Source organism: Trichoplusia ni, chromosome 2, assembly GCF_003590095.1.
Source record: "Trichoplusia ni isolate ovarian cell line Hi5 chromosome 2, tn1, whole genome shotgun sequence".
NCBI lineage: Eukaryota > Metazoa > Arthropoda > Insecta > Lepidoptera > Noctuidae > Trichoplusia > Trichoplusia ni.
Window position 1 is genome coordinate 9,656,720 of NC_039479.1, and position 72,089 is coordinate 9,728,808.

The 72,089-nt window shown below is 34.6% G+C and overlaps 2 protein-coding genes and 1 long non-coding RNA gene across 4 annotated transcripts; 1 reads left to right on the forward strand and 2 right to left on the reverse strand.

The window, feature by feature from the left end:
- Nucleotides 1-15,070: 15,070 nt before the first annotated feature.
- Nucleotides 15,071-20,278, reverse strand: LOC113506745. Of its 2 annotated transcripts, XR_003401752.1 has the most exons (4): nucleotides 19,641-20,278; nucleotides 17,801-18,009; nucleotides 16,904-17,041; nucleotides 15,071-16,263 (listed from the first exon to the last, which is right to left on the reverse strand). It is a non-coding gene; the product is annotated as an uncharacterized LOC113506745 (long non-coding RNA). The 2 variants fall into 2 exon arrangements; XR_003401751.1 differs by having other exon boundaries at nucleotides 17,801-20,278.
- A 5,062-nt stretch (nucleotides 20,279-25,340) lies between these two features.
- Nucleotides 25,341-27,354, forward strand: LOC113506755 (organic cation transporter protein-like). Its single transcript, XM_026889589.1, has 3 exons — nucleotides 25,341-25,929; nucleotides 26,082-26,489; nucleotides 26,582-27,354. Exons 1-3 carry the CDS (start codon nucleotides 25,595-25,597, stop codon nucleotides 27,258-27,260), a joined length of 1,422 nt encoding a protein of 473 aa, XP_026745390.1. The 5' UTR covers nucleotides 25,341-25,594; the 3' UTR covers nucleotides 27,261-27,354.
- Nucleotides 27,355-31,477: 4,123 nt separating this feature from the next.
- Nucleotides 31,478-38,030, reverse strand: LOC113506765 (fork head domain transcription factor slp1-like). Its single transcript, XM_026889598.1, has 4 exons — nucleotides 37,700-38,030; nucleotides 34,299-34,530; nucleotides 33,148-33,223; nucleotides 31,478-32,731 (listed from the first exon to the last, which is right to left on the reverse strand). Exons 1-4 carry the CDS (start codon nucleotides 37,990-37,992, stop codon nucleotides 32,667-32,669), a joined length of 666 nt encoding a protein of 221 aa, XP_026745399.1. The 5' UTR covers nucleotides 37,993-38,030; the 3' UTR covers nucleotides 31,478-32,666.
- Between the last annotated feature and the right edge of the window lie 34,059 nt (nucleotides 38,031-72,089).

Genomic DNA, 72,089 nt, shown 5'->3' on the forward strand with positions numbered 1-72,089 from the left:
TTCAAAAATACTCATGTAAACTAACTTAATAGGACCTACTTTGTAGACCAGTTTAATTTAATCCTCACTTGACATATACCCCACTACAGATACATTGAAAAAAAAAACATAATTGAAGATACAGGCCGCCTACGTCATCACGTGCGTAGGTCGGATTGACTGCCAAGCATGTATCATATGCCACCGCATCTGCCACTCAAGCTCCTATTGTATTTTTTTGTATTGCCTACGTCACATGACCCCGCACGATGAATAAAACATTTCTGACCCCAATATCTTCGAGAATATTGAATGTACGTAATGCAGATCGAAGAACGAATGATTCGATATTTTTCTTGTCATATGAAGATACTGGTTAGTAACGATCTTTTTGCTTTTGTTAGGCTTATTGAGGTTTTACATATCTAGTGTGATGAAGACATGTTGATTTATTGCTGTCTGTTTCAAATCAACGTAGGTCAATGAACATTCACGTGTAGGAAACAAGTGGGAATCATATTGTGGCTGCTGTACTTGTGGCAACGTCTACAACGTCGTTCGCATGGCTTTTTATTATGCTAGTAACTTTAAAATCGGATTAATAGTTTTAGTTTTTTCACATCGTATCTCCATTCTTGCCACCCATTTCATTATTGCTCTGCTTATTTTCATTATAGCGTGTTGGTCTTATTATCACCTATATACACTTAACTCAATTAGGCTATCTAACACTGAATTAATACTTTAAATCGTTCCTGATTTTAGCAGCTCTTCAGCAAAGGTACTTTAGGTAAGGTATTTTAGGAAAAGCTTTCAGAAAATATTTTTATTTTGATTATTTACCACAAGTATCCCGAGCCTTCCATACCTTCGCTATCCCTAAACAGTATAAAAAGTGACGACGTCACAACGCCGGCTCATAAAAAACCGAACTCGACGCTCGCAATATTATGTAAAGTCCCAATATTATAGAGTTCTAAACCCACCGATGTAAGATACAGCACGTACAACCCAATAAAGTTTTATTATAACAAGTCTGCGAACGTAAAACTAAACTCTGCAGTTCTAAATGCGAAATTGTTGAGTCTCCGGTGAGCGTAAAGGCGGCAAAGCAGAGGAAATAGTATGTAAACGCAGTGCTCGCATTTCGTGCTGCGTTTTAATGGGCAAGTGCGCTCGCTCGAGTAAAAATACTACAACTAAACAGCAATGCTCTATTCGGAGACTGTGTAATATTCTTGTATATCATACCTATTTACGTAACTCACAACCAGTCAGCATTTTATAGTACCAATTTAAAACAGATTGTAAATTATAGTTAATTAAATTAAGCTTCATATGTTCTTCAAAATGCTATTATCTCGGTCTTTCTCCGACATGATTATAAACGACTGAAAATTATTTTCCTTTACCGAGCTCGAGACTTTTAACAAATGATATATCGTAAAACATATTGAAAAGATAACTCTGTAACTCTCAGATTGATGTTTAAACTAATATGAAAGATTGAATCTAAAATTTATTTGGGCTACATGTAAACTTTAAGGCGATAAATTGGATCATAATTATATTATGCTCAGAAACCTTGACGTGTGTCAGACAAGCATAAAATGAATTACCTTACCTCTTAAACATATTACAGTCTGACACTTTTATCTACACGTGGGATTACGTTTTTTACTTTGAACTGACGAATGAAGCTTCAAATAAAACATGTGTTAGTTTTTTATTTGACACATAATCAAAACAATTTATTTTCTAAATACTTCAATTATCATTTATGTTGAATGTATTGCGTCTGTAGTCCAGATTAGTAAGTTAATCTTTAATAAATTATTGTAATAAATACCACATCATAACTTCATCAAAATAAAAAACAAATGACAACTAAAATAAGCAACTGACTATATTGAGCACAACATTATTGAGAAAATGAACAAAAAAAAATGTATCGATGCAAACAAGGCACGGGGTTTCAAAAGTAGGGGAACTTATAACACTGACTCGCCCCACTTTATTCCTTTTGGTATTACGAGTTCGTGCCAAATGAGTATTGTAGCCCAAAGTCTTGTATTTCGTGCTTGACAGATAATCTGCGTCTGTTTTGTGTACGGGTTGTAATCGCAACAATAAACAATTGAGATTTATCGTAAAGAATTGTAAAGAGAATATAAATGGAGCGAGCCTTAATGAAGCTACGCTCATTGTTTGTATGTTGATAAATAGAATAATCAATACGTTCTCCTAGTTTTAATGTGTTTTTTAATGAACAGATGAGTAATGTTTATACTGGCCAATAGCTATCATTATTTTATGTTATAAAATTGCGAGTCAATATTTTACGGTACTTTACGCTTAGCAAGACAAACAATTTCATACCTGAATTATATTTCGACAAAAGTCAGATTTTTTAACTTACGTGGTACTTCAAAAACAGGCTATATTAAGCTTTTAAACGATTCCTGCAATAAAATATTTAATATTTATAATAGTTTCACTAACATTCAAGTCAAATGCACAAAGAGACCCAGACTCAAAAAAAGAATTCATGGATCATACAAACCTTTGTTGTACGCGGGGATCGAACTGACAACAACTCGCGTACAGTGGGTTTGGTTTACTGAACTCAACCACTAGTCTATCCGTTTAGTCAATTTGGCCGCAGTGAAAAATCATTTTACTTCTTCATCCATTTTATGAGATGTCTATAATCCGAGCATCAGACATGATACTGAAACTTTCAAACTAAAACTGTACGAGATATTTTACTTGAGATTTTTGGTTTCGAATTTGGAATTTACTGATTAGCCTTTTTTAATATTTAGATCGATGATATCAGAATTCTTTTTAACTTTTTTTAAGTGTAAATTGATTGCATTTTCCAAAGGGAGACGTCGCTCTATAGCATAAGGGTTTAGGTTATCAAAGAATTTTCATAGAATTCCTTTAATTATAATATTAGTAGTACCTCTTTTCATTCAAGGGCTAATTTGCTGGTGTGGCTGGCTGTGGTGATGCAAACAAATTGGCAGGCGGTGATTAGCGGCTCAATAGATGGGCCCCCTATGATACCGTGACGATTGACAGCAGGTAGGCAACACCAGCGGCTAGGGGTGTTGAGAGGTGCGACACCGATTTCACCATCGCGAGTCACAGGCCCGGAGCGGGTTTCCTTGTTATTACGCCATTAGACACTTCCATCCGAGCATATAGCTCTAGCGACCCCTCTCTAGCCAGCCAGTTAAGGCAAAAAAAAGCTGGGAGTCCCCGTAAAGAGTGACCCCCTGGAACATTCAGGTTCCGCTGTATCGCTACTCACAAACAGCTCACCACAAGCCCTGCCCCGAGGGTTACTACTAGTACTACTACTAGGTAGTAGTACTATTATTTTTAGTAATATATGAAAATATACGATTGATTATTAAATGATGTAACGGTTTACTCACGCGTATTTATCGGGGTAGCCCGACTAGTTTCGGACCCAACCGGAGTACTTAATCATGAGCCGACGCGGCGGGATCGCGAGTCGACTCGCGATCTAGTCGGGTACGCTTAACAAGTGCAATAAGAAAATGCTGTTTCCGAATTCGTTAAACTTTTGAAATGACAAAAAACCAACAGCATTCCTTGCGACCAATTTACATATTTCGAGAACATTCGACGGTGATTTATCAGCGCTCTCGTCCACGTACGAAGCAAGCGGAATATACAACGATCATTATAATCTGTTAGAGTGCTGTTTCTTTGTGACCATGGTTCACTAGTTCCTTATATTCCTCTTCGATAAATTTATACTGAGATTTAATCATTTGAAATTGCAATAGAGAGATCGACTTTAAGCTCTCCATTTCGGGTTGAATATATTCATACCAGCTACTGCGGTCGGCTTCGTCTACAAGTATTGTGATTATAGCTATTATCCTCTTTTAACGAAGTCGGATAATTTGGCTATGCAGTAATGCAAAGATTCAGCTACCGCCATACTAAATATGATCGAAATCGGTCCAGCCATTTGGGCTGAAAAGGTAAAAATAATTCACATACAAACACACTTACACATTATGACAGCAGCTCGATTAAATGATTTTTTTGTACTTTTTACAAGAATCTTATAATTTAATGCAGAGTCCACAAAAATGTACAGGCTGTCTGGTACAGCGGTACTGTATAGGTAGTATCACATTATATTGGACCAACATGTAGTTACTTAGAACATTATACATTTAACTTATACCAACTGCAAATCTATAATTATTAGCTGAAAGAACACTTTTGCTCAAAATTGCCCCTCGACATAGAACAACAAGCAGTGTTATTTTGTGACGTTTAATGGTTATATAAAACAATCTAAAAGGGTTGAAAGACTTAAGGATCAAGCAATCTTTAGATTCATATTTATCTTTTCTAAGAAAAATCTAACACGAATCTGAAAGTGTATTACACAAAGGACGCACTCAAAACAAAAACGTATAAAACAAATTTACATACAAACATACCTGAATCAAAGGCATACCTTCGGCATAGCCATAGAAAATTAGAGGGAAGTGCTCCACACTGCCGTTTAGTACCGGTGTAGTCACTTTTTCGCTGTTTGATTTTCGTCGCGAATCGCTATTTCGTGATCTGCCAAACATATCATATATGATGCTACACTTGATGCACTCGATGATAGTAGGGTTTTGCTACCCTTGTTGCTGACCATAACTCGGTTTAGGAGTTCAGCTGTTCTAGTAAAACTTTGGTACTTCCCTGGTTAGACTAGAAGCCAGCCCCTAACATAGTTTGAAAAGGCTAAGTTGATGAGGCAAAAGTACAAAATGTATCTTCAATTCCTTCAAAAATGTTACTTGTGTTGAATAGCATAACAAATTGCCATCTTATAATTGTACCTCACACATAGCCTGAGTGTCCCTTCCTCTCACCTCTCTGTTCCAAGTCCACAACCATTCTAAAGCCTTAGTGACTGTCAACAACCGACAGAGTAACAGCGTAGGTCGAAGATAAGTTCGTAGTTCACTTGCCTATTTGCTGTTCAAACACAGCTATCAATACAGAGGTTAATTTTACACAAATATTTGCTGAACACACGTGAATGTACGACAATGTAACAGAGCAAACCAAACGTGCAGCTTCTCATATTGAAAACAAACGGTGTTGAGTGTGGTGGAAAAAATATTCGAACGATTTCAAGGATTCCCGTGTTGACAAGTGACTCTTTTTTGTTGGTTTGGGAGAATGAAGGGGTTTGGAGCGACGACTGTATTTTGTTTTCTTTTCTTTTTACATGGTTTTAATAGTTAGAAGGCACTCAATACTTTATTTTCTAAACAAGAATGATACGCTTTATTTCAGACAAAAAATTACATAGAGTGTCAGTACAATCAACTTTCGCATAAACTGCTGAACAATCGGAGAGCGGTAACTCTCAGCCACCGTTCGATGTATGAAGGTTTTATGATTATTTGGGTGATAATTGTGGAACCTATCGGGCACGGCATGTAGCAGATGCTTTATTTTATACGTAGTGACATTATTATATTTAAGTACTGTGTTTTTTAAGACGTCACCAGCCTAGCCTTTTCCCAAGTATCTATCATAGGCTCGGCCTCCAGTCTAACCGGATGCAGAAATATTCCAGTTTTTTACAAAGAGCGACTGCCAATCTGACTTCCTGAACTCAGTTATTAGGGCAGAATGATAATAATACAACTAGTGTCAATTACATCTAAAAAGGTGATAAATAACTTTTGTTATAAATAGTCCATCAGTATGTTTCATCTAGTAAGGGGTTCTATTTAATTATTTCCCGTCAAGTTATTTCTAGGAAGGTCGCATTACGAAAATGAAAGAGAACGTGAGAAAATAAATAAGTTCTATACAATAGAGGTCGCGGCCTGTGGGTGGCTAATTATTTATATCAAAACCTTTTTTTGTTGCTGGCAAATTTTATTTTTATATAATCACCTCGGGTGTTAAGGTTTCTGCGAGACTAAAAATAAGGGATATCCCAATAGTAGATCTGTAAAATTATCATTGTGTTTAGAGTTCCTTAAAAAGGATCACTCAACCGATTTGTATTTTTTTTAGCGTACGTGTACGGAACCCGAGATCGACAGGTACAACTTGAAGTATAAATATTCGATTAAAAAACTTCGTCGCAAATGTACTCACGACATCTCACACAATAGTTATTTGCAAGTAATAAGGTCATTGACTACTCGTTACTTAAGAGACTTGCTGTCGTTAGTCTATGAAATTATACACATCTCTCTACCCATTTCCATTTAAATTGAACAGCTGCATCGATAGCCGAGTGGTCGAGTGACGATGTGTCGCAGGTTCGAAACCCGCGTAGGTCTAGCATTTTGCGTGATTCACAAACGCTTGTTCTCTGAGTCTGTGACTTGAATATTTCCGAAAGCTCCCGCTACACAAGAAACTGTCACAAATACTTGAAACTTTCGTACATATAAGTCACAGTGGCAAGACAAAGATGGCGCCACAATTGCCAGTCGGTGTGCAATAATATCCGTTACATCACATCATTCCGACTTGAGACCTAAGTGTTCCTATTACACTTTCCATCAACTTTCCACGGTATGGAGCCGACAACCGGCGCCTTATTCTGAACGATATAGTGGTTTTTAGCTTTACGCGAATGTTAGACATTGAAATGAAACTACTTTTATGGATTTTATCGCGTCTGCCCGTGACCATGATACCTGCAAGGGTTTCGAAACGTCGGGAACTAAAATCTAAAATTAAACCGCGATAAAATCCGTAAAAGTAGTTTCATTTCGATGTCAATTTATTGTATTTTTTTTATTTACTATTGATCCGCCTGTAAGATGTGTCACAAAGCATTAAAAAATTCTATAATATTGGTTAAAAATTCTATATATCAGTGACCATATCGCAGGTTCTAGTACTAAGTTTAAATGAATAAAAATAAATAAAATCATTTTATTTATTTTTGGCTTGGCAGCGCTTTCTGCATATTAAATAATAAAACTATTAGTTGTTACTAGTTGAAGTTCTAATTAAGAACTATTAATACCTACGTGCCTAATTGAATGGAAATTTTATCATTTGATTAGTCCATAATCATTGTTTCATGAATATAATTGAGAAGTAAATACAATCAATAATTAATAATGTAATGATCAGAATAGATATCTGTATGCATATATATTTGAATTAGATCGACTGTTAATATAGGTCATGTAATATTATATGAACATCCTACTCGTGATAACCATTGCATTTGATTTTCATTTTATTTTGTGAATATCATAAATGCTCGTTCTTTGAGCATGGGTTTTGAAAGCTAGTACAAAAATATAATGAAAAATGGAAAATATGAATAGCCATTATCATCAGGGCCCCGATTCTGCTATTTTACAATAGCCGATGAATTAATGGCAATTGGATTAAATTGGAAAAAAATTACCTATTTTATCTATGCCAATACAATAATTTGAAGTTAATTGTTTTGGCCTTGAATGTATAGTGTACCGTTTGTACTGAATTTACAATTATTGCGTACAAAAATAATTAGGGGAATATGAAAATTGACATTTTAAGCCAAATTTAATTCATTGATCAGCCGTTGTAAACAGCAGAATTGGGGCCCAAGTCTCATCTATTGACGTAAATATAAAAGTGAGAAGCAACAATGATTAATTTGTAAAAAGTATTTTTATTACGGACTTCTACGAATATTTCGTCACTAAAAGCTACCGGGAGTAAATTAATTAATACATAATTTTGCTATTGAACGTGTAATTAGCGCTTTGTATTTTCATTTCTTGGAAATTATTATGTGCTAAAAATATAATTTAAACCTGTTGCCCGTCTTTGTTTTAAAAGTATGAAAAGCGACTAAATTGCCTCTTTTTTATTTTCAATATATTATCGTAATTTACGAAGAAATCTCCTACAACCAACTACAAAGCAAGTATAAAAATAAAAATCAATAGAAATTGTATATTAATAATAATTTCACATACGATTTCCTGCGTTTTCCAATTTTAAGACACATTTTTTTTAATCTACTTAAAAACATAAAAAGCCTTTCTGAGACCCCGTAGCTGGGCAATAGTCATAAAAAACTTACTTACTTTTAAAATTATTTAATATGCTATAATAAATGTAACTTAAAAATAGGTTAAGGCCTATTTCACCACTGCCACATAAGATCCCGTTAAATTACTTCACAATTTTTTTTATATAAAGAATGACAAATTTTATACTTATCTGCCAGACAGTATAATCAGTGATTGTGAAGCAGGTGCTTAGCAGTATATTTCTGCATTTATTCTATGAGCGTAGCATAATATAAAGTAAACAATAACCCTCCTGGCAGTCGGGTAAAAATATATTTTTAAATGATGTAACGGTAAACCGTACCGTTTAACCGGAGTGGATTCGCGACCCTGCCGCGTCATCTCATAAGGACTCTGGTTGGATCCGAAACTAGTCGAGCTACCCCGATAAATACGCGTGAGTAAACCGTTACATCATTTAATAATGACTCATTCTCACGACAATTACAATCAAAACAAAAATATAATTTCTCCAGAATAGGTACTCGGAGGAAACATCGCTAAAGTGCATTCTCATCGTTCCCATCTTTTGTGTTAAGCGGGACTAGACTAACAACTGTTGGTCCGCGCATGCGTACACCGCACGTGACACCTTTACCGTGAGAAATTTTCCACCAAACATATTCGTTAACAAAGTCTGAAGAAACTGTGATACGATACTCGTAAGGGTTTTGTTGCTAAGCACACTATTTTTATTTGAAGTCACACTTTATACAATTTGATATACATTTCCTCTTGTGTATATAGAAGGGCACAGTTATTATGATAAATAATTATGAGGTATAAGAAGGTGCCTATATTATGGAGTAGTTGGCGTTTGGGAGCAAAGTTTTGCAGCCCAATTGATTACTAACAAGCTCATAGCTATAAGTATAACTGTGTAATTTTGATGCAATGTATACTATACATGTACAAACATGGACGTACGGTTAGCAGTATAAATCAGTAATAACAATGAGCTGCTCATATACAATTAGTTAACAAAATAGTCTTAACACCATTCCCTACCACTCGCTGCAGAATACTGGCACTTCGAAAGTCTGATTAAGGTAACCAATTTCAGTTTTCGACTCTACTTTTACCTTTAGTCTTTTGTATTAACTTTTACCGAGTAAAAACAACACCATACCATCCACTACTACAAAACTTCGCTTCTCAATAATTTCACTCAATTCTTCAGTGCAACACTACCTCAAAAAAATAACGTCAAACACTTTGACGGCTCGATGGACAGTTTCAATGTAACGTAAAAATTTCTGTACCTACACCAGTCTGTACGCGTCTACTGTGGACGTTGAACATTGATACACATTCGATTTCGCTGAACCAACATTTCATAGGAATTTCTTCTGTCAGACCAATCACTGAAGGCTTTATTTGTTTTCATGTTTCTGAGAACTGAAACTAGGATTAAAACTGTTTTAGGTCTTGATGCACTATGTTTTAGTTGGTTCCAGTTATGTTAAACATGAAGGAAAACATATACCTAGTATAATTATAGTTTATTTTCTGACTATTTAGTATTTTTTTGTACTCTTTTACTTAATTCACAAATAAAAACATTAATTAATTATTGACTTCATTTACCGACCATTCAAAAGCGAGCGATTTAAAAGTACGACGACTAGTTAATCAATACTGTATTCATAATGTAAATGCTCAATACCAGCTGAATAAAACAAAAATATTTAGTTATAACAAATTCATTCCCAAATCTAAACTCCGTACTATTGATGCGGACATGTAAACATGGAATACACAAATACGTCTAACGAACCCGATACAATCGCGTATTTTGTCGCCATTTTTATTTTGGCTTTAATAAAAATGTTTTATGTAAAAACTGTACTCCCCAAACGGCTAAACAAAGAATCGGGGAAACCATATTGTCTAAACGTTAGGTTTATTGTATAGAGGTCTTAATTATATTGATATCCTTTTCATAAATCAAGATGTTTTTTTTTTTCATCTAATATCTTTCGTTCACGAATTCCCGATCCAAAAAATGACTGCTGTCCTTTCTTGGAGTTCCAACTCCCTGTCCCTGATCGTAACACTAAATGACATCAAAATGTTTTGATAGATTTTGTCATATGGACGAAACAAACAAACGAATTAGGTACAATAAACCTCCTTTAAGTCCATAGTCATATCCAATATTCTAAAACCAAACTAATTAAACGTATAATTATTAGCTGTCCCAAATCAGGCTCATAAACAATACTTATTGCGTCTGATAGTAATTACTACCCAATAAAACCTCAAAATAATTTGCGCATAATATAATATATTGTGAAACCGCAGTATTGAATGCATTTGTGGTTTACTAAATAGTAATGAGTGTCTAAATTATCCTCTATTCGAACGATGAGAAATGATTGATGGATTTCACAATAATTTGTAATACGTTAGTTATGTGATATTTTGAGGTTTACCCTCATTTAAATGATACGACAGCTTACTTACGCGTGATTATAGTGATCGCACCACTAGTTTCGTATCTAATCGGAGTCAAAGCTGAGATTCTGTCAGTCTGTCGCCAGTCAGGATTAAGGACTCCAATTTTGATCATCACGAAATACTTCAATGGCCACCATTATTTAAATGCGTTATAGTATTTCAATCTCAACGAAAAATCATAATCTTATTAAACTTTTACCAAGTAAACATCTTTGTAATCGGACCGATTTTATGTGAAGCATTTGCCTATCCCAGCCCTTGTAACAACATGGAAGATAACATCAATATCAATGATCAAATAAACATCAAAACCACAGCATGATATAAAGATATAGTACTTATATGAAAAGGAAACTTTAATCTTGCTAAAGATATCAAATCAAGGGCCGAATGTACCGCGGTACACAAAGGGCAAAAGAAGATGGGTTTAGTAAGTAGAAGTCTGACACACTGAAACGCAAATTGGGAACGGTAAAAAAGTATCACAAGCTACATGTCCAAGAAGTATTCAATAAGGATCAACATTATTCTAACATACCAACGTGCTATAAATGTAATGTATCACTTGCAATAAACGAGAAAGCTGTTAGTGTCCAAATAACGAAATAAAATATTCAATGGTCTGGAAACGAGCACACATTATTTGTGCCTAACGTTCCTTGTGAGTTAAACTCCGAAAAAATATATGCGTTGGACGGTATTACGGGTAGGAAACTTATGAGTTTTAATGTCATTCTTTAAGTGTTTTAACTATTGAAATAGGATGTGATTCCTGTTAAGGTGTGTCCAAACATTGAGTGGTATTCTCGCAAAGTCTATCTCACTGTATTTGGAAATGTTTCCAGATAGCTTACTGCCATTTTCATAATTATATTATTACAATTGGTGAAGCGTGACTACCTGCTGTGGAGTGGCATCTCTCTTCCATAACTGCAGTAACGATTCAATATTCAGAAGCCTTCTGCAAACGATGCGGCAATAAACTTGATCGGTAGACAATTTTATTTTTCTTTCATTTTTATTTCTACGGATTCCTCAGAGTCATGAGATCAACTCGCACCGGCTTTTAAAATAATATTACATGTCTTTTTATGTATGTACTTAAATATTTCTTGTCTCCAAGCAGCGAATAAGAAACGAGCACTATTCCCGCGCGTGCCTTAACAGACAACCTAGGGATTATGTTGAGAACTTTCAAATTGGTACAAAACTTAATGGTTTCTTCGGCGAAATGTTTTCGGGTTATTAGGTTTCGTAATATAGGCAACGTTTGCTCAATTATCGAGATGAAAGAAGCTTTAATTTATTATAAACAACTCACTTAATTCTTACAAATGAAATTAACTAAAATTTATGTTATCGTGCCGTACAAGTCAAGAACAATAAGTCGAATGAAGTATCTCTTCTATAACTTTTTCTATAGAAAATAAATGACACACTAATATTGTAAATGCGAAAGTATGTTAGTGTACTCCCATACTTTCGCATTGTTACTGTCGCCGCTTCACTCCTAAACGGCTCGATCAATGCCGATAAAATTTGGAAGAGAGGTAGCTGACACTATAATATTTTATTTTGAAAACAGGAACTTAGGAGTTTCTTGCCGGTTCTTCTCCATAAGAATGAAACTTTGGAACCGTGCAACTAGAGTCAGTAATGTAACGTTTTAAAAGTGCCTGAGAAACGGCCTACTTGAAATAAAAACTTTTTGATTGTGATTTTCACACGTTAGATTATTCAATATTTAAGTAAGATAAATCATGCAAAAGTTACTATAAAAAGAAATGCTAAACCAATAACTCCCTAAAATTCTTTCCCTGAACTTGTCTGAAAGCTCAGCCTGCCTCTAAGCTTTTGTATTTCGTTTCAGTTGTTGTAACTCGGCGGTATGTAGCACCCATAAGCTAGGAGCGTGAAATAACAACGGAATGGTCGTTAGCCGCGCCCGCGGCCCGAAACGATACTACTTTTTTCATTACCTACGCAACCTTTGGGTGGCCACGAAAGACGCAGTTTAAAACTAGATAGAAAAAAAAATAAGAAACTAAATGGATAATAGGAAGAAGTTTTGCTATAGGTATTTTGGTATGTCAATTTTCTGAAAAAATAATCTGTGGATGAAGGTAACTTTTTATTCAATTATTCGATCCACTTTCAAACTTTTACGAATTTAATTAATGGTTACTGATGAAATGTTTGTTAAACAAATATGACATAAAAGCGAATAATAAATTGGAACAAAAAGAAATCTAGTTCTGAACGATCACGTTGATATCTATTTGATAAGAGACCTAATGTTTTACTTCCTTAAGTTATATCATCTAACTAAGAATAAACACTACAAACACACATAGTATCTATAAAACTTTGCCATGAAAAATATTTTTCAAGCATTCCAATTACCATTTGCAATACCAAATTCTTCCCACGTTCTGCAAATACATTAGGTGAGGTAATACGCTGCTGGTTTTATGGCCCCACGCTAAGTGCTAAACTGTCGCAGCTATTTTATTGTCGCGCCACACAACGGCAACTTAACACTCTTGTTTGCAACTTACCGTTCAGTTTAACTTTTTTTTGTTGCCACTTACGATTTGTTGCTTCCCCCAGTAATTCGTAATGCCGATATTGGAAAAGTTTTTAAGTGCTAAAGTTGTGTGCGGACAATTATAGGTGTTTGTGTTTAATGTTCGTGGGAGTTTTTAATAGGTGTCGTGTATTTTAGGAGGATTGTTTTGTTACGATACAAAAGATATATATGAGGAGGAAGCTTTATTGAGTCCACTATGAAAAATGATAACTTCGACTACACTGCTATATGCATCAGACATAAAACCACCGAAATGTTCTACTTTAGCGAATTTGTTAAGAGTATTTTTTTTACATAGATATTTTTTAGATTAAATACATGTCGTGTGTGTGTCGTCTAAATATTCAATTTAAAAATATAGTTTTCCTTTTTAAACACCAACCAATGGAATGTATGCTCTAAAAACCGAATTTTTACACAATCGCTGTTACACTTGATCGATAGAGTTATCCAGGTACGTTAGACGATCCTTAATGAAATAAACTGTTTTCGCCACTCATGTAATGTAAAATCAAAAGCCTTCAAATGGAAACCGAAAAGCAATAAGTCTTCAATATCTAACACAATAGCAACAAAATATTCATAAGAATCTCGACACGACCGCTGAGAACATATCAATTTTCTATAAGATCTTTATATGTATTGTATAAAAGGAACTTTACGGTGCGCATCCTGCTTTGTGAACCCCGGTGCGCTCTCCCAGAAAAGGAGATGGGTTTATTTTTATTTTAAAATGGCGGATGTTTATGGCAACGTTTCGCTGCGATTTGATTGAATATCGTGTAAAGTATAAAATATGTGTGTATGGTTTTTTTTTTTTGGTGGTGTAGTAAAAAAGCTGTACAAGAATTTGGACCTGTCTTTTTAGGGTAATATGATACAATCGAAATTCTCAATTCAATTCATTGAATTTATACTTGCTCTTCTAGCAAAAGTTAAAGGTAGGTTATAGATGCAGGTGTCACCAATACAACATTTTAGCAAGGATCGAATATTCTAAAACGGCACTTAGGTATATTATAGAATATCTGATTCCGATTATGTAACAATAATACCTAATTACCGGCTGAACAATAATCTCCCCTGCGGCGATAATCATTAGCCCGTGACGTCATCGCTTAAAGGAGCGTGGAGCGTCGCGCTGTCATCGCAACACAATGTGACAGACACCGCACCAGTCCGTGAATTAATATGCTACAAATGGTTTTCACTTGACAGGAGCCGGGTTCTATCTAGTATTCGTATATTGGGATCTGGTTACGTAGATAGATCCTGAGAGCTAGCCGTCGCTCTGGAAGTGACATTATTGCAGTTGTAGGATACAGACGCTGTACTACAGTGTATTGCACCATCTTGCCTCCTTCACTTCAAGTCTTAGGCTGCTTTTCCACCAGACATTTGCAAGGATACGTGGCGAGGTGTGTTTGTAAATAACCAATAGAATCTTTTCATTTACTTCGCCTAGGTCAGCACAGCTACGCTTGAAATGGCTCTGCGGACATCTTTGCGCGACACAAATGATTCTTCCTTCACTGCAAGTCTTGGTTGAAACGGTGCTGAAAACCACTGTGATGTCTCATGATTTAAATTAACAGCTTACTTTTTGGTTACCATTCGTATTATGAAAGATGTAGATGTAAAACTAGATTTGAAAATAGCTGGCGTGCAAAAATCAAAACGGTATGTAAATTATAATTGGCATTATTCACAACATTATTATCTTACACTGGTGTTTTAAGCAACTCTACACTTAAGGAAATAAATTGAAGAGTACCTACTATCAGATTTCCAAAGTAATTCAGCCATTCAAAATAAAGCGCTATAGGGATAAAACATTTTTATACCGAAAAGCGTTTTAAAGGAAACAATCAAAAGCCTTTTATATTCGAATTGTCTAAATTTAAAGTATGCAGATATATCGTGGTGTACTCAATTAGGCCGTACCTACAATGGACGTATTCCTGACAATTTTAATCTCCACTGACTATCCAAATGTATTTTTGGGATTTGAAGTGATTTTTCTAATTTTGTCACTCACAATTAATTTTGATCGCTTTGGAGTTATTTTTATCAGCCTGTGGAGTTACTGAAATCATTGTTTTTTATTATATAAATTTTATACATACTCTATTTATATTGTGAGAGGGACAAAAACAAATATAAAAATACGTTTTGACTATGAAAAGGTGGATAATGTGGTAGATCGGTATGATAAGAAGGATACACTTAGAAAATTAAATCAAAGTGAAGAGCGGTAATTTACTTACAGCTTATCATAATAAAATAGTAGTTAAAAAAAACAGAAGGAATATTCCATCAAAATTAATTTCTTGCTAATGAATGGGCTAAAAAGCCTTTCACTACATCGACTTCAAATTTCCTCTTAATATAATACCTATCTCACTCAACTCATCGCTCTTTAAATCTGCACTCCAGCATTCCAATTCAGAGGACAGACTGCAATCTCCTTGCCACAGAGTGATCACAAAGAGTAATACTTCCATGAATAGAGCGAACTAATTCATACACATATAGCCCATGGTGGGCGTTTTATTGTAATATCAGGAAACTTAATATCCAGTGGAGATCGAGGGTCTATTGTTAGCTGTTCATCATGACGATATTGCGCCCCGTTGCCGTTCTGAAGATTAAACGCATTCAGGCTTGGTGTCGTTTCTGTTAGATGTGTGATTGTCTACGGATTAGTTATCGATGAGTTCGCGTGTGTTGGAGGCTTTTTGCGTGTGTGTGTGTGTGTGTAGAATGGTAGGTGCAGTTTGAGGTATTTTCGGCTTTCCGTGTGTACGGATGATGCCGACATCGATGCTTAGTGAAACTCAGTAGCTTGATTTAGTACTTGGATAAGTAATACGCGCTATCCTATGCATTCTTGATCTTTACGTTGAGTATGATCATTTTGTGTAAAGCTTTTATTATCAATTAATCGTAAATTAGCCGAGCAGACGTAGTCTGGTTTTGAGTCTAAGACTGACTTGAATATTGGATACAAAAATCTCTAAAGTCAATGAAAACGAACTTTAAAATTTATATATATTATACTGCACCCATTCTCTAGGAGACCACTAGCTTTTTTTAACTTTTTAGCACCTTGCCGACTTTTCACTTCACCTGAAAAATAATTAAAAATCAAAACTAATTACCAGCTTCCCAAACTCCAATTTATCAATTGACAATATTTTATCCATTTTTCGAACACATAATCCTTGAAACGCAACCAGCTGCCATAATGATGGGAGTGGGCGGCGTGACAGATATAGGCTTAGTTTACATCGGCCGGGATTATGCGCGTTCATGCGACAATTGTAATACCAACTGCTATAAGATAATCTACCTTGGACACGTGTCATTTTACTGTATTAATTTGGTATATGTTAATAGTACCTGTGCTTTATGGATGAAGGTATATAAGGTATTGATGATGATTATGGAATAATCTTAACGGATATTTAAGATTTGACACAGTTATGGGTGAATTGATTTGATGTGGTTACAATTAATTACAATCATTGAACTATTATTCAACTAAGGGCCGATTTTTCAATTGCCAGATCGCTTATCTGACGAATATGTTTGACGTTTCGACGGCTTTATTAATTCTTCAGATAGAAGTTAACTGTGATGATTGAAAAATCGGCCCTAAATGAAAATATATAACTGAAATGTTTGACTCAAAGTAACTATTTCTCAGTACCAACAAACTAGGTACTCAGAATAAAACATAAATTTATTTTTAATCGTTTTTACGCACACTTGCCGTTAAAAATTGGTAAATCCGTTTCAGTGACGTCAGCGTTCCTAGCAAACATATTTTTTGCCAATTGAAATTCAGTTTCAATTATTTTCAACCAGCCACAATGGCAAGATCCCTCCATGTATTGATGAGTTTCTGTTCAAAAAGGAAGTACATATTTTTAATTTACAAAAATAAATTTAAATTTAATACGATATCTCAATTGATGTAATGTTTTGAATCTGAAATACGATAACAGGATTTATGAAACGAAATGGTAAATAAAGAATTGTGGGAATTCGTTTGTGAAATAGTCGATGAGATTTTTGAAATTGGTTTTGTTTTAAATTATGTCATAAAAACTGTTACAACAATACTAGCTTTCAGCCGCGTCTTCGCTCTCGTAGGTATTTTTTCGCGGAAAATGAAAGCCATATCTTCCATATTTTATGTATTCAAGACAAAACGACTTTAGTCTTAATAATTTTCTACGGGTTGCTAAAAGCTGTTCGATTTTACAAGAAATAAAAAATTGTTTGTCTAATAGCTAGTTTTAAATTAATTGTTGATATTAATAACTGCTTTAATATTAATGAACCAATTAGTAATTTTAAGACTACATTAAAATAATGTTTGAATGGTGAATTAAAATGGTGTGAAATATGATATTTTAAAGCAAAATTTAAATCTTTCTTTATAAACAACACGAAAGAAAAGATTTATTCTAGTACCCTTATAAATATGAATGAAAAATCCCAAATGGAACTACATAATTTATTGCCAATATAATGATCAGAAATTAGACTTGAGATAGAGTCTAGAAGAAAAAAGAGGAGACCTTTGCTCAAAAAAAATATCGACAAGAACTACTTTAAATCGGCCTATGAGGTTTTAAAACAGATGGATGACACTTACATTTGTGAATGAGTTTAGCCAGAAAATGGCTTAAGAAGAACCTCTTCTCCGTTTGTGTGTGAGTGTTGCCTCATAGCTCTCGAACGGCTTGACCAATTTTGATACAGTTTAGTGATGGGCTTGTAATTAAACTATCATGGTACCTAGGTTTTCAGGACAGTACAGGCTCAAACATTAAAAGCGTTTAGTGCTATTTATTTTCCACGCTCCTACAAATTTACTACTACATTAAATTTTATTTGGAAAGTGAGAAAAAATACTTTAAATCGTCATTCAATTTCGTGCTATCAAAGATTCAGCCTCCTAAATATCAAACCGTTTATACCAAACAGCACTATCAGTGTTAGTCAATACACGATGCAAGAACGTGAACGCATGGAAGAGACTATTGTCCGCGGCGGTGAGCGCTTTGTGCGCTGTACTTCCGTCACCATTCAAAATACAGACCGATGGTCCAGGTGAAAGCGGCAGCGACTGCCGAAATTAACAAAAATATACCTTAAGGTTAAGGAGATTGGGTTCAAAATCGTTTTAAATTGTTCGCGGTAAAGGGGGTATTACAATTTTTAATGATGATATGGCTATTATAGATAACCTGTTTTTCATCGTTTTACAGCAGCGTTTTGCGTATGTAACAAACAATAAAGTTTTTTGTAAGTTGAAACAAAAATCGAAATTGCAATATACTGATAGTACGCAAACTTTAGGTCTACATTGAAAATTAATATCAGTTAAATCTCTGGAAAAAAGAATGTTATTTTTCTACAAATTTGTTTCTTTTTTTTAAAAAGACCAACCGACTTTATTGAACACCTCTATTAATTTTTAGATCAAAAGTGATGAAAAATATTCCATATTCATGAAACAGAAAAACAGACCTCGATTTTATCGTTATAAAAAGTTGAGTCGGTTGAAAGATCTGAATCGATATTTTGACGAAGAGTTACTTGTTTGTAAACATAACATAGAAAAATTCTTTTATTTACTATTAATCCCACGAATCCCACGAAAACATATAGAAACAAAAAACAGATCAGATATCCAATATCGGCTGGATTACGATAGACGAAAAGTAAACCAAAAACTAGAACGTCTAGTGAAGGTCTGGTATGCCCACGGTATTATTTAGCCTTTGTTGCTCAAAACTTAAAGTCAAAGAGAGAATCCGCAATAGAGTAATAAAACAAGAGAGAGAGAAAGAAAATAACTTTTGTGAGATCATCTGACACACAATTACAATGTTTTTCTTTTTTTCTTATTAGACAAAAAATATACAGCGTCAACGAATCAGTATTCCTGCACTTAAGTAGCGTTGGATTTCTCAAACAATACCGCAAAAGATACGCAAACCGCCACAAAGGCTCTGTTCCCGTCACGTGGCCGTCCGTCTGACAAGTCTAACCTCGGAAATTTTGACGTAGACATGTACAAATCGGATTGCAAACATTAAGGCCACAAACTCACAGTTTTATATGCGGCTGGAAGAGCTCAAATCACACTGAGAAGATAGCGGCCGGCAGTAACGTATCAAACAATTAAATTGTAGTATCAAATTGTTTTAAATGTCTTCCTTCCTGCTAGCGTTTTGAACAGGAAAGTTTTTATGTATGTTTGTTACTCTTTCACGACCAAAAAACTGAATGGATTGTAATGAAACTTGGTAACCAAATAGGATAGGTTTTATACCAATTTTGCTCCTTTGGTATTATTTTCGCTTTCTGGCGAACAGGTCCACGAGCAACAGCTAGTAGAGCCTAGTAGTACTATAAAACGTAGTATATCTAGACTCAGACCGAATACAGAGATCATACACCACACACAAAAATAGAAACTTACATACCTAAAACAGAATACAATTTCTCACATACGCTATAAATTGAACTGACGAATATCGCAAAGCCGGGTCCACACGGGCTTAAATTACGCCGGCGGCGGCTTGCACGTCGGCTCTTATCGAACAGCTCCCTGTTCACAGTGCATAAATCACGAGAACGCCCTGATACAGTTGGCTCGTGTGCTCCTAGCCTAACATCTTCGTCGGTGACGTTAATCTTGTGTTATCAGCCCGCTGAAGGTACGTACGAGGTAATTAGATTAAGTTTGGTTGAAGTATCGCTAGTATGGCGTTAATGTGTGCTTTAGTATTTATTATTCGGCTGCTAGTTTATTTAAATCTTTGTGAATAATAAGAATTGAAACAAAATTTGATCTTAATTACGACATACGAAGGAACTTTGGTAAACCATGCACCGTACAACACTTTATCACCAAACGTTAGGTACATTATCAGATTATAGTACTTCTATGTTTATTCGATACAATGTTATCCTTCAGTGTTCACTTCATGCTTTTTACTTTATTCGAAATATTTGATTAAAAACATGGGATTGGCATTTTAGTCGAGTACAAAAGTCAAATTTTACGCCCAAATTGAATCTTCATCAGACAGACGTATGCACAATTTACTAATACGCAGAACTGACTGCCTTTGTTTGCTTTACCAACTGGTTATATTTCAAAAATTTATGAAAGTCCAACTAAATTAGAAAATCAAAATTTGAAAAACTGAATTCTAAAATGTTGTTTTAAAGTTCAATTGCCATGATTAAGACTTGCCACGCTTTGTGTTTTACAAGTCAAGTTTTACAAGAGCACTAAGTACATATTATTAAAAGACTTTCTTGGTTATAATGAATTTGATTATTCTGAAATGATATCGCAATCACGAATGCTGTAATCTGAGCTAACTGAGAGAGCACAATTTAAATGTACTCTGCTCTTTTTTATCTGTTATTTGTATTCTTTATTAGAGATCCAATAATAAATAACTGAATAAATGCTGAAAATGCATATAATTCTATTAATAATTGATTTTAAAATAATGACATTAAAATGTTAATATTTTTATCTTTTAAAATTGGGAACACCAGATTAATAAACGGTGCATCCCGAAACTATCAAGCGCCATCTATATTAAGACGCTTGTACTTTGATCAAATATTAAGACGCTGACAGAATGGACACAGTTGGGAATGGGTGCACTCAAAGCGAATTTTATATGTCCCGGGACGAATGTTAAACAGTCTCCCGGAGGACGGCACTGAGACGGCATCTCATATTTAAATTATTTGAAAGCGTCTTTTTATTTTTTGATCTCTTTACGTCAGTTCCACTTTACTGGAATTTTAGTGTACGTTTTATGTATGGTTTTAATTGTTTTTTTTTTTTATTATTATATTTAATTCGAAATCTAGTAGTAACTCCTTGTCAAAATTGACGTGTTTTATTTTATATTATTAACTAGCTGTTGCCCGCGACTTCGTCTGCGTGATTTTCAAGATGTGAAAAACTATGAAGTTTAATACTAACGATCATCGCAAAAATGTAATGCAATATTGAAAATGAAACACTTTTTTTTACATTTTAAGCTTGCTTTTTTTTCTAAATTATAATGAATCTTGAGCGGCCCAAAGACTATCAAATGTTTGAATCAAACACATTTCATCGTTTACGATACTATCCTGGTGTCAAATATTTCACAGCTGTTTTAATGACTTTTTCTTATTTAATCCCAAAAAGAGGGGCTTATAACTTTGACATATCTGCCTGCCTGCCCGTCTGTCTGTGACATCATAGCTTCCGAACGAATTGTACAATTTTAATTTAAACGTGAATTATGCGTGTTCGTTAAGACATGTTTGACAAATTGAGCCGTTTAAAAATGGGGGGGGGGTGCAAGTATGGTAAGGTATAACTCAGTCTTAGCACTTCTGCTAAAAATGTTTTACTTTCGAGGGTTTCCATTTTCTAGTTGGGTGGGTTATGATTTTCGAGCACGTCTGTTCTTTGGCCGGCCTACACCTGAAATTGTTAGACGGATTATGAGGTATCATAAAATTATTATTGTACTGTAACCAAAGAGGTAAACCAGAACCATATTACTGAGGCCCCGGTGTCCGTTCGTCTGTCTGTCACCTGGCTGTTTCTCAGGAACAGTGATAGCCAGACAGTTGTTATTTTCACACACGATGTTTTCTGACGATATAAATAAGATGTCAAATTATTTTTGTGTACGGAGCTGGTGAAGTGAGAGTCGGGCTCGGTAACTGTGGATGTTACATAGTGTCATAAGATATAAGATTTTGCAAAATTGCGCCCAGATAAACGGTTTCCTGAAACACGTTCATGTTTGATTGTCCTCTTAATATTAAAACTGATCTTCCTCACAAACATTTGGAATATTTCCAAAATAAAAAAGTTGTTAAACGTGTTATCTTGGCCCCCTGGTGTTTTGATCATGATTTGCCTTTAAATTGCTGATAAATAAATAGCGTGAAAAAAATATATCAGACACCCCTTTTTTTTAAATTGACAATGACAAAAATCTAAAGTATAGGATATGTCTAATTTGTGATGTTACGACAAAGCAAAATATGAACATAAAAGTGACTTCATGCGCATGAGTTCTATTTACTGTACCAATTTACAAAGAAAAAATACGTATTTTATTCGTTAACCTACCTGACGATCATTGAAGTAAAATACCGTCATCCCTACTGCATAAATGGAACTTAAATAAAGACTACATGAGGTTGGTTATGAGGTTACGCTGTCGATACTGCCAAAATGAATCTTCCAGACATTGTATAACGGATGTAAGTGCTGATAGCTACACGCTATTATCAGCCTTATTGGAGAAATTTCCAAAAATATGTTTCTAATCCTCGTCGGCTTAGCTTTGGGATCTCAAAAACTCATTCAGTCTCGTTCCTTCCCCTGTGTTTACCAGGCTACGATAGAAGAAAATTTTAAATAAGTAGAGATTACAATAAATTGTTAAAGGAATCTTTGGAAAGGCCACGTGTGCGTTCTCTGTAATGGCCGATGTAGACCAATCAAATCGTTAAAATATTGAAAAATCCCAGGTATCAGTAGACATTGTTTTATCAATAGATACGTAATGTCAAAAACCTTCTAGCGTACGCTCTTATTCACTGATAGCTTTGGTCTTATAGATCTTTCACATTGCATACCTATTATGAAGTTTTTATGCAAGTTTTCTGGGCTTTTCTATCCGAAATACTTTTGGCTTATGTAATGTTTCAAATTTAAGAAAACTTTATTTCATTGTTTGAAAGGCTTTTTTTTGTTTGAAAGTTTATATTTTTGTTGCTAGTTGTTACAGATGAACCAAGGTAATAATTAACTGTGTCGTTCAGTAATTTATTGTTATGCATAATTATAGATGAGATCAATGTGAACTACAATGCAACTTTGGGTTGAGTGTCACTACGAATTATTTTATCTTGAAGTAGCATCGCCAACATTACCGAGCTAAAGACATAGGTATATACACCTATCGTAAATAAACACAAAATCATATTACGGCATTCCACATTTGAACTTGAGTAATTTTAGTACACCAATAAAAATAAAAATAATTTAAGTTTCTTTCTTTCAAGAATGTACCGATTACGAACTAACATTTGCATCAAAATAATAATAATAAAAGTATTAATAGTTTATGTTTCTTTTATTTTAATTATTGTCGCGCTAGGTCTACATTAGACTTGAAAGAGAATAAAATGACTGATTTTGTGAAAATGATTTACTTTCGAAGAAATATATTATTGCTCTGCCAAAAGTCTTAAGATAAATAGAGTGATATTTTTTGAGTAAATTGATGACCGTGCTGCCTACTACTCAATGGGGTGAAAATACACTTCATAATTGTATTACACGATGTTACGGGTGAGTCTAAAAATTTAAAACTTTACTGCTCATGCCCCCTGCATAGTAGCGTTATGGTTTTTGTATATTTGTTGTATCATGTGTACGATAAGCTTCATGCAAAATTTGAACGAAACATATTCAGTAGTTTATGAGATAATTTGATATTTGTGTATAGATATAAAAGGCTCCTGCTCACCCCCTGTAACGAAAAGCGAGATAATAAGTAAAAAGTATGTTGACCGGACCTCTTGTTGATATTCTCTGAAAATATGAATCAAATCTATCCAGTACTTTCCGAGATCTTTCCGGACATACATACAGACAAACAGACAAACAGACAAACAGACAAACAGACAAAAATTCTAAAAATCATATTTTCGGCATCGGAATCGTTCGTAGACCACCCTCCAATTATTCTTTAAAAAAAATATTAAATGTACAGTTTTCACTTTTCTACAATTTTATTATATGTATAGATATAAAAAACCTTTCAAAAAAAGGTTTTAAGATGATTTCTCAGACCTACAGACCTACAGATTCTCAGACCTACCCAATATGCAAAGTAATTTTAATGAGAATCGTTCGAGTCGTTTCGGAGGAGTACACGGTCACACGATAATTTCTACAAATTAGATTAAAGCGCTCTAAAAAATCCAACTATCTGAAGAACTCTAATATTTGTAACACATTACAAATACCCAGAAAGTTCGGATAAATTAAGAGCTAACCATTCGACTTGCGTAAAAGAGCTCACTCGGCTCCTACGTCTGTTGAAACAGCTTATGAATGAATAAAAAAATGGTTCCATATACGCGGCACTTAAAATCGTATCAATCAATTCTGACTACGGCACCCGCGTCATATATTATCTAAGGCGTTACTTGGACGTCTTCCATTTGCAGATACATATCTACTAGATGTGTCATGATATGCCAGTTTAGTCCTTCGGTACTACCTATCAAAATTCTTGAAATATTTATGCTTGTGACATTATTTACCATTTAGCTTTGTTTTTTTGCTATTCCGCTTTGTTCATTCTAAAGGTTCCCAGCTAAAAATAAAACCTTGTAAACAAGACTGCGTCGGTAATAAATCTGTTTGTAACCAGGTTGTATCTCAAGAACCATGATAGCTGGGCAGCTGAAATTTTTCAGCTAGGAGTCGCTCATTACGGTCACAAATTTAAACAATGACATTATTTATATTTTAGTTCAGTCCCAGAATTATTAATACCGTACGAAACCCGCAGAATTTTAATGAGTTTTTATTTCAATAAAATAAAAAAAGAGAAAAATACTCAAACGTTATTCAGTTTCGTAGTTCACTCTCATGCTATCTCTATCAGGTAAAGAGAAAAATAGGGAGAGATAAACAATGGTGACTATTTTAAGTAGCACATCTAGAATCATCTCATCCAGAATATTCCCTATTCTCAGCTTCACAATCGAAACAGCATAATAAAGTTTGCAAACTAGTTAATGCAGTCTGGTGGTGATCAGGTGTAGTCTTTGATAACGATACTAAAATTGTTATTTTTCTTTTCACCTTAAAAGTTACCCAAAAATTATGAACCGCGTGATTGCTTGATAATTTTACCTCTTAGCTAGTGACAAAAGGATAGGCATCTTCTGGTCATACTATTTCCTCACAGCTTACTTTTTATTTCTAGCATAATTGTATTAAAGTCGGCTCAGTTACCGAAATCAACTTCGCTACTTCGCTAAACGAAGACCGTATATTTAAGCTATGGCCAAAGGTTAATTTAGACATAAATACTTTCACATATATTTATGGTATGCATGAGATGTCACAGGCCATGTCATGTGTCATTTCCTATACATATTTTTTGTACCAAACATAATTGTTTTTGTGACAACCATTTCAGAAAGCCTTTTATTTTGAACAACTTAAAATATGTGATTTACTTTGGAATATTTTCTGCACGGATAAATAATTAACAAATGGATTTCTTATCCACTTTAATGTTGATTTCATAATTTAGTAAATATTACTATTTACAGGAAACTGAACTGACACTTGCAGAAAACAACAAGACAAAAAATGACATCTCCAATAGAAAATTATTTTGCGAAAATAACGCGATACCATTATTATGCTTTTTTCTGTATGTATTGTACCAAATTACCTATATTTTGGCACGTACTAAGTTTGATATTTACGTCGCCTCCTATGGAATACACATGTAAGGGTGCTACGGAAGGGGTTAACCAGTGTCCTTGTGATGAGCCTGAGTGGAATAGAACTGTGTTCACAGAGACCCTGCAGACAAAATACAACCTCATCTGTGACAAAAAGTGGATGGTCAGCTTCACGCAGAGTATGCTTTATGTGGGCACGCTGCTCGGAGCACTTACATTCGGAATTTTGGCTGATAAGTGAGTTCAATTCACGTCTCCTCTAGGTCTCTCACTAGACAGACATTGTTTTACACATTTATGCATGTAATTTAAATGTTTTAAAAAGTTTCCCTATGATATTTCCTTAATTGATTGGTTGAAACCAAAGACGTGTTACTTTTGATCCTCAGATATGGACGCTTAACGTGCTTCTGTGCAACTTGCTTTGTGATTGCTGTGGCGGGTGTTTTGGTGGTGTTCATGCCGACACCTATTACGTACATAGCGATGCGTACCATTGAAGGCTGGGGCGTCGGAGGCTCTATCGTGACGTGTTATGTCTTACTCGTTGAGTACTGCGGGCCAAGTTACAGGGAAATGGTAACAGCCCTCTTCCACATCCCAATCAATATTAGCCATTTATCCTTGGCTGGAGTATCGTACGTCCTGAGGGACTGCGACGTCTTCCAGATGGCAATATCAATCCCAGTTATTTTTTGCTGCACATTATTTTGGCTTGTTCTAGAATCCCCAAAATGGTTGGTTGATAGTGAACAATATGATGAAAGTTTCCTTGTGATGCAAAAGGTTGCTAAATTGTAAGTATTGCAATCAACATGCTTACTTCGCCTTTTTAATGAAATTAAAAAAAACATACATGTAGAATTATACAAAATTGTATTCATTGCAGCAATAAAGAGGACCCAGCAGTTATTAAAGCTCAAATGGAGTCGTATTATTCAGCACATCACAGGTCAAATGTCATAAGAATAAGTTTTTGGCAAATTTTTAAATACAAAAGACTTACTATAAACTTTGCTTGTATGGCCTACGTATACTTTACATGTGGCATGGGCTATTATGGGGTGTCTCAGTACATTGGTAAAATGAGTGGGGACATTCACAAGAATGTGGCAATATCAGGAGCGTTGCTCATACCGGGTACACTGACCTCCGTGTACTTGCTCAAAAAACTTGGAAGGAGAACGTTTTTAATGATCACAACTTTTACGTCAGGGATCCTCATGATTGCTGTAATCCTTGTACCGAAACATCTACAGGGAGTAAGAGTTTTTATTGCTTGTATTTGCAACTGTTTTTTCTTCATGTCATTCATCATAGTATTTTTATATGGTGTGGAATTATTTCCCACGAGTATAAGGAATTCTGTATTAGGTTGTTTATCAGTTTTGTCCAGAGCAGGTCAGATCGCAGCACCACCTGTCAATGCTTTACCAGAAACGATCTCTGGTGCCATATTTGGAGCAATGGCGATATTGGGGTGTGTGCTATGTATTCCTTTACCGGAAACTAAAAATAGGCAATTGCCGGATACCTTAGAAGATACGCAGAATTTATCTAAGAAATAAATATTTTTTTCTGATCTTGTAAACTGAATGTTTTTTGTACAATGTGATGTTGAGTCATCAACAAGTAAGTATAATAAATGTAAATTAATTGTGACGTGTTTTATCATATACTAGCTATCCCAGTGAACTGCATACTGCATAACAGTCGATAAATACAATGCACACAAAGTACCAAAAATAGATACTAAATTCAATCGGCTATAAGATCCATATCATGATACCACCAATATAATATACTAATACCAACTGCTCTCCTGGTACCGTCGTATAGGTATGTACTGCTTGCGAACTTTACTCTTTACAAAGTATATTCACACAACCAACAATTCTAAATATTTCCTTCATTTTTTTCTATTTGATTACCGTTTAAATCTTCCAGAATATTTCAGGGCAAAATTTAACCAAATTGATTCAGCCGGTATCGACTTTTAGCGTGACTAACGAACAGCAATTCATTGCTACATAAGAATATTATCTTACAGATAGTTTTGTACAATAACTCGCATGCCTATCGTACTTATTTATCTTGTTATCCATAGGGTCTGAAAAAGTTCCGTCTAATCTCAAACTAAGGAAAACTTGTCAGGACTAGACACCTGATAAGCATACAATAAATTTAAACAAAATGATACACAACAAATGATCATGATCATCACACAAACATTAGTCCTGGATAGAAAAAGAAGCTACGACCTCCGCATAAGGAATCCTCCGGTATAATATTATTATACAAGAGTACTCTATTGCTATAGTAGTGCACTAACAACTTGACAAACAGGCAGGTCTTAAACTTCTCTTAGAATGAACACTTTGCAATCATGATGCACAAATAGGCGTTTCTGAAAGGATTTAGGAGCCACGTCATATTTAAAAAATCTGGTCTCACGATTGTGCAGCAATGTAGCTTATTTAGCAGCGCGGATTCTAGATTGAATAAGTTATAATTATACCTGATTCAGTATCAATAACTTTGAAATTCCACGCGACAAACATTTTACAATAAAACAAAGGCATCATACGACACTGTTATTTTCAATAAGCTCCCTATGTACAGGATAATGAAAAAAGTTTTTATAACCGACAATACGGTGGAGCTAAGCAGGATAAAGTGTGATGTTTTTAACTTGTCCAATATGTAAGAACATTGTTTTATAGGCGGGATATGTGTCTCCGTTTTTTTTGAGGTTTGGAGTCAAAACATAGAAGAAGCCTAAGAAACACCATTACAATCAGTGTATGATGAGATAATAGCAGAAAAAAAAATCTTTAAAAAGATTTAACATTTTTCATCCAAATTGAAAAATGTAGCTTCACCCTTCCATGGACCGCCCGCGTCAAGAGTAGTTCGATCAATTAGTGCAGTTATAGCTTAACCACAAGCTCCTCTAAACGTATTATGCTGTTATGGTTCAGCGAACAATTTGATTAACATTTAGAGGTTAAATCTTACAGTAAACATTCACATACAAAATCTATCATCTCTTTAAAGGTCAATAAAGGTCCGGAGCCTGTTCAATTGATCACGCCACAAACCCGAATCTAATTCCACACAGAATCAACCAATAAACATTATGACCACCAAAACTTCAATCGCTCAATACACATTATCCAAATCACTGACCTTTGATCTAAGCTTAACACTTAAGCCTACTAAATCTTAACCCGTGCTATTGTAAATCAATTTGACCCATTATAATGGTGGTGGATGAGCCATAATCCCGTATGAGAGTATTACGACTGGCCCGAGGGGTATAGGCAGTAAATTAGGCCAGTTGACCCGGAGTGGTAATGTACGACTGCCAGCCCCGCCTTCGGGAACATTAACTGCAGTGAATTCGCGAATTTCGTGATAGTTCCAATGTGTTTCGGTTTTGTTTAACAGTAAACTGTCTTGCTGAAATTATGTTCTCAAAACTGGGCAAAGTGAATTTGGAATATCTTAATGAAAAGTACTTTACCCATTCAACAACTCCAATGCTGGGCTCACTGATATGCATAATATGCAATTTAAGTTTAGCAAAATCTTAATTTAAAAAGAGAAAGATTTTCAATAAAAATAAGAAAATAAAATAGATTTTTTTTTAATAAAATAAATAGCAAACAAATTAAGAAAATGTTGAAAGATGCAGACCTAATACATTAGTATTCATTGTAAAACAAATATATTTAAACATGAAAATAAAAATTAGGGACTTCTTTAAGTTCGGTCACGTATTGTTTTAGAAATTTATTTATTTTTAAGGGAAGCTTTAGGTATAATTACAAGGTCGTTAGAAGATTCCGAAGCGAGACCAGAATTTTAAATGACAGAAGAAAATACTTTGGTTAGAGTTAGTTTGTTTTGTACCAAAGAAATAACGTGTGATTTAAAGGCTTTACAGGTTGTCTAATCCTGTGGCAATCTGTGCAAAAGTAGGTAATATGATTCTAAATGACTACATTCTACAGGTACACTATGATCCTCCTCACCATCCTCTTGTCAAAGGTAACTGAAGCAGAGAATAACAGTATTTTATTATCTTTTTTTACGCCTTGAACGAGCTGTTTTCAGAAAGAACTTGACCAGATTGAGCGCGGCTTCATTAACGTGATATAGGTGTATCTATCTTCTGCTGCTCGCAGCTCCTGCCAGCCGTCTTGCGCAGATATCACTCCACCGTGTCTGAGGAGGTCCTACACTACGTTTGCCGATAATTGAACTTATCTGATCAGTCCACAGCCACCAGTTAGCGTAAGCGTTGATCATTTTTCGAGTACCTCATGCATCTTTATCATCAAATTGAGGTGCTCGGCACTAGTCTTTGTAGCGTTTTCCATTTTTCTTATCCTGTTTCATCTCTGGCAGCTTAACCATTCTTAAGAGGAAACTTCTCAACCCGAAACGATATCACTCTCGTCACTGTATACTACGTAAATAACAAAAATATAGTTCAAAAGTAAGTGCTTTTCCAAAATGTAAAGCGAAACGTATTGCTTCGTTTTATGTCTCAAGGGCCAACTTACAGAAATTGGGTTACACAGAAAATAGGCCTTCAATCTGTCCCCCTATACTGTTAACAATGAACATTTTGTTTTTTTATTCATTTACTGACATTTTAGTTTTGGGAAAGTGCGGATAGAATTTGGTCGGAGGGAATAGGCAGTCAAAATAGACGATATGGTGCGAAACTCTAACAAAATTGGATGTACAAAATAGGTAGCAATTTCAGAGTGAAAGTGATTACAATCATTACACAAAGGGAATAAACTTTTCAGAACGACAAATGTCCAGTAATGCAGTAACGTCCATTGTTCAATCATTTACGATTACTAAAGTAAAAAAAAGTCATCCCCGCTTAAATTACATGCCGACACCTTTTTAATAGTATTTCTAAACAAAAGTGAAAGCAGACAAACATGTTTGGCAATATTACAACTTTTCCAAGAACCTAAAACTTCAAACGCAAAAAAAGGACGCAAAAGAAGGAAACATTTACAAGTTTCTCGTTCATTATGACAATGCTTTTGTGCCTTTTTTTACATCTGTAACTACCTACGTGCCCACTATAATTCCTGTTTACTGTACCCAAGAAAACGCAGCAAGTCGCCGCGATGTACCTCCTATTATAATGAAACCACGACATGTGGCTCTAACTGACGTCACGTCAGACCAATGTCTGCCAGAACCTCAAAGCACTGCACAAGAAAGTGGAAAAGGATCATTTGGAGAAAGAGAAACAAGTTTTTTTTTTCATCTAGTCCACTGTGTCCCTCTGCTGGGCACAGGCCTTCCCCAAATCCTTCCGCGATTCTCTATTCTGGGCCTCATGGAACCAGCCCGTACGGTAAGCGTCAAGATGGTATCGCCACAAAAATATTGCTTAAATAAAAAAATGCCATCCAAATCGGTTTTTAAATACTTATTGGAATATTTTCATTTTTTTAGGCGATTTTTGTTTATCTAGCCCGCTGTGTCCCACAGTTGGGCGAAGGGCTTACCTAAATCCTTCCGAGATTCTTTGTCCTGACCCACGCTAAACCTTCTGCTTTATATTATGGCAGATGAGTTATAATTTCAGAAATGTAATATTCAGATAAGACCTCTTGTATACAGTAAATCTTATCTCGGTATGTGTTAAGTATTATTCTGAAAAATTACTTCTAAAACCTATATCTTTCACTTAAGTAACTAGACATCTTTATATAATCTCGTCAAGGCTAATAAAGAAACCATGAAGTGGATTTTCAAATATTTTTATTACATTAAAACCAATCATTATTAAATACATCGCCTTAAAATAAGTACTAGTAGAATGAGATCACCGAATAATTCTAATGTATTTCATTGTATATTAATTACTAATTTTATATTTAACAATCATTGGAGCCATTTTGTTAACATTGTTATTTGGGTTTAAATTAATAAGCATCAACGTAATAAGGTGCTTAGAATATCGCGTCTAGATTGGCAGACTATGTACCATAAAAGATATACCTTAGGGTACTTGATATTATAAGAGCTTTTATTTTCTGATTTATCAACTACTTTTCCATTAAGGTTTGCATGGCAGCAATCATAGGCATGCCGAAGGATTTTACCACTATCTTGTATTGATCAATAATTATAATTAAGTACCAGCATCTTGTCGGAAGACTCCCAACGATAGAAACTCCCGAGCTCTCAAGATAATAAGATATACTGATACACACATCATAAACAAGACATAGAAGATATAATTATTTATATCTGGCCGCCACCCACGGTGCTAACTAAATTCTATTATAGGGACTGATGACGACCCTGAAATCTGTCAATTGCAAAATGGGTATAAACTACCTTAACTATCAATCCTTTAAGTAAAACTGTTGTAAATGTGAAATGGAGACGACACTCTATGTTGCGTATAGCGCCATCTTGCTTCCACATCTGATACAGTCTTACTTCAAGTTGAGCTCATAGCTATAAGGGCACGGTCAAGATCAAAATAACATTGATTATAATGTCTGGGAGCACTTAAGCAATGAAACAAAGTTTATAACAGGATTTGGGTGGAAGCAATTTGCGTAATTTTAAATCTACAGCATTAAATTAAGAAAAACAAAACCTCAGTTGCTTATATTATATGCAGATCATGTTTATAGGTCTCAGTAACTATAGAAGGACGATCAGAAAAAAAATCAAAACGTATTAGTAATCTAGCCTTAAATTGTTACTAAGAGACACGTAGGTGTTTAGGAATGTGCTGATGTCGAGTCAAAGTATAGGGTTTTGAAGAATAAAACTTATCAGTGACTTCTAAACGGACATCCGATCCACCATTATTGACAACGCTAAGAGGATATCGCATCAACTATTCCTAGGAATATTAACAAAATGCCTCCAATGCTCACAATAATAGTACACTAAATTGACACAAACATTATGAACTAATCGACAGTGATCAGCCCACTTTCCCGGACCACTTGCTCCGTCGACACTGGGTTCAAGAACACTGCAATTAATGAAAACAGTTGTAAATTGGACTCTTTCGATCCAGTCAAACTGAAGTATGTCTAGGGGTCAAAACTGGAGAAACAGTTGCTCACAAGTTATAAGACTAACATTAACGAAGCAACTTAAACTGGAGACCCTTTGAACACTCTGTCAGTCTATCTTTTACATTTGAATGAAAAATCTTTTAATGAAATCTGTAACTTCAAATTTTGAAACTTTATAAATTAAATGTTTTTAATAAGTTGCAAACGTTGTTTTTACTCCGAATGTTTCTGAATTTTAGGCAAATAATTGTACACCGGTCATAAAAAAGAAATAATTTCATTATTCTACAAACGTACAGGACACTAGCAAAAATTGCTGAAGCTATCATCAGATAACCACAAGAAATGAATAATAAGAGACAAAACTTACTTGTACTACCGGTAAATAAGTCTTGGTCTGGTATAATGCTCGCGGCCGCAATCGCTGCCTCATCCAGCACAATCACCTGAAATACGTCACAAAATGCTTTAGCCGAGACCTAATAATGGTATTGTGAAGTCTACATGCTAAAATAATGATAATCAAAATGAGCCCGAGAATTAATCTTGTTATTACTGAAATAGAATACTCTTTATTGAACATCACACTAGCAAAAGATTCGACAAAGATGAATAGTTACATAAATAGGTGCCATAATGGGCGGTCTTATCGCTGAAAACTATCTTTTACAGACCCCCTTTGGATGGACTTCAGTTTTACTGCATTTCTTATTACATTAATTTAAATATACTTTTAACCTAAATATACTTCAAACCAAAAAAATCTTAAAACTTTTCCTAAATATAAACGAAACACTTTGATAATATCTTCGACTAAAACCTTAACATAGCCTATTTATTAAACAAAAGCCACGTCAGCATTGAGAATATATGAGCCTTTTGATGGAGCGTTTTTGTCTAAGCTCAAGTTATAAAGCATATTATTATTGTATTGTGTTATGAGATCCTTCAAGTTAATGCTTTGTTATAACTTAGCCAAATTCGAATGGAATATTCTATGTAAACTTGATGTAATATGTTATGATCATTAGTTTACCCACGCCTTGGCTTTGGAACCTTTGACTTCTAACTGGGACATTTGAACAACATTAAGTAATACATATAGTATAGGTATACGTACCTTACAAGAAAGACGACTATAGATATATAGACCAGGAAGTCCGATAATACGTTGATAGTACATTTAGGGAATATTACGGAAACTTGCGGAAAATCCCCTTTTGCTATACTGGACCTTCCACATTTTGCTCTTAACGGCAATAATTCTGTACTTTGGATCCATTCTGTTTAGCATCAACTACCATGCTATCGATATGAAATATCAGTGGGATTTTAACAAATTCGTTTAATCGATACGTAGATTAATTATGTCTGTTAGGGTGGGTATACACTAGAGCAATTCAACTCGAGCGTTCTCGAAAATAGAACGACTCGTTGTTCTAACACATGACAATGCTTTCATCAATACTCTTCACCTTAAGATCTAATAAAAGGTATATCAATAAGAGCTCTTACATTTACCTTCGGGAACCCAATGACCCTGGTCCTCTCCACCACTTCAGCAGTCTTCTTGTCTTCGAACATGGGGTTCCTGAGCGGCAGCAGGTCTATCGCGTTGGCGGCCAGGGACCACAGGTGGCCGGCGCCCTGCGGGGCCCGCGCCCCCTTCCTGAAGTGGGGGTTGATGGACAAGTTGTGCCGCACAGAGTTCTTCCAGCGTTCATCGTTCGCTTTGTAGAATGGGAAGCGGTCACTGTAAAATTAAAACAACAACATTCAGTAGAATATCATTATTTTCTTTTAAGTTAACTCATAGCTCATATACCTAATGTTAAAAATACCATATAATGATTAATATAATCAGATTCATACTAATTAAACCTTTCGCTTTAATATATTAAAGCAAGATGACACAATTATGGCGTGTAGCGACTTCCTTCTGTAAATCATTGTTAAGCAATGTTTATCATTTTACGTGTCTCATAAACCTGAAACGTAACAAAGGATTGCAATAAAAGCAGACCAGACTAAATGCTCACGATCAGTATTACCTACCAACCAAATCACACGTCACCAAAACCCGAAACACCAAATATCAATGACGCAGCACTAAATACCTATTTAAAATCATGTCCATATCCAAAATTATCAAATATCGAATATAAACCTAAAATACAGCACCTGGTTTACGTTAGGTGGTGAAATGTTTACCGGGGACATCGGGGCACGCGAGCTCGGTACTCTCGGTAGCTACAGCCGCGGTCCCGGCGCCGCCTGGCACTGTGATCGATTGCCAAGACAAGCGAACAGGCAGCCGATATTAGAATCACTGGTGAGCAGTGCGGGCTTGTTTTGCACCTGCTTCGTTTATTTAGGGTTAAGATTGTAAACAGCGGTGTTTTGGTTGTTTTTTTTGGTTATTGCTCTTGACATTGTCTGTATCAATCATTTCTGTTGTTTACGTAATTTGATTAGGTAACTATTATTTTACTTATCTTGTGTATGGTAGGTTTTGTACAGCTAGATCTAATGGCTGCAAGTTCATTGAACTGTCGGACTACCTTGGAAACGAAATCATGAAGACATAGCGACTGAACTTTGGCCCCAATCATTTTTATCGCAAGATACATTTTTACGTCAATCGTGGATTTAAGATTCAGGATTATATATGTGTACCCAAGTTTCATAAAAACATAGGATATAACTTTACATTTTGAAACATACAATACTGCTTCACAAAACAGACACTTTTTCTTATAAAATTAATTCTAGCAGATCACAACTTAAAAATACTCATCGTATTAAAATCAGTGTAAGAAGTTAGAACTTATGATGGAATAACGAAAAATATATAGATCCTTGTATATTCGACTTGCTTACGCATGTATGAACCCTAAACACATTCTTAAATTCGCTTTTACGTTAAATAGTGTAGAAACTACCGTAATAATCGAAAATAAAACAATTTTAGCTTATACATTTCTGTTTTACGCAGGGTACGAACCTGCAGCACAACAAGCACATTAGTTGCGTTGGTGCAATAAATACCATTAGCGTACTAATTTAAAGTTGAATTAAATTTACACTATAAATGAATATTTCTCCTAAACAAAATACAAAAATATTTTCATAACTGTGTGGAGCCAAACAAAATCTCATTTACCAAGACAGCCTAACCTACACCTCCAATCCTCGAATCCAAGTCCAATAAAACATATCATTCGCCACATTCGCGTATGATTTACAAAACCGTATAATCATGAAAGCATGGTACGTAATCGGCGGCGATATAATTACGCTATCAGCAATTCGTTGACATGGTTAACATCGGGATTGCGATGCCTATCGGAGCGTAACCGAGGGGCCGCGTTATTAATTTACTATCGCGATAATGTTTATACTACCGTTTAGCGTTTAGGGGAGCTTTGTGATTCCATGTAATCTGTACGATTAGAGCTGTTTGCTGTATTGCTTTCCCATGACGCGTGCTGCTTTAGATTGTTTTGAAAAGTATAGTTAGGAAAAAATGTATTATGTACCAATGAATTCAATTTATAGTATGCATGTAATGTAAAAAGTAGCAATTCATTTTTTTATTAAAATTTGTCAGTATAAGAAAACCGTAACGCAACAAAGAGGGTGCCGAATGACGACTAAAGCGCAGTGACGCAAGCGATTAAACTACAGCGCAATGGGTTGCGGATTCAATACTGACACGGAATATTACTCTTTCGATATTAGGTAATACAAGATATATTTTTTTCGTATATTTTATCATCCATGTATGATTATAAGCTTAAAATCATATTTAAATGGTAACTATTTTAACTCTGCTTAAAAAATCCATTACAATTACATTAATATTGCCGTACTAGCAATCAATACAGGATAACCATTAAGTTTTAATGCTGTATACAAAACTCAACAATGAAACTGGAAATTGCGCAATTATAATACGACATAAAGGAATTGACAAGCGTCACCTAATGGTACCAAGGAACATCGAAACGTTTTCTTTTGTCAGGATAATTAGATATTAAGCTATTGTATTGGATAAAAAGGTTAATTTCATAGGATTAATTGTTGTACAATAATTCAGTTTCCTGAATCACGGTTAAAAGGTTAATTTACATTTTATTGATTACTCTATATTTTAGCCTTTGGTATACTATTGCTAGTCAAAATGATAATACAATATTTTACTATCAAATTCCGCATCTTTTTATCAATATCAATTTTCAATAACAAAATAATTATCTACTTTAAAAAAACTTCTGATATTAGCTTTATTTTCATTTTAGTTTTGTGTTTAATCCAAAAAAAAACATTTTTTAGTAAATATCTTCTATTAATAGTAAAGTTTTATAAGTTAACGTTCTTATAGTACCTACTTGTAAAGCTTTGACGCAACACAAGAATCTGTTGTTGCCAGTGCCGCATAGTTTTATGTAAGCTCTGACGCACACAGCGACGTTACGGATACCTTGTCAATACCCACGTAATAAGATTTACACAAAGGTAAAAAGTATATGTTACCAATCAAACGTAGGCTGGAAAAGAGTATTATTTCAGTTTCAAATATATATTTGAGCAAAAAGATGGTCAGTGAGTCATTTTCAAGCTGCGCAAAAAAGAATCATGACATATTAAAATGTAATAATTAAAATCCTGTCAGACATATTCTACGAATTAAAGATTACACGGGTTTGTATATCGTGAATACATAAAATTAACTCGAAGAACACAACAATAACTTAATAAGAAAAACGAAACAGGCGGAACTTCTACAGCCCATCTTTTATATGCTTCTCTGATAAATACGCAAATCATTATATCATATTCTCTATTGTAAAGTAATTCTAAACAAGGAAATACTGACAAAACGTCACAAAATCAAGTACTAGATAAAAAGTTTCACTCACGAAATCCATTGATATATAGCTGACACTGTCAACTCCCCATTTTCCCTCAAAGCTTTCTCTATCAACTCAGGATACGTGTACGGTGGCTTTTTCGGCGCTGGAGGCGCTTCAGGGACTTCCACCTTTGGCTCTTTCACCACAGGCTCGTCATCTGGCACTTTGATGTTCACGAAATCGTCCAGTCTGAAGTTTAAAAGCCATGCGAGGCTTGCACAATCGTTGTCGTCTTCTGAAGGACTTTTAGAGCATTTTCTTCGTCTCCATTTCGACCTGTCACCTGTTCTAGCCGCCATTTTGGTTGGGTACGATTGGCAGCCACGACCGCACTGATGCCGTTCGAAATTCGAACGTCAGTGTGGTGTTTCGTGCCAGCCCGTGCTATCTCCGCTTCGTTTGTAATCTCTTTGGGGTGCATGGAGGTGGTATATCACTTTCTATTGGAATAAGTTTTTATTGTAAGCTTTTTAATATTGCAATATTTTATGATAAATTATTATTTTAATATTGTTTTTTTTTTTAATGAGATCTGTGTCATGGTTGTAATTAAGGAGTCTTATTATTTCTCTGCGGTTCATTGAAATGCTTTTTGGCGCAAAGTATAGTTATAAGTCTATGATATTTTATTAGCGAATACGCTAATATAATTTACCCGCATACGTCTGTTAGAATCCTTGTCATGATATTTCTCGAGCAAAATCAACTCTGTTATTTTTTTATTGTTCTATACGTGATGAAGCACTACAATGGAGCCTCGTTTTAACACAGAATTAAAAGAGTCAAGATTGTAATAATATCGAAATAATTTCCCGGAATCCCTTCCTGTTTTGTTCCGTAGTAATAATCTTCAGTAATTAATTTTTCTTCATCATTTTCAAATTAATTTGAATAGAACAAACATTGCTGAATAAAAAAACCTACGATTCCCGAAAATTTAATATATACATATTTTTTATCAAACGGAAATTGTAACCACGCTTTTAGTAAGAACGGGGTATATTTTTGATTAAAATTCGCAATCTTCATTAAAAATTGTACTTCAGCTTAAAGTGCTCATATGTTAGTTTTACCTACTCCTTAAAATATAATTTTATTTACCTGATCAGTCAATTGCAAATATATAGACTGAACGATTATAATAAAGACGTATAAAAGAAAAACATGATAGAAAAAAACTAAATAGATACGTTTAAGATATAGAGAATAAATACATTTTAGACACAAAAGAAATTACTCAAAATGACGTCAAACAACACCCTTAACACAGAAATCCTACAAGTAGGTATGTCGTATAATTTCCTACAACCTAAAATACTCTTGCAGGATACAGGACTTGTCGAACATTCTACAAAACTCATGGTTAACGTACAAAACAATACATATCCTCTCGTCATGTTTTCTTAAAATAATTGTTTTCTGATTCAATGCAATGTTTGTGCGGAACCCGCGCAGCTTGTTTACTTTACCTTTTGTTAGTATATTGTTACTTTTTCACGCGATTCCGTTTGTTTGTTCACGCAAATAGATGGATATTTATTGAGGATTAGAATATATTTGTGCTTGATATAGAAATGGTTATGTTTTGTTTGTATGGAGTAGATTTCTGATTGGTTTCGTTTCTTACTTCAAAGGGTAGACAAAGGATAGAAGCTGTAAGTTTCACCGCAATGTTTTTAGTAACTACTGTAAATCTTCTTAATATATAAAATTCCCGTGTTACGATGTTAGTTACCGTACTCCTCCGAAACGGTTCGAGCGATTTTAATGAAATTTTGTATACATATTGGGTAGGTCTGAGAATAGAACAACATCTATTTTTCATACCCCTAAGTGATAAGGATTTTTCACAATATATTTTTTTTGTTTTTATTTTTTTATAATGTGGCATTAAAAATACATACAACTAGAAAAAAAAATATTAGGCTAAACAACGTTTGCTAGGTCAGCTATTAAATAATAAATGCGGACAACGAATTACATGCTGATAATGAAAATATTTATATGACTTTTTCCCAAACTGTCTGATATACATTGTCACCCTACGAGGTATTCTGTATCTGTCATATTGCACCATGAAAAGTAATTTCACTAAGAAATAAATAACTTGCGAATGTTGATATTGAATAACCTTCGTAACCTGCATCCATAACAATACTGCATCGGAATCGTGAACTCAATTTGTTTTTAAATACAAAATTATTTTTTTATTAGTTGATAATGACTTTGATACGTATTCCAGTCAAATACTTTTTGTGTGAAATAAATAAGCAGTAAGCGAATTTAAACAAGTAAAGTCAAAGAACAATCTTATATGTATACCAAACATGGCTTTTATGTAATGTAAAACATAAAAAAGAACGTAGATTATTTAAAAAACTAGGCTCTGCTTTTAAAAAATTAGCTCTCAATAATGATGTTGTATTTTCAAGTAACTACGTTTCATCCAAATTATTCGTTTCGGAGCACAAAAACTATGTAAACGAGCATATAGAATCACAGCCTTTTGACTTCCATCAGATAACAGGTCGCAATTAAATTATCGCCACGGACATCGCTTTTTCATCTCGCACAGTGCGTACACATTTTAAATTCAATTACTTTTTCCAATTTACACGGATAGCTACGAATTTCTCGCAATAAGCGTTCCCAGATTGATTTGTTACGTGTGATCAAGGCTTTTGTTTTTCGTTTCATTATTGCTGTTAATTTTTTTTCTGTTTCGATTCGGTTTTGATGCATTTTGACGAATATCGGTGTTACATCTTTGTCATATAATGCAGCCATAATAATGTAGCCCAAATAATTATTGTATTGCAGTGAAAAAGAGTAACCATGGAGTTTCTTGCTCGTTCTTCTCCATGAGAATCTACCTTCCGAACGAGCGGTAGCTTCAATAGGAGACTGACCGACAGACTGACACTAGATTTTAATATTGTTTATATAAATTGTTTGACGTTCAATGTGCCATTGAAATAAAGAATTTGAGTTTTGTTCTGATTTTCGAACATCACAAGCTGCGCCACCACTAAACTGCTTTCTAAGAAGAACATTGTAAATGAAAACAATTTTAACTTTATGCGCTTAATTAATTCAATAACAATACCTTTTAGGATTACAATGACGTAAATTCTAAATGATTAGTGTAAATATTTGCATGTTTAATAAATTGGAGCGGCTTTCAGACGCGAAGGTTAGGGTACATATTGTTACAGTAGATTACAGAGGTTATTTATGTTATAAATTAAGTCTTAAAACTTACAAGTATTTAGTAAGCTAACGCACATCATAGACAAAGTAAGTTATTAAAAGCAGTGCCTTAAAAAATCTAAAACAAAATAAAAGTCATTTTCGTTTCAGCGCGCTTAAATTCTCATTAAAGAAATTCATTCTTTGCGGCAATCTTTAAAGAATCTTTAGTTCCCTTTGGTACCGGAACAGCACAAGCGAGACCCTTTCTAAAGATGACCTTGAACTAGTTCCATCCCTTTTGTTTGGAACGCCCCGAGCCTAACAAAGCTTTAAACTCCAGATGTGACCAACTTTCAATGCTCATTTAGAAATTTAGAAGAATTTAAATGGATAAAGTTTTCTAGTTTTGTATTTTCTTGTTTTTGTGTTATAATTTTATTTTCATGTTGTGGTCCGCTGTTTTTTTAAATACCCGTCAGTTACATATTTAAATTACGGTTTATTAGATAGAGATATTTTTATTAGTGGAGGATGCCTTTTTTTAGTACATAAATTACTGAAACGAAACAAAACCATCGAAAATATATTTAACACACCGAACTAAAAAACTAATTTGTATCCAATTAGAAAAATAATTACAAGAGCTGTATCGAAGCAGAAATACGTTGGTATAGGGGTAGGAAAAATAAAACGTTCGTTCAGAACCTAGTGAGATCCGATTTAATTCGATTACGAGTATCGCATTGAATCGTTTCGAATTGAATCGATTTCTAAGTGTTTCGATTTAATTGAAGCCCATGCTGTTCTCGCATCCGAATGCAATTATTTACCATTTACCGGCCGATGCCCGCGTTATATATAACTTATAATCAATGATGCCTCGTTCACTCGCTTTCTTACTTTCTTCTTTATGTAAGTCTTAATGATAGTTTTAATATGAATTGAAAATTCACACAATTAGTTTTAGTAGGTACAATAGGATTTTAAAAAGATGTCTAAAATGGGAAATGCATAATACATTTAACTATATTACATATATTTTATTTGACGTATATTAAATATTGTTGCTTTGTTAAAGCAAGATATTTTTTTTACAAAAACTTTGCTACTTGTATGATATTAAGATTGTCGTCACCAGTGTAACTTGAAAACGAAGTTACATATACACTGTCAATACTTCGAAATTGGCAATTTATGTCACGTCATTATCATACCGTCAATATCAGCTTGGTATGACAAATATCTGTGTTTGATATGCTTATAAAGCTACGGAATATTACCGATCGTTACCGGGTTTAGCGTTTCTATACAAAATGTTTTTATTTTTAGCCTATCGCAAAAATTGTTATCGGCTGCTTATGAACATTTTTGTACTAACATGCTTCCATCATTATTATGTCACTAACTGGTTCACTTTAATGAAACTAGTTGATCCGGGAAACTTCGTTCTACAGGCCTTATTTGCAAATCTAAACCATTCAGAGCGTCACTTAAAAGCAGACAAAAAAAAACATTCAATTCAATCGAACTGTTTAGGAGTTTAGTGACATACACACGTACAGTATAGTTACACATATTAAGATATCCAATATAAGGTACATCGTAGAGGCTGTACACAAAATGTATTAACAAGTCCACAGAGACAGTTTGAAAAATTTGCAAGTGATTAGTGAGTCCGTCAGTAGATTCAAAAGTTGACTCTACTCTTCTTCGTTTTGATGTGAACGCAGCACGAGATGGGTTTCAGTACTCATTGTCATCAAGTGGCTTTAGATTGCAGGAATCCATTAGGAGCAGATACAGAGAATTAATAGCGAATGGCCCCACTCGATTCACTACATTTTCTTTCAGTATTTACTTTTATTTTTCGGTATTTCTTTTTTATGTTTATTATTATTTTTCCTTTTTTCTTCTAGGTAACGTTTTTTAAGCAGGTGTTATGAAAGAATTTTAATTTCGTGGTGTAATATTGATTTACTATTAAACGTATCAAATACAATATTTAAAGTTGTAGAAGTTAAATAAGATTAAACGAGCTAAATTATCGATTACTGATAGATGTGCGAATAATGTATTACCTAACTACTAGTACTACTACCTACCGAGTACTGTACTACCTTCACTCTCTACGTCAATAAAAACTTGAACGCAGAAAAATCGAATTCCCTTAACTCTCTCGAGCCAAAGGAAATTAAATTCGAAACTTTTGCATAACGTTATTATATTTTCAATTTAAATTTCTATCACCATCAATTAGCATGATGAATTACTATGAAATTTCACAAAGTGCACTTGTAAGTCGGCGCTGGGAAGACGCAGAGTGCATCCTAATTCGATTGACCACTCCTGGGGGCCTACCACGACATCTTCAAGTAAAATTCTTGTTGAAGTAGAAGCGAGATAGAGCTCTACATAGTATAGTGCGCTGTCTCCCTCGCACACTAACAACCGTTTCACTATCTGTGGTAATAGGACCCCTGAACTAGAAAATAGGATGTAGGTAGAGGTAGGTTATAAGGGTGTAGAGTGACTGTTGCTGAAGTGGTGCGTAACAGGAAGTTAGAAGCAGGATATCGTTTTCATATAAACTATCGAATTTATGTATTTGGTTTACAGCTGTGTATGAACTTAAATAATTGATTATTTGTGTATATGTTAGAATAGAACATATTTTTATCTATTAAAGTGGAAATTTATGCAACTCTTATCGGCTGACCCGGCCAAAGCGTTTGCCGGTTGATTTGTAAATGATCACAATGATGGGCGCCACAGTTAACTGCATACGTACTAAAGAATTATATGTATAAAGATAAAACAGCCAAAGAACAAAGTAAAAAAAAAAGGGAGAAAGATGGAAATTCAAAATAAATACACTTTACTCAAACAATAAGCTTTATCACCGATATAAATCTAGACATGAAATGAAATATTTCCTCTAAACTCCATTTTAAATGTTTTCAACTAGATGGTTAGGTCTAATCAAAGCTGGCCATCTCCTTCTAGATACAATCGCAGACTCGACGGGTGACACTAGAGGGCGCTCCATTAAAAGCCACGTTAAATGTTAGCTTTTCAATTGACGATCGGTTGCCTGACTTCTAATCTAAGTTCTGGCCAAAGAATTGTACGAGTTGGCTTTCTTGTAAATATGGAGAGAATTATGTTGATTATTTTTTAGTCGACTTCAAAACCTAAGGTACTCGAAGTGCTATTTTTGTATTATGAGTAACCTTTTTTGATTTTATTTTAGTTCAGGATAAAAAAATACAGATGTGAGAAAACACTTAAAGGGAGCAGTAAAAAAGAGTATGACGGTTATTGAAAACAATATTTTTACTTAATAAAACCTGATGTTTATTTAAGTATCTTATATCAAAGCTTGCAATGCAATATCAACCAATAATATCAAAGGAAATTGCAAACAAATTACCTAGATCACTGACTACACAACATCAAAAACACATGACAGTATATCCTTTCTGAAGTTCTATAAATACCTGTAAATTCTGATAACAGTGTCGATGACGTCATACGATGAATGCCTAAAGTAAGGGCACCTAAGTGTGAGCAATTGAACTGATACGATCCGTTGTCAGAAATTCAATTATAGTGTGCATCAGCTAAAGTGGTGGCTACTGGGTGACTTGCATTCCCGTCATTACGTGCTATTAGACTTGAATCGGGTGGATACCAAGGTTACATCGATTTAATTATAGCAAGAGACAGTATAAAAAAGGTGATAAGAAAGGTGTTACCAACATATGGCTTACAAAGTATTTTATAGATAGACGAAAAGTCTATCTATGGAATCTAGGTTGTCAGCTAACTCCTTATTAAATTTTATCGAAAGTGGTTTAGACCTTTAAGAGTAAAGGGATATCAAACATCCATTTCAAATTTGTGTGAAGAGTAATTTTTTGTGCGTGTTTATGAATCATAAAACTGTCGCCACATTAATCATTTTGTTCGCTCGTATTTATTAATAATTTTTATTCTATTTATCAATTACTATTACTACAATTTTTTTATAAAATTTTTGTACAAATTTTAAGATATAAATTAAAACTCTAGAGTGGCTAGATGTTGGCTTTCAGACGTCTGCACTAGACTGCGTTTCTATTTTCTCTACAAAGGTACGTTTATAAAATCTCAGACAGCGATCAGAACTTTCGACCAAACCTTTTATTCTTTGGTTAATCGTAGTTTTGTTTATTTATTTTTCACTATTTAATGCAAATGTAAAATAACATTAGTATGTAACAAACGTGTTAGTTAATTTAAGAGTACCTAGTTCGAAAAACGATGACGCTTTACATGTTTTCCTTTTTTATTACAGATATCTTCTTGAATTTATTTGATTCCCTTATTTAACGAATTTTTCAAGCAATAGCAGATTTTCATGCCTGTCCTTAACATTTATGAAAGTAAGTATTAATCACTTATTGACAAACTGGTATCTGACAAAAGAGACCAGCAGAAAAGACAACAAAAAAAACCACTTTACATTTTGGTAAACTTATCTAATTTGTTGAATGGATTCCGCAAGTAGGTACTAAACTAAAACCAGATATTCAAAACATTCAGACAAAGGAGGTCTTATATTCTAGATATTAATATCGGCGTATATTGTGGCAGGGTATTTATCTGTGGCTCGGATCACAACAAAACTCTGTCTACATACTATGAACTCATAAATATTTTTTTACCCTTATGGAAGAGAGAAAGGGCTACGGCAATATAGAGCACCGTCTCACTCGTACATTGGCGACGGTCTTGTGGTGAGAGTTATAGTACAGGTAGTAAGTACACTGTGCACTGAGTCGCTCAAATATCTTGAAGATACAACTCTGGATGCAAGTTGGAAGCAATTCTCATGCACCTGAAATTGTATGTTACGAAACTTTAAGTACGGTCTGTCATACTATACTATAAATGCGATCGTAAAATATAATGTTCATGCGTTTATATATTTAAAATCTACTTTATCATACGATACACCTTCGAAGTTTCCCATAAAATGATTTCGAGATCATATTGATTATTACCAGGAAAGTCAAGAAGCAGTCTTTCATACATGACCGGTCTTGCTACAACATCATTAATCAATAACTTAACTCCTTGATCTTGATCAAATCAATGTATTAGCAACACTAAAGGGATAAACAAATAAAGCAGATACAAAGACAGTAAATTATATTCGGCACACATCCCACAAGAAGTTAATATTTGTGGAGTGTTCCCGTGAATATTGATTGCTGGTCGCCGTGACAAGGGTCTAGCAGTTTCAGAAGGTGCGAGGCTTTTAGCTACCGCGGCCCTATTCTGTGATATTAATGTTTGGTGAGAATAGCTGAGGTGTGATTAAGTGAGGACAGGATTGCTGGATTCTGATCGGTTGAAATTATTTTTGTGTTTAATTACTTTTTATTAGATAAAAAATAATTAAACTTAAGATTACAACACAAAAAAAATAAGCATTCTATTATTTTTTAATATTAAAAAATAATATTTAGAATAAATCTTTTCTATAAACTTTTATTGTGGAGGTTTATGATATTAACTTTGATATTGTTTTAATTTAAATATGAAATTACTAGCGGTTGCCCGCGCCTTCGTCCGCGTGGTTAGAAGATATAAGTTATAATTTATACCTGCCTTCTATCTATCTTGTAGGATACAGTCAGCGTTTGCAATGTAAGCGCAAAAAATGTGTATTTTTACGACCTCATATTAAAAACCTCAAAAATTTTAGCCTATGTGTTATTATGCTGTATAAGCTATATTGTGGTAAAGTTTCATTCAAATCCATTCAGTAGTTTTTACGTGAAAGAGTAACAAACATCTATACATCCATACTTACAAACTTTCGCCTTTATAATAGTAGTAGGATAATATTTGTGGACTTTTATATGGGAATCGTAAACGGAATTATCATTAAAGGATCATAGATAAAAGAAGAATCAATTAATTTTGTTATTCGAACTTGCAATACCCTTTTGTGGCAATGACAAGCTTTTCTATTTTTAAACGCCACTCTAAAAAAAATACATAACATTACAAACGTTTCTGTTGCAATCCAGAAGCGATATAGCAACATATCTACACAGAATAGTCACGTAATCGGTCTCGGAATTTCAGTGGTTTACGAAGGTGTATTGTTTGTTCTCGACTAAGATTAAATTTGTTCGTACTGAGCAAGGACTGACATGTCGCTGGCCCTAACTATTCTTATATTGTTTTCGAGTCAATTTAACTTGGCTTTATGTAAGTTGTTTTGTGAGTTCAGGATTTTCTGCTTTACCTGATAAAAATACCTTTAGGATTTGTTTACATAATAAAAAAAGTGTGGTGAAATAAAAGGACGGCAATAGAAGTAAATAGTTATACTCATACTACGTACGTGTACATCATTAAGCCAAAAGTAGGCAGAATTTAAAAGTTTTAACAATCCTAGACGTTAAATACTTTTGTCTCACACAACTTGTAAACGGCTTTACCGATTTTTATCAAACGTGTTACAGAAAACTCGCACATAACTCATCTTAAATTAAAACTTATTAGATGTTCACCAAAGCACAGACGACGAAGTTTTCCAGCTGCTAAACAGTCCGCCACCTAATCAATCAATTGAATAATATTCACACGCATGGGTGTAGGTATGTGTTTCTCTGTGTATCTGGCTGATTTCAATGTAGTTTTACGAAACTTTAAATTTAATATTGCAATAGTATAAAAAGTAATAAAAGCTAATATTAAATTAGCATACATTGTACACTACTACAACACACAATTGTGTGTTCATATTAATTTAAATAACGCTCTTTTTAACATTATGCTTGTTACAAACTCCTTTGACAAAGACTCTAGGCAAAAAAACTTCAAGCGAGTAACCTATTGTTTTAATTTTACTCGGAATCTGGATTTATTTAATTCAGATACCGGCCATTAACCTGTACACTAGGTACAAATGACTTAATATTTTTTAGTTATCGTTTAGTCAGTTTCGATAAAACCTTCTTGGTCTTTCTTTACCTTTGAAGTAATGACACTCCACGCTGTCTATCTGTCTCTCTTCCACAACTGCAACATTATGAAAAAGAAGAGATTAGAGAGACTTATACTGATTGAACTAACCCGATAAAGTTCATTCTACGATAGGTTTAGCATTAAAACAGATAATCAGTACATACAGGATGGAAGGGACATCGAATCGCTAACTTTGCGAAGTTGCTTAAATATACATCAAAAGACCGATAAAAAAATCCAACGCAGGGGGTCTGGAATCATGTCCAGAACCCATGGACCACGGGATCGGTATGACGTCCCTTTATCACAACCACTTTTCAGTGTTTCATACCCAGAGATTAAAAATGGGTGTCTTTGTGCATGTGATTTGTATGTTTGTAAACCCCCCGCCCCTGCCTTACTCTCGCAGTGAGGATTAAATTCCTTACTGCGAGAGTAGTTTAAAAAATAAAACTTAACCCTATTAGTGAGGCTCCGTTGTCTGTCCATCTGACATCCGTCCGTGATAGCCAGATATTTACTATTTTTTTAGATGATGTTAGTATCTATACTGACGCTATAACAAAAGTAAACAAAATAAAGATCGAGTTTTTAAGCAACGACTGTTACGGCCACCAAGGTGGGGTGACCAATACATTTGTTTGTTAATCTCTAGCCTTTTTATACGCAGCCCCAGTGACGCAAGTTCGACTCGCTCTTGACCGGGTTTTTTAACATAAAGAATATACCTACCTGAGTCTTGACATTTATTTATTTAGTTTTAGTCATAGTATAAGATTTCCACCTGTACTCTAGGAAACAAACAGTTACAATAACAATAGACACAATATCAGACACTCTTGTTACAAGACGCAACTCAAGACGCATTTATCGATAGTCTCCAATTGCGGTACTCGTAACCTCAGTACCGTAACACTACAATATGAATAGAGTACATACTGCCGCTCCGGTTTCAGCCAGAGCCCGGTCCGGTTTCGAGCCGGATAAGTGCCGGAATCGAGCCGGTGGGAGGGGCTTGTCCATTACTCACGCAGAATTCGATTGACTGCACAATGCATCGCGTTGGCTCATTTTAAATGTATTCGTGATACATTGGGAGCAGTCTTGTAGTTTTGCCTGTTAAATGTGAAAACAAGAACGTTTCGTATTCAAAAAAAAATTACGAGCAGTTTCTTATTCTTAGTTTAGGTCCGAACCTAGTCATCCAATTCAATCTATAAAGGCTTATTATTAGTAAGATATTTCTGATACAATTACATAAACAGAAATTGAAATAAAATTAATATTTACTTTTAATTTTAAAATTTAAATTAGTGTCAATAATACTTTATAAAATATCTAGAAAAGTAATGACTATAATATATGTTAGAGAATAGGACGCATTCTAAATAAGGGTCACAACAAGACCAAACCAAGTGACATTTCCATCTCTATCACGTTTGCGGCAAACCTCCATCCATCAACACGCACTCTAATCTAACCTTTACGCGATACGACATCAAAAAAACCTTTATAAAAAAGAACAATAAAACAAGAGAATAATGCCGAAATATTCCTAATTAACGCAAAACGTTTAGGCATCCATTAACACTAGTAAAAAAGGCAGGCGTCAAAGGCTCCATCTATCAACAGGCCTAAAACTACAGTTAGTGAAAGTCGGCGTGAGTAGGGACAATGCGCTAATGGCGACCGCGCTTAATTATACACGTCATCAACACAGACAATGGCGGCCCGGCAGCAGGGAAATGTGCGGAGGTTAGAACTTAGCCTGAAGTTACAAGATATTGTTTAAGTCTGGGGTTTGGTACGTGCACTGATGGTTATGGCCCTGATTTAGGTGTTAAGATGTGTAAGTACTAACATTCCTGTTGGTCATTACTTGGCTATTAGTTATGATTGGGAACGAAGGTCTTCACGCTAAGCCAGTTTGATCTTGAAATAACTCTTGAAACCCAATTTAGTTTCATGGGCAATTCAAAAAGTATTTTAGCCAATTATACCTACTTGCTTTGTAAATCGACAACTTTTTCATCCAAAATCTCGTGTCAATTTTTTCAAAAAAAAATCTGGGTTATTTCAACAATAAAACCTTTGTAGCTTTGTAACAAATGTAACTCCCAGTAGGTCAATGTACTAACCGTATAAAAATTTAGCACCAACCGTAAGGCGTTTCGTCTACGATTCTATTTTCAAATTCATACAAATTACTCTTTGGAGTATCATAACGAAATCCCTAAATAAGTGCCAAATACTAAAATCCTTAGTATGATCGGCGGATTAGGGATAAAATCCCTGAGCTTGCAAGCAAGGTTGGAATTACATTGGTCTGACCCTGGAGGAAATATAAATGGAATGTGAGGTGGGACGGGCGTGGAGCAGGGCGAGTCGGCCCCATGCGTCCGAACGACACTCCTGATAGCCCACTGATATTGTTTTGTTTTTGTTGACGAAACATTTTTCTGCACTCCTTATTATATACTTTGCTCCTTATACTGTGCCCGACTTCATTTGAAATCGTACTTTGCAAATACTTTCGCAGCCACAAAAGCGTCTCTAACAACCCATTTAGAACAAAAACAGCGATAGCCCACGACATTACACCAGGTAAAGATCTCCATGTACTGTGATCTCGACGCTGCACTAAATTGTAATTCTATCGTCCCCGTAGGTAAGCATCTCATGAAATAAATATAGTGATATAAAGAACTAGCTCGGAGTACAGGGGATTATATTAACTGAGTCTTTGTTGATTTTCTAGTTAGGAAATTGTAGTGAAATTTTATTAATAATTACATAATGCTTACATTAAGTTTTAATTTCAAGTTTAATCTGTTTTTTCAGACTCTTTTAAAGAGTAACAATAATGACTATGTGCTCTATAGATTGTTAAAGTATGATTATTATGATGTACCTGATGCATCATATAGAAGATACGTAGACAACTGTAGCTAGACCACTGTATGATGAGCTCGCAACTGACATATTAGTTAAGACAGTTTTAGTATTGAAATTTGAGCCTTATTATACGCCTAGATATATATTATTTTGCCGTTTTACTTATTGTTACTGCTACTACTTATCAAGAAAAGCAATCATCATTTGGCTGACGGACCTAGAAATTTGCTTAATTATTAAACCTCCGACATTGAGCCCATTATTTTAAGAGCAACACGCATTCATTTCATCCCACAGACCTATTTGTTAATTACAATATTAATTTCAATTCCAATTAATTTAGAACAAGACCATTTATTAAAGACTCTACAAATTACGGGAAATAAAAATTGAGGGCTCGATCGCAATAATGTAGCTCGGAAAATTATCTTACAATTAATATAAATTAGAAAATTATTATACTTGATGTGCTATATTAATATTAAGAGAGAGGTAATTAATCGGAATTAAAAAGCGAACGTAATTCAGAGAAAAGTAACGTAATAAGTCAGTTAGGTAAATTGTTTAATGAAAATTAGTAATCAAATCGGGCTAATTAGTCACGGTGAATGAAAAATACTATTGATAATAAGACTGTTTATTATTGTAATTTGTATTTACTCTTGCAGCTCAGTCAAAAGGAAACAGCGCATATTGTTTTGTGTAAACATGCTACTTTCGAAAATTTAAGACCGAACAACGGGAAACTGACGAAACTTACCTGCCTACCTTACCTCACCTCTACTTACCCTACCTATGATCTATATATTGAATTTCATAAATTTGACAATAACTGGTAAATACTTGATGCTATTAAGCATGAACCACAAAATGTATTTTCATAACACTCACTTATCAAAGTCCAGCTTTCTGCGTGTAGAGTCGCGGGCGAAAGCTAGTATCTATGAGTAAATCCCCTCAACAATAAATTCCTTGTTCAACAGGCTACTTGTAGAGCCTCATATATCTATCAGCAGTTTCTTATACCCTAGACTTACTAGCTACCTGTGAGGTAAACTAGAATACATTATTATGCAGCCTAGACCAGACCTCACTGAACTAATTTATAACTAGCATTAGCTTGCGGCGTTACCCGTACCTACTTTTTTTTACGTACTACCTTTTTTTCTTGTAAAATCAGTACATTATGCATGGTTAATCATACATTGTTTCGTTTGTCTGAACTATTTCAAATTCCTGTGAAAGTCTTTTAATAAAAACCATTTGCGCAATCATTGTTAAATTAACCAAACAAAATCAATATAATATTACATCGAATGAGCTTCAAACATGTGTATGTTTGACTAGCCTTTCCAACCAGCTGTGTCAAAGATCAAACATGTTTCGGCCAACCAAAATCTCAATTTCCGATTTCTGTCCTTTTATGGTATTCCAAGGTGTCCACAACCATAGCTCATCGTCCTACCAAATGGCGAGGTTTCATGCACACCTCAGCCAAGTCAGGGATGCTCATTTTTAGCGATGCCGCGGCGGGATTGTCCAAAAAGTGTTTAAGTGGCTCAAATTCTCATACTACCATTCCCCTCCCATTTCACTTAACCCAAAGCGGTAGGAGTTATTCGATGATTACTCCAATTATCCGTTGAAAACATGTCCATTACCAGCCCAAACTTTGTCAATATTTTTTTTTAGTTCTTACTGCAACATATACACCAGTCTTTATCATCAGACGTAACGACTACAAATTATGACTGCAACTAACACCAGTACTCATTAGGAAGCTAAGTCTTAAGTATTAATTTATGGCAACACCGAGCCCCGCCGAGCTTATAAATAATAGTTTAGTAATAAAACTAGCGCTCAACTTAAGCTCCGTTTTATTATACTTTTCAATAATTAAAACAAGACTCTACAACTTTGTGATAATAAGTTTTGACGACTAATGTGTTAAATGGATTTTTTTATTCTATCACAACCTCTATTTTTGGGAGCTAAAATTTAAAAATTAACATAAACCATCACTAGCCGCTTTCTTATAAAGTTCAAGCAAATAACCATCGAATTGAATATAAATCCGCCGCACAATCCATCCATCATTTAATACGAAAAAATCCATTAATTCCTTTACAAAACCCAATCCGAAGTGAGATCAGTGTCCAACGTGTAATACAAAAACAATTCGAATAAATTTCACTTTCATAGTTAATAAGAAACAAACAAAAAGTGTACTGTTTTATTAATTTGTTAGAAGACAATAAGCCCCAGAATCCCTCGTAATAGATTACTGTTGGGGCGAGCGGGGTTCTTTGAACACCTGTACCGGGCTCCTATTATAAGTTATTAATATACCCTCTTTCACCTCGGCCATACTGTGGTTGCCTTGGACTTGCTTGTATGCAATTTCGGAAGAAAATAATTTGAAAAAAAGTTTGAATAAATATGTAATTTCTTACTATAATTTTACTAACTAGTTCATATGTTATTTTTTTTTTGATGTACTTGCTTCGTTTTTATTTACTACTATATTGTATCTACTGTTTAGATATTAAGCTAATTGTTTTATATTTTATTTTTGCATGCCTTCAAGGTAAAATATGGCAGAACTTAATGTATTTCTTGACATCTTGTATATGTACCCATATTTGCAAAATAAATTTATCTTTATCTTTATCTTTATCTTTTCATTGCGGATTGATTTTGTACAGAAAGAAAAATACTTTAATTATTTAAAAATGTTTTGCAAAAACAAAACTTATTTTGCTAATATTCACTAAACCTTAAATCTTTAGTCAGACAGACAGACAGTTTATGGAAACACAAACGACATAGATACTTATCAGAACCTGACAACAACGCAACCCAATCACTGAACAGACAGCAGCCAGTAGGTCTCTAGTTACTGCAAATTGAATCCAAAACACAATGCAAATTAATTACAGTATTGTTAGTAATAGTGTTGGAACAATGCTCGTCCACTAAACACGTGGCTGTCATCATTTGTCTGCCACAGGCTCTCAACTGAATTAATAACTGGATATCAAAACGCCACGACGATTTATGATCTCAATATCATCCCGATGTTGGCTATAATTGGTTGAATGTTCCACTGTTGTTGTTCAAGCAGTACCCATTGTTAGTGCCCTAGGACCAGTTACTTGACAAATTATTATTTTCTACATTAAATTCTGGTAATTTATGACTCGATACGCCATCTTTGCTATTAACAATATTTCGAATTTAAAGTAGAATTGAGGTGAGTCGGCGTTTGGGATAAATATTAGAAATAGTTCTGATCACTCACTCGAGACGAAGCATTTTTGCATTATTTACTGAACACCCGTTTATCCATACTTTTACCGACATTATCTATAATTAATAAAACATATTTGCATTAATTAAAATAAGTGGGGTAACCGGCTTTGTACCGCCTTTCGCATAAATATATGGGGCATGCCTATTGATTTTCGGGATCAAAGTGACCGACTCAATCAGCTCATTACGCTTCATTTTCAGTAACGAATTATTTCTTTGGTAAATAACACAGTGTTCAAACACAATATAATCGTATCGCAAACCGCCAAACGTGAACATTCAGACTGTTACCTGCAGTATAAACGGGACACTAAACAGTATTTTAATTATAAGCATAGCATAATAACAAAACGTCAGTAAGGTATGAACGAAATAGTAAAAAAAAAATATGAGTATATAATGAACCTGGTATCACAGGTTTATCTGTCAAAATGTTTCACTCGTGATCCTGTGGCCGCGTCAGCTAGCAGAACTCCGGTCAGGTCCGAAACAAGTCGGGGGATCCCGATAAATACACGCGAGTAAAATAACTAAAAGCTGTTTTCAATCCGCAATTCGTTAGTTTCAACATACCTTAGTATTAACTTATACTATCACATAATGTCTCTCACTATTGTTTATCAAACACAACATTAGTGTTCCAAATAGGTATAACGGTTATTCTTCTAATCCGGTTGAGTAGATAGAACAATTAAGCGCTGAATATTCATACATACTGCCCACCGTTACCGTATCGGCTGAATAAGTTAAACATATGAATGATAATCCCATTCACTTTTATACAGTACGACCTTCGTCTGAAACACGATATTCTTTTGTATTAATTTAGATTAATATTAAATCGAGGTTGAAGGAAACCTAGAGGGAAATCGATGACGCTCATCGGATCACCGATTCATCTGTCCGGATAGCCGAGTGCTTGAGGAACGCAGAACCCATTGTGCGCGACGTGTCGCGGATGCGATCCCCGCGTAGGACAAATAATTTTATGAGCCATGAATGCCTGTCCTGAGTCTAGGGGTCTGTGTACATGTGACACAAGGAATCAATTCCTTACTGCGAGAGTGGTATTTTATTATTTTTACAACACTATTTTTACTTTCAAATTTGAATAAATAGTTTTGAGTATCGATATTTTAGATGGGTACCACCCATTCAAACTTCCTTTACACAAGAGTATTTCCAAAGATATTGTACCAGGTAAAATTTCCAAGAACAGACTAATTGCGTGCTTCAAATTGAAACCCACTTAAATATTGCTTCGTCCAAACAGACAATAAAAACAACTGAAAATAATTGTCTTAAATCATAATAACTTAAACTACTTAAATATCGTAAAGACAATACTGATTTACTCGAAACAAAAGCAATTGGAAATGAAAGTTCAATTGTCTTTATGTTCATTTCACTAGAGTTCAATTGAAGTACTTCGGATTCAATGACTCTTGTGTCAATGTTTTCAATATTCCAGCATATTTTACTTTTGAGAATTGGAATACGTTTTGAAAGACAAGTATTTTGTTGTTCTCTGAGGTTCGCGTCTTGTTCAAATTTGAATATTATATCGTTTCATTGTTCGATGAGTGTTTTGTTGTAGAAAACAAAATAAGCTAAAGGATTCAAAGTCTGTGCTAGACTTTGAATCCTAGAATGTAGAAGGTTTAATTAGCGTAGGCATTATTTATTTATATAATTGCTCCCAATCCCATTGCATCGTAAAGGGCGTTTCTATTCTTCTTCCAGGGTGGTACCGTGCTCGTGAAATATTTGACTTTTAAAGGAATCAGACATACAAATTATGCACTCATCTAATATCGTTCTTATAACCGAAAACCTGATGATCGCTCACATGAAGCTTTGATCTCGCAACCGCTATAGCTGATCAGTCCATCACAGACTGATTCAAAGCAAAATAATCTATAAATCCTTTAAGTTAAATTCATTTTTAATTTCAAAATCCTACAAAATTGTCTCGGGTTATATTTTTATCTGGTCCCTAGCCGAGACTTCAGGCGGGCCTTGTGAATAATGAAAACTAATTATTCGCCAAGACATTATGAATATGAATCGCCGCTGGCCGGATATCTACTTATTTTTCTCCGACGACAAACTGTTCTCCAGCAAAATGATCTCGAACAATATCGTTCCCGGGTATAATGAAAATAGATCTTCTTTTGCGACGTTCTTATAATTATTTTCTTAGTAGTGAACCGAAAATAATTGTGTGTCAAGCTCGTTATAATAGACCGCGACAAATAGATCCAAACATATATTTTGGGTTATTAACAAGTGCTTTATTTGGATAGTGAGAGAGTCACCTTCCACAGCTACATGGGTTCTGAAGTAATTAATAAATAATCATATCCACTCTCATTAACATTACGCAATTAGTAGAAATTGGAGCCGGCGTTATTGGCTTGGGTAAACAAAGTACGAGCTACATAATTTTAAACAGCTTGTTTTCATAATTGCCTGCACCAAAAAACACTTCATGTTCACAATCACAGTCAACTCTTGACAGTGATCGCCTGAATTAATTCACGTGTAAAATCAGTGGTTCTCCAAAAGCTCCCGATAAAGGAAATGACATGTATACCCTTAATTAACACATAAACGGTCTGTCAATCAGTCGGTCACGTCGCCAGACAGTTTAATTGATCTGACTTCGGATTCATCAGACGGGCCTCCTGAATTGCATGATAAAGAACCAAATTAATTGTAAAGCTTGTAATTGCAGTATCTTGTACCGTTTACACGCCTGTTTATAATTGAACCATTTTCATCTATAATCATGTAAAGAACGTAAGACAATCCATAGTCATTTCAGATAATCCAATTCATTGGGGCGACTAAAACCGAACGATACTTTACTTACTGTCTCTCTAGCAAAGGGATATATGTCTACAATTTATAACGTCTAAGTAAATGTATGAAAATTACATTTTATTTGGATTACCATATGACTTGAATACTAACTAAACATCACAATCAAAAAGTTACTTGGTTAGACAGGCTAAGATAATAACAGGATACTTAAGAAAAATATTTTGAACATCAGTATCTGAAGTTGTTTTACCGACAACTTCTGAGAGAGAGTTAAGAAAACGCAAATTTATTAGCCCGGTTCTAAATTGAACATTTATGTTACACAGAACATACTCTACCAATCACGTTGTGAAACCAAACACAAAATACAAGATAATAAATCTAACACAACATTTACAAATTAATACGTAGACCCGTTGTGTTATTAATTTCTCGTGCTAATAGAAAACTGTCAAAAACTGAAGAACGTTAATTTTACACGTCATTACCTTTAGCGGGGCCGAATCGACCGTGCGATATCCCATTTCGTTTCAGACCCAATTAATTAGCTTTGAAGAAAGTATTGGAGGGTTAATTGAAGTTAAGTAAGGATTAAAGCTTTATCGGAACTGATTTAAGAAATGTGGGTTAAGTTCTGCAGTTCGTGGTTGTTTGTAAAGAGTTCCGATGATGACTTTTTCATTTGAGTCGTATGGAAATACGCCTGATTAGCACAAGCGTATTTGTGCATATAAGAACGCTGCAAGACGTCGGTGTATTTTTCAAATAGAACAAGTGCAATGGTTGTTTTCCAGTACCGAAATAAAATACAAATTCGATGAGTCAGATTGTCCAATACGCTAACATGCCTCGGTCCGCTACTTATCAAAACTGCAAATTCTGTTGTCCTTTTGCCTTTTACCGAATAAATTCCAGATATCAGATAAATTATGTAAACATATTCCTTCAGTAAAGTCAGTAATCCAGACGATTTTGAACTGCAAACGAATAAGGTAGCAAAGCTGAAACACAAAGACATGTCAGAGTAAGCCCCCATGATGAATAGACTGTCATAAAGCGCTTTTTATTCCGAATACGAAGCTACAGCTTCTGTTCCGTCAAACACGAATGCTGGTGAGATAAAATATGATGCAAAAACTGAATTAATGAACGCCTAAAGTCTGCTATATTAATTACATTTTCCGTTCCGTAACTTTGTTTGTTAAATTTGTGTTTTTGTTTTATAGAGACTTGAGGGTGAGTTTGTAAAGAATAATCAGTCAGGCAAATGTTGTGTCGGTAGACAGAGATCGATTTCGTATGCTGTAGACTCTTCTTTGTAAAGTGTGCTTATAAAGAGTCTTGGCAATCACCTAGTTTACAGTTTGGAAATCACCTAGCCTAAAGAAATTAGAAAAAAGTGGTCACAATTATACAAAATAACCATACTATTGAGTGATATTAATAAATTACTTAATTTACGAACTTATTTCAATTTGACCAAACATATTTTGGCAACAATCAAAATAAGTCTGATAGTCAAAATTAGATTTTATTCAGGAATTATTGTCAGCATGATCAATGCACACCTTACAAAGTTTCATTGCCTCCGACAGTTACTTTTAAAACAAAAATCGTAAATCTAGTAGCTCTACAAACCAACGAGAACAGACTTCATGGTCCGTATAATTATGTAAGTCTCGCAGCAATTGGCAAGCCCACCCGGGGGAGAAGGCTAGGTATAAATCCATAAAGTTATCCGGTTATTAATTATTCACCATTCGCCCGGTTACCGTACCTCTGTACAGGGTCCATTTTCAATTTATTTGTACTAGGGGAGAAAACTTGGTGGGCACTTCAGATTTCAGATTAATGCTGCATTATTGAGTGAGTTGCATCGATGGAATATTCATCGCGAGTATCGCCTTTTTGAATCTACGTATTGATTCAGGATTGCCGGGAAAAGGTACTTGGGAGGAGTGGAAAAATGCTGGTGCGGAATTCGTTGTTCAGAGTTCATTCTTAAATAATCTAAGGAGAGTTGTTGTGGTTGGTAAAACTGGACTAATTGCTTGATGTAAACTGTTTTTGTTGAGATGATTGACACAGCATACTTATCAGAAGGATAAAGTTGAAAGAATAATAGGAAATAGTAAAAAAATGTATGAAAACGATTCTCACATTCCATTTAATCATAAATAAAACCATTACAAAAACCTTTAATCTACGTTTATGAGAACCCTTAGACCTTCCGACTAAATTAAATGTAACTTATTCCTTATCCAATAATCAGGACAAGCCCATTAAAGGTTTAAAATTAACTGAAATAATTCTAGGAACCCGAATCTCGAAGCATCGTTTATCAAAACAGGCAAAAATACAATAATTACAGGCAAACATGAGCGACCCTTGAAAACGCTTACAGAAATAACCTTTAAAATATCAGCGGGACTCGTAATCTCCTAGGTATAATTAATTATTTTGTATACGCTACGTCTTCCCATGTTTTAATGGAGAGAAATAGTCATTTAAAATGAATGGTCTGCCATCTTGTTGTTCATCAAGATGTAGAGTTAAATAAACGTGAAGTGGGTTTCGTTGAGTATAGCAAAGAAATAACAGTAGTAACAGCAGAGAGTTAATAGTTATAAAACCCCCCTGTTTGTCTGAAAATACGAAAATAATAATCAAGAACTCTAAAACATGATGGTTTCTTAAATTTAAGGTTTTGCTTGTACAATTTCTCATAAACACACATTCTATATTAAAAATCTTAATAAAATATTTGAGGAATTAAAACAAATTATATTTAATTTCCTTTTCATTACAGTACAGTAAGGAGTAAAACAATTAAATTTATAAAGACTGGAGTCTGTTACATACAAAATTGTATTATTGTGTGAAGAATTATACTTTTCATCTCGGACACTTATTAATTTGACAGTTAAAAATATCAGTTGTCCTACTGTGATCTCTACAGTATGTACCCATTTTAGGCAGTATAAACAAACGAAATTATCTTTTGAGCTTTAAAACTGAAGTTCATGACAAGTAATAGATCCGTTCAGTGCTTACAATTACATTGGCATCTTAACCTGAATCTGTTTCGTTACACTTAAATTAAGCAAAGTTGGTAATTAAAACGAGAGTCAAAGTACTGATGTTAAGTCTAAAATCATGTTCAGCAAGTCCCCAGGTACTTTAAGACTGTGAACCTAGGTAATTTATCCCTAAATTTTCCCAATGGTCCCAAAACAATGGTCGATGTTGCCAAGAATGTGTGGGTAATAGGAAACTGCCCAAAAGCGCTTCGGCTAGTAATCCACTAATCAAAGGCATTGTTGAGCCACAGTCGGTGCCTAGATTTGCCTAATTACCCACTCGAGTCAGAGCGCGTGATTCACGGGCGCAAACGTCGGTGAATATTGTTCAAGCATTAGTGAACTTATTATAACGAGGAACCACAGAAATACTTCCTCAATTTCTCAATATGATCGTCAGTTGTTTTTAATTCTATCGTATTTTTTTCTGTCTTGTTTCATCTGATGTTTACTTTCTTAAAAGAAAATCATATGCTCTGTTATCCATATTCAACAATCTTCATGACGATTTAATCATCTTTATGTACTCCTGATCTCCAACTGAGAGCTCGGCGTCTCAAGTACTACAAAATTTTACGTAATTACCATATTAGCTTCCCAACAAGTTCTCCAACTTGCTGTCCATCGTCTACAGCAGTATTTACCAACTAATTTTATATTCCTAAAGGCAGGCTAGCTTCAGACTGTTCTCAGCGCAGATTCCTAAAATAGACGTCATCGCAAATATATTCCAGTATTTCTAATTGAATTATAATCCTGATTGATGGGCCGGGCTGTGTTGACAGGGAGGGAAGAAAGACAGTTTTGAATTGAGGGAAGTGTGCATACCATAGAAATTTCTATTGGTTTGGACTATTTAATATTTAAGACAATCGGCAGAAGGAAGAATTTAGCTGAACGGTTCTGAATCAATATAAGAAGAAAACGTGTATAAGACATGCGTTGTAATGTGTATTTTTTAGTTGCATGTGTATTTTTGGTCAGAAATTTCGTCAAAAGCTGTCCAAGCGTCGACACAAACTAACGGCGCGGCCGCGTACATCACTTATGACAGAAAATTCATACAAGCTTACATCACATTACGTACTTATAAAGATTTATATTCGTTTTGGACTGTATTGCTACGTGACATTGTCTAATTCCCAATATTCCAGCGATCTATCAGTGTTAGCTCTAGAAGAAATGCATAAAAAAAATACTTGTTAAATGAAACGGACATAAATTTAAAAAAACATTTTTTTTACAATATTACTTATTGTTCGTCTTGTGATATGTGCTACCTGTTTCGATGAACGGTATCTTCTTTACATAATACTTTGAATACTATGTATACTACATAATGATGATTTCTATCCCGACAATTCGATAGTGTCCGTATTGGTTTCAGCTTCAGCCGAGGGCCAAGAAACTTGAGAGCCTTACTTTGAGCGGTCGATGGAAGTGGGGGGGGGGAGGTGGTCCGGGGTCGAGTGCTTGACTTGATACTAAGAGCTATTCTCTTAGACACGGCATGGCTTATGTAAACTTTTTTGTAAAAATCTTTGGTCTAGCCTCCACGGCGTTTTTTTTTACTTGTTTGTTTGCCGTCTCAATTTCCCTGTTTCTAAAAGAAACAATTGAAAGTGCTAAATTGATGGGAATTGTTATGGTTGATCAAAATTTGAATGCAGGTAACAAAGTCACTTTTAAAAAATTGCAGCTTGTTATGCCTAGAACTTAAAATAAATCTTGTTATCCTAAACAGTCAAACTTATTACCACAAGCATCAAATAACGCGCAAAAGTTTACGTAAAATCGCAACTTTAATAAAATACTTTAAAATAGTAACAGCGTTGAACAATAAATCGTGGAACGTATAGCGTAGTGAATCCAACTAGTCGCCGACTGTGTCCACAATAATGTGACAGGAAGACTGCCGGCGATTTCATTTAGTACTGCGGTGCTCAAAGTTTTGCACACTCCACACTTCAACTAGCTTATTCCAGTGGCCTACCAACTAGTACCAACACTTCTTAAAAAATGAATGTTTCTTTAGCATATAATGACGTCACTCTTGCACATTTTATATACGTTTTCCGTATTGATAAATTTCATCTTTGTATCGAGGGTGTCACGTACATTAAGGCAACAAGACTCTGGACAAATATTCGTGAATCACAAAATCGCTTTTCGAAGGTATCAAACTCGCGCCAGGTCTCGCGCAGTCGTTTCGGCGTTGCAACCTCAATCATTTGAGTATCTGTGCAGTCATTGGTAAAAGACCCAATAGTACAGGCGCGATCTCATATTTCGAAATTATATTGCTTTCAGTTCTACTATAAAAAAAGGTGCTGCAAAAAAATGGTTAAGTTCTTCTCAAAATGTTAATTTATTGAGTTAGTGCCCTACAATTATGTTCAAAATTTTTTAATCGGATAAATAGGCTATTTAGTAATAAAGTACAGTACTGTTGAGGAAAAATCTATATCAAAATCTCTTTTCTACCAACCGTATTTGAAGAAGCAATATAAATATCATACAAATTATCTCCGACATAAAAATATTAAGTAAATACTTATGAATCTATAAATAGTGGGTTGATAGGAGAGCGTGACTCTATCAAATTAATATCTGTTCATGGATGACAAACTTTCCTTACCTCGGAAACAAGATTAATTTTCATAACCATCTTCAATCATATTGGAAAATATAAAAAAATAGTTTGAGTTGCTTTTTGTATAAAATATTTGTCAAAGAACATTTCCCTTTTTGATTATACAATCTAGGTTCTCTGATTTTCTTACCAAAGTGTTCAAACTGTGTTGTATTTTAAATACCTTGCTGCACATGGAAGAAAAGAACTTTAAAACAATTGTTATTTTTCGTGACAAAAAATTCGGGTGTCGTAAATCTTTGAGCACCTCTGCACAACCCGATCGTGTGACGTGCTGAAGAGCTCTACAAATGTTTGTGCAACGTTAATTAAACCTATATTGCTTACTTCGTTCCGTCAGAAAAATACGTCCAATGTTTTCATTGAACCAGTCAAGTCTAAAGAATAAATAACAATATGTTCGGTTTGAATTTGCACTTTAATTCTTTCAATGTTTGGAAAAGTTATTTTATTCCAGAGTATTTATATGGAAACAAATTCTTCTTCAGCTCCCTGTGCCTATATTTAGAGTTCCTATGTGCCTATATTTGTAAGCACGAGGAGGGAGATGGCATACTATACTGCATGTAGTGGTCTTACATCCATAACCTTACTTACAAGGTAAAAAAATCTAACAAAAAGTATAATGAAACACTCAAAGTAATACATAATTATTTAATTACAGTTTGTCGTAGATCACCCGACTAGTTTCAGACCCAACCCAGCCACCGCCTGTCTAACAACTATTATCTAAATACAAAATTAAAAAAACAAAATTCGACTTAACATTCCCTTTCAGTGTCTTAAACAGACTTTAGAAAGCATTTACAATTCCTCAACAGTATGTCGTTATCACTTAACAAACACATTGTTTTAAAGACATTAAATAAACTCCTCATTCGAAAACTTGGTAATGAGGACAAGTATCAAGAAATTGAGCGTTTGTTTAACAAATGTAAAGTTTTCAAGATAACACCGTAACAAAAGTTGAATCTGAATTCGTTGCTCCGTAATTAGATTTGTTTATTGGACCTCATTTGGTACGAGGGTCGGTTTTGACTCAATTTAACACGGTGATAAAGTTTTGGAATGTTGTCAACTAGGTTTTAATCTTAAGTGCGCTTGAGAAGCGCTTACAAAATTTTCTTTATAAGTGTTTCTTTATGTCAGTAATCAGTAGTCAAGTATTTTTTGTTGAATTGTCGAAAATTCAAGAATTGTTGAAAGATTCCATTAAAGGCCACTAACACATTTTCTGTATTTCTAAACAGGCCAAATGTGATGTTGCGATAAATGCTGCGACAGGCAGACATCGGAGCCGTAGTATTAAGGTTCCTTTTCCCCCTTTCGTAAGTCAAAACTAGTCAAAACGTACGTATGTACGTCCATCTGTCACCATGTCACATAAAAGAAAAATCGAGGTTAAGCAACTCTTTAAACAAAGAATTACTTAATTAACCAGACAACAAACAAATAAGTTTGTATGTGTGGACGAATCCATCTCCTTGCCTACGTTCCACGGCTTTAACACCGAGTTATATCCTCAGAGAGCCATACCTCGCATTCATCGTACACCACAGTTTATAGCTAGTATTAAGGAACAAGTACTGGACACAATGTCGTACATTCCCTGCGGTAGATATCCAATGAGATAGCTCAAATTTCAAGCAACATCGAAACCGCAAACATCTACTAATTAGTGTTCGGTTAGAGCTGATGTTAATTAAATTATTATTTGGTGCTAACGAGGTTAGATAATCGTGTTAGTTGAATATTTTGGATGAATTTCTATTATGATCTAATAAATAGGTAAACACGGGTATGTTGTGAGCCAAATTATAAATATAATAAACAATTTTTAAGTATGAGTTCGGAGTCATACTCCAAGGGATATATAAATAGGTTGAAGGAAAATAACTTTGTAAAAAAATTGTCATCCATCACTACTAATATTCTAAAGCTCACCGTGTAATCCAGGCAGCTGATTGATAAAAGTTGCTTGTTAAATTTTATGCAAAAATAAAACCTTGTAAGTAAAGGTCAAAGGTCCAAGAAGACGATACTTTCTTCAAACAAAAATCTAAGATTTTTTGTTAACCTCACTGAAATTCAGTCATAATGACGGAGATACCGAATGTTAGTGACTAAAAAACACACAAAAAATGTGGACAAAATAAAAAAAAAAAAACATTTTTACGTACTCATTGAAAAACCAGATACTTACTAAGCAATGTGAGGAGGATCCATGCCTTGAAGATACATTAAAATAAAAGTACGACCATCAGGAGGCCTACTACAACCTCTTTAAATAAGTCCTCTTTCAGTTATAGAAGCGAGACAACACGTCACAGCGTAGAGCATCGTTCTGCTCCCACAACTGCGATAGTCTTACTTTTAAAGATGGCGGTAGGCCCCTGATATCGCGTTATTCGAGCCACGTCTGTAACTTGAATCGAATAGGAATTGATTGTAGACTCGTGTACTTAGACGAAAGCGATTATTCTTTCGGTCATCGATGAGTATTGGATACGATATAATGCTGATAAAATATTTGATGTGTTTCGGTTTTTAATGTTACAAACTCGTTGGGTCAGTTGTAAATATCTTTTTCATTGAAGATTGTGGGGTGGTATTACCAAAGTAGGTATCCAGCGAATAATAAAAGACTGGAAGCTGATCTCAATTGCTTTTAATAAAACTATGCAAAGAGTAAACACAAAATAAATTAAGTCAGTCTTTTATGCAATATACATTACTATCAATAAATCTGTCGGGTAGCCATCTAAGATTGTTAAATAAAAACTTAACAACACAGAACTCTTTGATGGAACCTCATTACAACAAAAATAAAAACCTCAACTAGAGCAACTTCCATATCATATCAAAATTTAAAACACCACAAACTCGTAATATTAAGGTGGAGCTACTTTCATACAGTAGTGGTTACATATAGCGGATGGCAGTGTTATTCGCCACGCGTCCGTTACTGGAATCAAACGGGAATTGATTTGGAATCCCCGTTGAAATCTCTTCGCTTACGTGTTGCCTTCCTTCGGAGCTGCCTTCAAATTAGTTTTCAGGCTAGTTTTAATGGGATGTTGTGAAAAAGATTACTAAAAATACGATATTTATTTCGATCAATACGATTCCAGTAAATATTTTTTTATGCTTTGGCTGTTCTAGGTGATGCATTTATTTTTACATTAAATGCAAAGCATTATTAAAACAATCTACTAGCGAAAAGTGGCATTTTTCTCTGCATTTAGTAGCTTTAAAAAGCGTGTGAAAAGTACTGAATGAAACAAATATACGTATTAATAAAGCAAACAACCGAAACAAAACAACACTCAACAAAATAGAATCACAAACTGCGGAACCCAAGCGAAACATGATACCAAACAAGACATACCTCCTTTTAAAAATGTCAGCAATATCCAAGTGGAAATTTTAAAGCAAACGCCTTCAGAGTCAGCCATCAAAAATAAAATTCGTCCTCACCTGAGTCGGACGTTTCGAAAAATTGGTTATTCTAGCTATCTACCAACATTTCAAAGTGCGGAGCTCTCATGTAATATTAATACGGTGGCCCTCGTCGACTCTGCTTTAAAGTACCAATATATATTTAAAAAAACCCGCTTAGTTACAAAGTGAGAAGTCTTCAGTTAAAGAATGGAGCACATCGACTCGTGTACATTTGTGTGAATGGCATTGTCGTTCAATTGGAATAAGGGGAAGTGTAGACTGGTCTATTGAAATTCATTGCATCTTGTAGTCAGATTAATTTCTCTTCTTTGATGTGTTGGAAAACGATTCTGTAAAGTGTTTATCATTTTTACTTTGTTAGATATTCTTAAGTAAATTAAAACTGTAAGTGTATAATTGAAAGTGAACGGATATTCCATTGATTATTAATTGTATTAAATGAAAAACTAAACAGAATTGGAATATCAATAAACAACATTTTTTAGAAAACAAAAATATGTTTTCCAAAAAACGTTTTACAACTTTGGCAGCTTTTTCAAACATTTTTTGCAGTGCTTCAGCAAAAAAATATATAATTTAAACTTACGCCGTTCAGTTGACAATACAGATAGGTTACATAGCAATACCCATACCCACCTGATTAAACGCTACACCTAACAATAGAACGTTCGTGTAAACGTTAGCCAGGCCGCAACATTTACATAAATAAATAAATATTATGTAGTTCAGTTGAAAATGCAGCCATTCGGATGCTATCGGCACTCGGCCCCACTGCCGCTCCTCTTTTCTACAACTGAATATTAAAACAACACGTGACATCCAATATTCAGCATGTTACAATACGCCGCAAATGCACGGTTAAGATGGGTGCTTACCGGCGTCACTACTTAATACCTTACTTTTTTTGAAGAGCTTTTAATCTTTACTGCGAGCTCAGTTTGGGAGTGCTTGGTCCATTATGATACTTCAGCTGTGACACTGGATAGAGCAATTTCGTTGTCATATTAATACCAGCATATGTATACGTTTCATTGCTGAGCACAGACCTTTCCCCAATTGGGGTAGGTTCATCTCAGAACTGATTCACACACTTGATCACCGCGCAATGTCGGTGTCAGATTCCATTATTCTTAGAAAACAGGTTTATTTATGAAGTATAGTAAAAAATCAACCGTGAAATTAAATGAAATCATTTATTCGAGTAATGGGATATAATATATATTATAACCATTTTAATTTGTAATTTTTTAAATCGCTGGATTTGCCATTTCCTATCGAACTACCCGAGAACAAATGTCTATACAAACTTTAGGGTCGAGGTCTCTTTTTAAGTGTGGACTGTTAATTTCGGCTCTGACAATATTTATAGCAGTGATTGGCAAAATTCGCTATATAATTTCGAAACCAGATCAATATGATAGATCATAAACACTGCCCACACAAGTCTGTTCAAACTTCTTAATATCTAAAACTGAATTACAGTTTCTCAAACCCATGATCCAATTAACGAAATATGATAACTTAAAGTTATATCAGATTAACCCAAACGATGACGCATAAATAAGACTTGTTTAACATAAATTCATTTCAAAGTTTAAATAAATTAACATTAATGTGGCTGCGTTTAGCATAATCCATAACAATTAAGTAATTAATGTAACGCTTAATTTAATTATTGTATTAGTAGTATTAAATAGGTCAAATGTATAATATGTTACGTTCAAAGATTATGACGGTGAATGAAAGGAAAAATGAAAAAGAAATTTCACGGAATGAAACAGAGGTATGTAGTAGCAGTAAACAATGTAACGAAATAGTGTTATTTTTAAAAGTTCAAAGGTTATGTATTCAACCCACGCCTAGATCGCAGCGGGAGGAACTAGGGATAAGTTATACTCCCACTGCTAAAAGACCTCGAACCCTTCAACTGCCTACGCCAGGCTATCATGTTTACAGACCTTATAATACAAAAAAAAAACACAACTTCTTTAAAAACGTTTTTTCAGTATCGAAAAAAACTTGTTTCCACGACGTCTCGAAGATAAGTCCTAAACCATGATCTTAGCAACCTTCATGCAACTGCACAGTCAGCCGAGTGGCTGAGGTCACCAAGCCAAAACGCGCGCCGCGACGTGTCGCGGATTCAATCTTCAAGTCGGACAATCGTTTAAGTTATCTATGAATGCTTGTCCTGAGTCTGTGTCTTCTGCATGTAAAACAAGGATTAGATTTCTTAAAACGCGAGAAATTAAAAAAATACAAAATTGTTCTAGCCTTTTGATCATTAAGACGTAATAAACATACTTATCCAAAACTGGACTTCAAAATATATAAGTTATATTTATTTATTGTTGGAATATCCGTCCGCTGTTGTGTACCAGCACTACTCGTATGCAGCATTTATACCGTAGTGCGAGTGGATGCAACATTTTTAACTTGCATCGCTACCTGCCAATGGTTATGATATGCATATTGTAAATACTTGTGTTTGTCGCGGCCTGTACCGTAGCGTAATGGTTTGTGCTGTGTCGCATATAATTGTATGTAAGCAGGCTTGCGTAAAACTAAAGGTTAAAACAATTTTATTGTAATGAAAACATTTTAATATACAATAAAAATAATGATATATATCAACTCAATTAAAAAATCATCATCGTCTTCAACTACGTTGGGGTCGATATCCAGTCTAACCAAATGCAGTTAAGTACTTGTGTTAAATCAGTTTCCTGAAATAGAATACCCATAAAAATTTTCATGACCGTCAATGATTGTGAGGAAAAATTATAATGGATCAGCATGTAACAGTTTTAATATTTACTTTTACAAATATCTGCGAAAATAATTTACAGTAATAGTAGTGGAATATTAAAAAAAAACGGTAATTTTCTTACTAACTTATGAGCCTTAAACAGTGACTAGTAAACAAACACGCGTCCACGCCTACTAAACAAGAGCGGAACATTAACTCTCATCTTCTCTCAACTCGCAACAATACTTTAAATGAACACCCACTCCTTTCCTTTGCAGGAAGTTGAACAAAAACTGGTACTAATCGGATTTCAGATGCTATTTACATAGACACTGTGAAACGAGTACAGAATTACTACTCAATCTTCTAGCAAACACACTTTAACAGTTTTAGAATCATACCCTTATGGCTAAGCTCCAGCTGCACAAGATAAGCTACGCTTGATACGGTGCGTTCGTGGATCTATGTCATAACGAGTTCATTCGTGTTTAGGAAGGCACGTTAAATTGCTGGTCCTGGTTACTACTCATACATCGGTGACATTCATACGAGCAGCTAGGAGCTGGTAAGTCTGACAACCAGGCTGAATTAGGGGCATTGTGTTGTCCAGGTGGGTTGAGGCGGTCAGGTAAGCAGTCGGCACCCCAACATTGTTGGAATAAGGATAGACTAATGCTGTCTTATATATGAAAATCGATTAAGATAGTCTACCTATTTATAAATATACTCGATATGTGAATGAAAAATGTGCGAAAACTAACAGGTGCTGTGCCATTTTGCAAGTTGAATAAACACTAGTGCGAAGTTACTTTCAAACTACAATTTTCTTTTGCAAATATCATTTTTGACAGCTAAATTACTATCAGGTTCTTTAATCATAGAGAATAATAGGAGCATAACTCCAATAGAAGGGACCCGGTCCTTTTAAAAGGCGTGTATGAGGACTCAGGCACTACATGCCAAGGCCTTGTTGAGAACGTAAATTTAAAATGTGAAGGGGCATCTACTAGGGGCCACCCAGCCTTGCTCTATGAAAATGACTATTAATTGTAAATTGTAGAGATAAAACTTGAGTTATTGAAACATATTAAATATCATCAATTATTTCTAAAACTATGAAATACTGCTACTTGCCTTTGAACACATGGAAATTAAGTTAAGCATTCATAACCTACGATATAATCTGTAGTTGTTTTAAATCAATTTACCAATAACTTGACGACACAGCACCAGGACCCACGCCGTAAGGATAAAAAGAATCTAATTTTTCGGTCTTACCTTCTGAAGACATTTATTATACGTAATGGTCTCGAGTAGCCGGCACTCATTACTCGGGTCGATTGGACCGGTTTTTACCTTACTAGTGGCCTTTTAATTACCTCCTAACCTGTAATTACTTGGTGAAAAGTGCACGTAAACGTTGACGCTACACGAGAAGCCAACTTGTAGATTTTGTTACAACAAACTTTACGCTTACCTACAATAGAATGTAGATTTTACAAAGGTTCAAGTTACTTTGAGTTACTGTTGCTCTATTTAAGTTTTAATTTTAGAGGGAACTTTGTATATTCTCACACAGTGCGATGCGCTGTTTGAGGTTAGTGGATAATGTGGATATGTAAACATTTTTAGACACTATGGTGAGGTTGACTTCCAGATGTTTTAATCGAAATCTTATGTCGCCGGAGTTTTCACAAACATTCAAATCACATGTACATTGAAACCCAGAGACAGGACAAACATAATTCGTCAATCACATAACGGCTGTTCACTAAGGTACAGTAATTGCTGAACGTATGTGAGCTAAAAATCAATGACTTTCTATGGGGTTTTGCTGCAAAAAATATATGTATACCATTAGTAAGTAGGTACTCCCAGGAAAGGCACAAAAGGACCTCTCATTTGATTTTAATGATATTATTTTTAATTTATATGTAGCCATAGAAATTGAAAATGTTTGATGTCACCCCACGTTATGGTGCCTTAATATAAGATTGGAAGGGGAATTCTATGAATAAGACCGTATTAATGTTTTGAAATCAAAACGTAAGTAGACGGCGGGGAGAGTAAACTACAAATTTACACACGCACTCCTAATTATAAATTTAATAGGGTATATGAAAAGAAAAAACTATGTTTACGTTTTTTATTTCAACTTAAGGTCCTTCTTCAAGTGTTTTACGTAAAATAGTCATCATTCCGCTGCTTTAGCATATATATTTTATATTTTTAGGGTTCCGTACCTCAAAAGTAAAAAACGGAACCCTTATAGGATCACTTTGTTGTCCGTCTGTCCGTCCGTCCGTCTGTCCGTCCGTCCGTCCGTCTGTCAAGACCCTTTTTCTCGGGAACGCGTGGAGGTATGAAGTGAAATTTATATCAATTACTCAGGTCTACTGTCCCTTGAAGCTGTGAAAAAATCAAACTTCTAAGCCAACGCAATCAAAAGATACAGCCGTTTATGCCGCAAATTTTCGACACTTGCAAGGGAATCAAAACCTACAGGGTGCTTCCCGTGAACTCAGAATCTTGAAATTTGGTACGAAGCAACGTCTTATAGCATAGATAAAGGAAAAATTACGAAAACCATAAATTTTTAGTTACATTTCAAAATATCTATTTATATGACTCGATTGTCGTAATGAACGAACTTTGTAAACCTTGCAGGTTTGTACGGAACCCTCGGTGCGCGAGTCCGACTCGCACTTGGCCGGGTTTTTCTACTTTACGTCCTTGTATAAGAATGAATTGTCATCAACAAAATTCGTAACTATTTATAGCAAGCAGAGAAAATTAAAACTACCAAAAATATCACAGCGAACAAGTTATCTAAAGAGCGTTAACAAAAAAATGTTGGAATCGCAAGACATAAGGGTTTTGCACAAAAGAGCTAAGGAAAAGTATATTGCAACAAAAATTGGTCACTCTTGAATTTTAATTCTGTACCAACCGTCGTTTAACTTCGATGCAATTTTTTATTTTTAGTCACTATCTGATATATGATTTCTATCACAGTCCATGAGATACAGCCAGTTGATATGACGAACGGACACACAGGTTCCGTTTCACACTTTGGGTATATAACCCTTACAAAAACACCAGACGGTTTAAAATATATTATTTCTACTCAAAAAGCTGTTATAATTGCAGGTCTCATCGCCAATACTACGAAACACGTCAATTATATTTAAAATACGAGAC

Coding starts and splice junctions, on each gene's coding strand:
- LOC113506765 (XM_026889598.1), bottom strand. CDS start 37,992: ATGGCGGCTAGAACAGGTGACAGGTCGAAATGGAGACGAAGAAAATGC. Junction 33,224..34,298: donor GGGTCATTGGGTTCCCGAAG/GTAAATGTAAGA, acceptor GACGTATTTCAG/GTGATTGTGCTGGATGAGGC. Junction 32,732..33,147: donor CTTATTTACCGGTAGTACAA/GTAAGTTTTGTC, acceptor CATTAATTGCAG/TGTTCTTGAACCCAGTGTCG.
- LOC113506755 (XM_026889589.1), top strand. CDS start 25,595: ATGACATCTCCAATAGAAAATTATTTTGCGAAAATAACGCGATACCAT. Junction 25,930..26,081: donor TTCGGAATTTTGGCTGATAA/GTGAGTTCAATT, acceptor TTTGATCCTCAG/ATATGGACGCTTAACGTGCT. Junction 26,490..26,581: donor ATGCAAAAGGTTGCTAAATT/GTAAGTATTGCA, acceptor TATTCATTGCAG/CAATAAAGAGGACCCAGCAG.